This window comes from Barbus barbus (genome assembly GCF_936440315.1).
Source record: "Barbus barbus genome assembly, chromosome: 21".
In the NCBI taxonomy this organism is placed as follows: Eukaryota; Metazoa; Chordata; class Actinopteri; order Cypriniformes; family Cyprinidae; genus Barbus; species Barbus barbus.
In genome coordinates this window covers 21,871,518-21,943,606 of record NC_136749.1, presented here as the reverse complement: position 1 = coordinate 21,943,606, position 72,089 = coordinate 21,871,518, and the positions used below count along the sequence as shown (strand labels likewise).

At 36.1% G+C, this 72,089-nt stretch overlaps 3 protein-coding genes across 7 annotated transcripts; 1 reads left to right on the top strand and 2 right to left on the bottom strand.

Annotated features, from left to right (window-relative positions):
* The first annotated feature begins 12,941 nt into the window (after positions 1-12,941).
* On the top strand, positions 12,942-25,654 carry LOC306887435 (protein eva-1 homolog B-like). 3 transcript variants are annotated; one of them, XM_079445142.1, is made up of 4 exons: positions 12,942-13,206; positions 21,954-22,043; positions 23,699-23,791; positions 23,877-25,339. In XM_079445142.1, exons 3-4 carry the CDS (start codon positions 23,725-23,727, stop codon positions 24,308-24,310), a joined length of 501 nt encoding a protein of 166 aa, XP_079301268.1. In that variant the 5' UTR covers positions 12,942-13,206; positions 21,954-22,043; positions 23,699-23,724; the 3' UTR covers positions 24,311-25,339. The 3 variants fall into 3 exon arrangements, with proteins under 3 accessions (XP_079301268.1, XP_079301267.1, XP_079301269.1); XM_079445141.1 differs by lacking the exon at positions 21,954-22,043 and having other exon boundaries at positions 12,944-13,206; positions 23,877-25,654; XM_079445143.1 differs by lacking the exons at positions 12,942-13,206; positions 21,954-22,043 and adding an exon at positions 13,881-13,979 and having other exon boundaries at positions 23,877-25,188.
* On the bottom strand, positions 25,280-38,556 carry LOC306887434 (SH3 domain-containing kinase-binding protein 1-like). Of its 2 annotated transcripts, XM_079445139.1 has the most exons (17): positions 38,313-38,552; positions 37,200-37,357; positions 37,057-37,114; positions 36,254-36,366; positions 35,872-35,962; positions 35,136-35,197; positions 35,018-35,063; positions 34,561-34,655; positions 33,428-33,526; positions 32,933-32,984; positions 30,288-30,350; positions 29,932-30,046; positions 29,085-29,277; positions 28,675-28,743; positions 27,755-27,936; positions 27,609-27,672; positions 25,280-26,953 (listed from the first exon to the last, which is right to left on the bottom strand). In XM_079445139.1, exons 1-17 carry the CDS (start codon positions 38,314-38,316, stop codon positions 26,921-26,923), a joined length of 1,497 nt encoding a protein of 498 aa, XP_079301265.1. In that variant the 5' UTR covers positions 38,317-38,552; the 3' UTR covers positions 25,280-26,920. The 2 variants fall into 2 exon arrangements, with proteins under 2 accessions (XP_079301265.1, XP_079301266.1); XM_079445140.1 differs by lacking the exon at positions 28,675-28,743 and having other exon boundaries at positions 38,313-38,556.
* A 199-nt stretch (positions 38,557-38,755) lies between these two features.
* LOC306887765 (thyroid hormone receptor-associated protein 3-like) lies at positions 38,756-57,241 on the bottom strand. Of its 2 annotated transcripts, XM_079445773.1 has the most exons (11): positions 56,924-57,241; positions 51,190-51,351; positions 46,749-47,588; positions 45,065-45,790; positions 44,734-44,903; positions 44,392-44,503; positions 44,164-44,248; positions 43,247-43,434; positions 40,941-41,103; positions 40,723-40,860; positions 38,756-40,600 (listed from the first exon to the last, which is right to left on the bottom strand). In XM_079445773.1, the coding sequence occupies exons 2-11, from the start codon at positions 51,321-51,323 to the stop codon at positions 40,382-40,384; spliced, it is 2,775 nt and encodes a 924-aa protein (XP_079301899.1). In that variant the 5' UTR covers positions 51,324-51,351; positions 56,924-57,241; the 3' UTR covers positions 38,756-40,381. The 2 variants fall into 2 exon arrangements, with proteins under 2 accessions (XP_079301899.1, XP_079301900.1); XM_079445774.1 differs by lacking the exons at positions 51,190-51,351; positions 56,924-57,241 and adding an exon at positions 48,881-48,999.
* Positions 57,242-72,089: the final 14,848 nt, after the last annotated feature.

Below are 72,089 nucleotides of genomic sequence, written 5' to 3'. Positions count from 1 at the left end.
CAAAATGAGATTAAAAATCCACAGATTCCATTTGGGCCTACTGATGGGTTTTAAATGCGTAATAGAGATAGCTTCATGGAAAACTTTATCATGGTGATTGAATGAGGCTGCTCTGTGTACATGTGAGCTGACCTATCTGCTTCATTCCACAGTGTGTAAAGAGAGAAAAAGCTGCTATCCATCACAGACCTGTGTGATCCATCTAACCTCTGAACCACAGCTGTGTGACTGGAATGAGCTGTGAATGAAGACCTGTCTGTCACAACCTTTTCGAGAATTTCAGGTTTGGAATCATAAAAGTAGTATAGAGTTGAAATGTCTTATTAGAATCTCTAGTTCATGACCATAAAAAGCAAACACAGCATATGGTGACTGAAAAACCTAGGAGGAGCTCATGGTTGATAAATGGCATGTTGAAGGGACTTTTTTCCCTGTAAGATATTAATGTAAACAGACTGACACAGTAAACGCAGATTACAAGCCAAGAAGATAAGGCAGCTGAATTCCACTGACCGTATTTTTGCATTCCACTGTCACTGAGTGTTGCTTTACTTAAAACATTGCAGCTTCACTGTGACCATGTACAACTTGTCTTTGAAGCATGGTTGAAGGCTTGCGTGAATACCACTTTTGTTTGTGATGAAAGGGCCCTTCGGAATATGTCCACACTCTTCAAACATTCTTCAAACAAATATTTGAAAAAGAAGTATCATATGCTCATCAAGGCTGCATTTATTTGACCAAAAATACAGTAAAATTAGAAATATTATTACAATTTAAAATGACTGCTTTTATATTGCAATATATTTTCAAATGTAATTTATTCTCATGACGGGAAAGATTTTTTGATTTTATTTTATCATCATTATATTTTATAGCAGCCATTCAGTGTCACAGGATCCTTCAGAAATTGTTCTAATATGCTGATTTGGCTCCTTACTTAAAATCTTCTTACTATCAACATTGAAAATAATTGTGCTGATTAATATTTTTGTGGACAGCCTTTCAGGATTCTTCGATGAATAGAAAATTCAAAAGAACAGCATTTATTTAAAAAAGATTTATTTTTGTAAACTTTTCTTTTAGTAAAAGTCTTTACTGTTACTTTTGTTTAATTTAATGCATCCTTGCTGAATAAAATTATTAAATTCTTTAAAAAAAAAAATGTGAGAAGCAGTGACATTTGATGTTAGTTTATATCTGAAGGCTGCAATTTATTAATCTTACAAAGTGTCGCTTCAGAAGACCTACAGCATACCAGTCTTTTTTGGATTCATTTCACATGAACTTTTTTGACCGTTTTGAAGCTTGAGAGTTCTGTTGACTTTGATCATATGAACAAAACAGTTCTTTAAAATATCTTTTATATTCTACAAAAGAATCCATTCAGTTTGGAATGATGTTAAGGTGAGTAAATGATGAGAGAATCTTCATTTTGTAATGAACTATCCCTCTAATCTCTCAGTTTTCATTGCTTGAAACAGTTTAAATTCCTCAGATGTGTTTTTCTAATGGTGACATGCTTAAAACAAGCATTTCAGCCTAAAACAGAAGCTCTGGGAAAGTCAGCTGTGCGTGTTTGTTCTTGCTGAGTAGCTGTTTCGGATAGAGGGAGGAATAATGATTAGTCATTTAATATTACAGTGATGTTTAAGGTGTCCTCACCTGTGAGAAAGCTATGTGAAAGGAGATACCGGGTTTGACTGATGTATACTTCATAGACAGATGTGCAGGCAAATGGCAGCCTTTCAAAAGAAACACAAAACTTCTAGGTGTGTTCAGATAATCACAGACTACATATGCGTTTTAACCACCGTGATTTGCATGTATCATTCAGGAACCTCATTTAAAATGATAGTGTAGCAGCACAAAAATATTAATCATGTAAAAGCAACCTGACACACTGTTTGTTAGCCATTGTATTTCGGTAATGTGACATTTCAGAGTGAGAAAGAATATAGGGTGAGGCTAGGATATGAATCCATTTAGAAATGATAAAAAGGGTCTCTGTATGACAGGAATATGGAGAGGAAGGGTTGAAAAGAAGATAAAGTAAGAGATAAAGCAGATTACTGCATTATGATTAAATTCATTTCAATTTAAACATTCATTTAAACATTTATTTATCTTTGGAATTTTGTGCACAAAGGAATCATCCACAACGAGATCTGAAACTACTAGGGGGAAAAAACAACAAAAAACCCTGAAAATTTGCATTGCAACTCATTTGATGGTTTTCTTTTGATGCAGATTAGATAAGGATAATGAAACATGCCTTTGTGACAGACAATACCTTCGGTTTTAATTATAGAGAGACCCCCGGGAGAACTTTACAATGGGATACACTAATTAACTGGCAGTGGCTAATGGTTGTAGGTTTGCTGTGTGCTTACAGCAATCCCAGAGTGCTGTGGTTCGGCTCAGATTGTTTTAATGATTGGTGAGTCAGTTGTAAAGGAAGTGGGGGACATGGCATTGGGTCTGACCGCATCATGACACATTTTTCCGTTGTGTGTGGCAGGAAGTTATTGTGTGGATATGTTTGGATGCACATGTTTCTGTATGAACCATAGTTTCCATTTAGTCTTGAAGTGAAGATGAGTATGAAATATAAAAAGCTTTCTTATTACAATATATGGAAGCCATTTCGGCTTCAGAATAAAAAAAAATAAAAAAGGTAATTGTGTCTATTTCTCTCACAATTCCAAGTTTATATGTCACAATTCTGAGTTTGCATCTTGCAATTCTGACTTTTTTGGTTTCCGCCACAAAATAAAAAGGTAATTGGAATTATTTTTCCTTGCAGTTTATGTCTCATAATTCTGACTTTTCAGAATTCGAGTTCTCACAGTTCTGAGACTCATCATTTCGAGAATAAATGTCAGAATTGTGCAATGTAAACTACGGTGGAATATCCCATCAGTGTGTTTTGTGTCAGAGGTTGGGTTTGTTGGGCCCTCAGGCAGTGCGAGCAGCATTAACCTAATGCTAACCTGCAGTAAAGCTGCCAGCCTGGCTCCTCTTGACTGGCCTCATCAGCGCACCCCTGTAATATCCCTAAAGAACATCGTTCACACACTGACTGCCCTCTGCCTGCCCTCGATGACCCATAAATCTGCAGCGCTGCTTCTCTTTTATAGTGCTGCTCGAGACTAAACATGCCACATGCTCAGGATTTAGCTCAAAACTTTTTGAAGCTATAATTTCCTGCGTTTACTTATTTGAGCAATGAATCTTTGTCACTTGCCACAAAATAAGTGACTTCCTGATTGCACAGGTTGTGTATTTTATGCCTTGCTGCAGGTCAATGTTAATTATAACAAACAAATAATTTCAACTTGTTTTTTTTTGCAAGGCTACAGTAAAGCACTTACAATGTAAGTGAAATCAAAACAATTCTGGAGGTTTTAAAAGTTTCATAAATGTGAAACTTTTTACAGTAATTATGTTATTCTAATGTTTACAAATTGGCCCCATTCACTTCCATTGTATCTTTTTTTTTTTTTTTTAAAGGACAATTGCAAACTATTTTTTTTGTTTTTATGGCAATCAGCCTTATGAGAGAATTGCCGTCAGTTGAGCTTAATTTATACTGAACCAGGAACACTTCTTTAATTTGATGTGGGGTGTATTTTTGTGCTCCAAGAATATGTCTTCTCACATCATGAGAAATGAGAATTAATAAAAGAGAATTGAATCTGTCAGGTATATAATTACATTCTACATCTGGAAGAACGCTCTTTGGGTGACAGGAGTCAGACAGTAAGTCTATCATCTTGTATATACAGCGCACTATAGCACAAAGGAGAGGATTGTGTGTTTTTACAGTGAGGATGTCTGTGAGGACAGGCATCCTTTGGGAGGACAGAGGAACCAGGAAGCAAAGCAACAGAGCAGCAGAGCATGGAGGTTGAGGGTGGTTGGTGTTGAGAGTTTGACATCTGCTAGCCAGACTATGTCCCATGGGAGTGACTGTCAAGATTTGAGGGTTTATCCTTGTTAAAGGTATAATTCACCCAAAAATAACAATCCTGTCATTATTTACTTAGTCTCAGGAAATGGTTTCCTTTGAGTCTGCATGAATTATAATCATCGGGAAAAAATACTGAACATCTTTCACATTGTTTGATTGATTCTTCTTGCCTCTAATGCACAAAAACTTTTACATTAAACATTCAATTTGAAAAAAAAAACCCATTTTACTTGAATTTTTTTATTATTTATTTTTAAATTTTAAATTAAAATATCATGATATTTTATACTTCATGATATTTTATATATTTTATGAAGAGTTCAGAGTTTGATTTTGTGCTGTTCAACCCTGTTGTATCATGTTCCACCAGTTACTAATTTTATTTTAAATGTAAAAATAATTATTAATATTAATATTTGATGAAGCAGTGTTGTCTTTTTGGTTCTAAAAGTAAGCTTTTCTCAGTCTTCATTAGAATTTCAGAATTTTATTACTTATGCACTCTTAAAAATAAAGGTGCTTCACGATGCCATAGAAGAAACTTTTTGTCTAAATGGTTCCATAAAGAACCTTTCTGTTTCACAAAAGGTTCTTTGTGGCGAAAGAAGGTTCTTCAGATTATAAAAAGGTAAGAAAGAGATGGATCTTTAAAGAACCTTTGACTGAATGGTTCTTTGTGGAACCAAAAATGGTTCTTCTATGGCATCACTGTAAAGAACCTTTTAAGCACCTTTAGTGTATTGGCCTTCTCAAGCTAAATATTTAAAAAATAATAATAATAATAATTTTTTTTTAATTAAATGCTTTGATTTGCAAGTGACGGCCATTACACTGACCTTCAACCTACCTTTTTCCCCCCTGAGATTTTCACCCACAGATAGCACTGTTTCCTAATAATGTGCCTCGTAATACAACCTATTACGCTGCTACAAAACTGCAACAATACAAAAAATTGTAATGAGTTTCTGCAGAATGGCTGCCCTGATAAAGCCAGAAGCTGATAAACAGGAACATTAGCCAAGAACTCAGTGCAGCAATTGTTCCTTTGGGGCGACTATGTTAACACAGCTGAAAATCACTTCCTTTAGGTAGCATTTGGGTTTTTTCTGCAAGAACCAGAAATAACCAGTGATTTCAAAGTGACTTGGACTGGTTTCTTGTTGGCAGGCTAACTTGTTTACTCTTTAACCAAATTACAGCCCAGAACTCCACAAGGTGTCCACAAACGGTGTTTCCCTCTGAGCAGAGACTTAGTGACTCCCAGCTGTGGCATTTTTTTGGGAAGGTTCATTTTGTGTTCTGTACCTCTCTAACAGTGCAGTATCACAGACAGGTCAACTCTCAGAGAATGAGGATCTGTCTCCGGTCCTGCTCAACAATGAAATCTGCCCTGAGCCCTGCTAGTGCGCGGTACATAAAAACATTTTGTTTGTTGTTAGTGGTCTTTCATTAATCCTGTTATGGCCTTCTGGTGAAGATACTTAGGCACATTATGTTCATTTGTCTTTGAATTTCTCCACATGTTTCAGATTGAGGACCTTTATTGGATTTTACCCACTTATTATATGCTGTTAGAGATGGCTGAAACTATTAATTTTGCCCAAAGCTTTTTAATGCAAGGTTAGACTGAGTCACTAATGCAAAGGTTGTGAGAGATTCAAGAGGAACATATGCTTGGACATTCTTAAAAAGTAATTTATTAATGACTGATAGTGCTGTTCTGTTCATGTGCTGTTTCTCCAAAGGAATCATGCAAATTATGGTGTGCAGAAACAAATGACAATGGTTAAATTTAAAATATTTTTAGAATGTAAAAATTCAACCCTGTTGCCTATGTATTTTATTAAATTAATAAAATGGTTTAGTTTTGCAACTGGCATCCTACAGCCAGCAGGTTTATAAAATATTCTAGTATACGGTATATTTAATTGTTTTCCATTTTGTACTTAGATTTCTTTTTGTCATGATGCAAGATAAATCACACAGTTTTATACAGTCGTGGTCAGAATTATTGGCACCCTTGGTAAATATGATCCAAGAAGGCTCTGAAAATAAACCTGCATTATTAATCCTTTTGATCTTTTATTTAAAAAAATCACAAAAATCTAAACTTTGAACTAAAACAATTGAAAATGGGGGAAAATCTCATTATGAAATAAATGTACCCCTAGAAATTCTTATGAGTAAAATATCTCTGAAGGATATTCCCATTCATATTTACAATTTTGAACACTACAGGGGGATTGTAAACATGAAATTATATGAAATGTAAATAGGAGGGGAAAAAACAAAAACAGATTCCCTTAATCATCCATCACAATGAGAAAAACCAAAGAATATATTTCTGATGTGCAGCAAAAGATAATTGAGCTTCACAAATTAGTGAAGTGGCTTTAAGAAAAGAGCTAGAGCAGTGAAAATTCCCATTTCCACCATCAGGGCAATAATTAAGAATTTCCAATCAACAAAAAATGTTATGAAACTGTCTGGAAGAGGACGTGTGTCTATATCGTCTTAATGCACGGTGAGAAGGAGAGTTTGAGTGGCCAAAGACTCTTCAAGGACCACAGCTGGAGAACTGTAGAGAAAGGTTGAGTTTCGGGGTCAGAAAACCTTTTAAAAAATTGTCAAACAGCCCCTACATCACCACATGTTGTTCGGGAGGGTTTCAAGAAAAATTCTTCTAGCTCATCCAAAAACAAACTCCAGCATATTCAGTTATCAGACACGACTGGAACTTCAAATGGGACTGGCTTCTATGGTCAGATGAAACTAAAAAAATAGCTTTTTTAGCAACAAACACTCAAGATGGGTTTGGTGCACACAGGGATAAAAAAAAAAGTACCCCGTGTGTACAATAAAATATACTGCAGTATTTTTAATGTTGTGGGCCTATATTTCTGCTGGAGGTCCTGGACATCTTGTTTTGACACATGGCATCATGGATTCTATCAAATACTAACAGATAAAAAATCAATAAGTGACTGACTCTGTTAGAAATCTGATAAAGGGCCATGTTTGGATCTTCCAACGTACAATAATCCAAACACAAACCTCAAAAACAACACAAAAATGGGTCACTGGGCACAAAAGGCAAGGCAAGGCAAGTTTATTTATATAGCACATTTCATACACAGTGGTAATTCAAAGTGCTTTACATAAAAGAAAGTGAAATAGACATTAAAATCAATAAAAACATGGAAATAAAAATAATAAAAACAAGGAATTTTAAAATGATATAGAAATTGATTTAAAATAAATTTAAAGAAAATGATTATACATAAAATTCATTGCAGTCAGTTCGGACATATAGCACAGTGCTCATTCAACAAATGCACAGTTAAGCAGATGAGTTTTGAGTCTTGATTTAAATGTGGCTAATGTTTTAGCACATCTGATCTCTTCTGGAAGCTGGTTCCAACTGCGGGCCTCCCCTTGTTTTGTGTGAACCCTTGGTATTTCTAACTGACTCGATCCTAATGATCTGAGTGGTCTGTTCGGTTTATATTCAGTGAGCATATCAGCAATATATTTAGGTTCTGGGCCATTGAGTGACTTATAAACAAGTAAAAGTACTTTAAAATCAATCCTAAATGTAACTGGAAGCCAGTGTAAGGACCCGAGGACTGGTGTGATATGCTCAGATTTTCTGGTTCTAGTCAGAATCCTGGCAGCAGCGTTCTGGATGAGTTGCAGCTGTCTAATGGTCTTCTTGGGAAGGCCGGTGAGGAGACCATTACAGTAATCCACCCTGCTGGTGATAAAGACATGAACAAGTTTCTCCAAGTCTTGACTGGAAACAAAACATCTAATTCTTGCAATGTTTTTGAGATGATAGTATGCTGATTTAGTTACTGCTTTGACATGACTACTGAAACTAAGGTCTGTCTCCAGAATCACCCCAAGATTTCTGACTTGATTTTTAGTTGTTTGACCCCTAGAGTCAAAGTATGCATTCATCTTGAGAACTTCATCTTTGTTTCCAAATGCAATGACTTCAGTTTTCTCCTTGTTTAACTGAAGGAAGTTCTGGCACATCCAACTGTTAATTTCATCAATGCATTGGCAGAGGGAGTCAATGGGGCTATAGTCATCTGGTAAATCTGGGTATCATCAGCATAGTTGTGATAGGCAATTTGGTTGTTCCTCATTATCTGACTTAGTGGGAGCATATACAGGCTAAACAAGAGCTGTGCAAGAATTGAGCCTTGTGGGACTCCACGTCATGGCCGTCCACTTAGACTTATGCAAAACCAAGCTTCTGCTATGGCCATTCCAGTCCTCTGACCTGAACCCTGTAGAAAATGAGTGGGGTGAACTGAAGAGACGAAGCACTGTCATAGAGCTGTGAATCTGAAGGATCTGGAGAGATTCTGGATGAAGAAATGGTCTCTGATCTCTTGTCAGGTGTTCTCTAACCTCATCAGGCATTATAGGAGAAAATTTAGAGCTGTTAAACTGGCAAATGGAGGTTTCAAAAAGTATTGAATAAAAGGGTGCAGTTATTTGTGGCCAATGTGTATTAGAGAAAAACATTTATTTCATAATGATATTTCCCCCCATTTTAAATGAAAGGTTAGATTTTTGTGATTTTTTTAAAATAAAAGATCAAAAGGATTAACAATGCAGATGAATTTTCACAGCCTTCTTTGATCATATTTACCAAGGGTGCCAATAATTCTGACCATGACTGTATTTTTAAGATGGCTTCTATTTTACCAAAGATCTTTTGAAGCATGAAGCATGGATGTGTCTCAAATTCACGAGAAGTTGTTAGACAGAAAGACAGCTTTGTTAGCAGTCCCTCATGTCACAGGCCTCCGGCTTCTCACAAGATCGTCAGAGAAAGTTGGTCTAGCTGAGGATGGAGTCACATGGCTAGCTGCCGGAGGCTAATGTTACTATTAGCCCTCTGTCTCTTGAGACTAGCAAAGTTAATATTGTGTCAATATTTATTGCCAGCAGAAGTTACACAATACAGAAGCATAGTTGTCTCTACCCTTTTGCATCTCAAAGAGATAACAAAAAACAATAAAGAAATGTTTTAGCAAGCTAATTCATACAAAGCAAGTATTTCTAAAGCTTAGTGTGAGGCATCAGGTGTAAACCTTGAAGAATGTGAATATTAATGATTCATTTCAAAAGACTGCAGTCTGTCAGTATACTCTCAACTGTCTTTCCTTCACTGCTGGCATAATTACTGGTTTAGCCTTGTGAATTTGTGACACCAAAGCCCCATTAAGTGTTGATAATGGCAGCGCCAGCATTCCTACTGCTGGAGCCTCAAGGCTGACTGGAGAACTGGAGAACTACACACAACCTCCCATTGCCATTGCATTTGTAATGTGTCTACGTGTGTTTTGTGAAATGGATCTGTCAGGTCATGTGTTTTATCTCGCTGCTAAAATTTTGCCTTATAAAAACATCTTGGGGCAGTTTAATTTGCATATAAGCTCTCTTAATCAGTTCTGTCTTTGGCAGTCAACATTTGAAAATGTTAAACCTAAAAACAAGTTGGTTAGGTTAATATCACTATTAATGATTAGTCACTATTAACATTGCTTATTTGAACAAATGCTCAACTTTAACAGTTGTGCTGCATAATATTTATTTATTTTTGGATTCTTAGAAAGAAAGTTCAAAAGCATCGAAATTGAAATTTTCTGTAACATTATAAATGCCTTTTCTGCTTATAAAAGCAATTTATTTACATAAAATTTATTTTAAATATTTATTTAAAAATAGCATGATGATGGTGAGTTTTCCATGGTAAAGAATCACTCACATTTTCCTCAAAACAATGTTCAAATATCTATTTCCTAATTTTAGCACATTATTAAAACCTTGCTAATACTGCACAATGCACTACTCCTCCTTTTGGCTAAGCTCAAATTCTCTAGTATCAAATAAAAGAAATCATTTTCTGAAGGCCTTCATACTTTCATAATATCACCACAATCAGAAGGAAGGAAACGAAGGAGGGTTGTGAAAGTATGTGAGATCTTTCAGAAGCAGTGGGTCTTGGCCCGTGTGTTTTAATGGGGGGAGGGGTTGGTGGAGGACTCAATGATGCTTGGCTGCTGGGGTGTTGAACTGTTTATGTAATCCAGCCAGCCATCACCCATCCCAGGCTTTTAGTCCTGCTTGCTCTGGTTTAAACCCTTCATCCCCCTCCTTTAGCATGAGAAAGTACACTGAGGCCTTGTACTGGTCCAGGCTTGGGGTTCCAGGCCCGGTGCCGACCATGGAGGGACCACGTCAGTCTCCCCCGAGCCATTTCCTGCCCTAACCCTCCCATCTAATACCAAACAGACCTCAATCTGCTTGTGTTCCTCGACAGGACTGAGCCAACGGGTGTGCCAGAACCCTCCATGCAATTTGCACTTATCGAAAACTTCAGAAAACAGAGAAGATCAGCGTGGAGTGTTAAACAGTCTCCATAGTTTCAGTCTTGCTCTAGCAGCATTGAATCTTTCACCTCATAGTTGTTGACGGAAATGAGGTGGTTCGATTGAAAACATCTTAATCGTTTTCAAAAAGTTTTAAAATATATATTTTAAGGTATTTTTATTAATTACATGGAAAATTCGAATTATTTTAATACATTCAATTTAAATATACTCATAAAAGGTTTGTTCAAGTCATTCTATGAGTCTGTAGATTTAGTCATTTTCATCTTTTTCTTGATTCAATAGAGCCGTGTTGAACTCCCTCCAGGAATCCTTGGCATTCATCTCAGCACATGGTATTTTTTATGCAACAGAATTTTCTATCATACACACTTGCTCCTGTTGCAGCATCTGAAATAGCATACTTATTCTTCGCAGCTGCAATTATCTCAGTCAATTATCAGATTAGCAGTTGGCTGGAAAACTAGTAAATTCTCTACAGGAAACTGCTCTCAATTAAAGACCTAATGTAAAAGGAGACTGTATAGTGGCAGAGTTCACTGGTGTATGGGACACCCTCACAGCTAACAAAATTTAGACTTTTATATTATTAAACACAAATCTTATCCCAATCTTTTGAACAGTAGTGTATTTAGATATTATTTATACATGCATGAAGATATACAGTATGTACATAGATATAGATATACAGATAGATCACAAATCTTATTTTGCAATCAAAATAAATCTAAAATGACAGATAAATAAAAGTTCTTTTAAACAATCTTAACCACTTGTATAGATTTCCATTCCATATCTCAAGTGGGGTTAACTGAAGTATGACTTTCTTCATGCACATTCATCTGCTAACACACCTGGTGAGCTTTATCACCTCATTTCACCTCGGTTATGGTCTCAGCAGACAAGCACAATCTTGCCTGTGATATCCTCCTGCCTCCACCACCCATTACAGCAGATTTCTCACATGAACACATTTGTGCATTTTCTGACAAATATGCAGTTGATAAGTGCACATCGCCCCACTCATTCGCTAAGCTTTGGATGTTCTTGTAATTCACTCCTTTGTTTAATAAGGCAGCGAGGTAGGACGGGTCCAACCTAGACAACCTTTGCCTCCCACTGGTCTGTCTCCGGTTTTGCTCCCCCATGCTCCCTACTGGCTTTGAAGAGCCGCTGCACCGCTGTAAATCAGCCCATGGGACAGGTGGATATGTGCCAGCTGTGTGGAGATCCAGGCAGGATGTCATAGGGGACAGAGAGCTTTGGTAAAGACCAAGGTGGGAGGAGAGGTGAAAATGATTGAATTGGATAAACATCATTTATGTTGTCTATTACATCAACAGATATGATGCAAATGTGTCTGGCAGATAACAATAACAACTAGATTTATTAAGTTTTCTGAAGAAAACGGGAGGGGTGCTTATAGACGTGTTGTAGTAAATGAGTCTGATAAAACCAAACTCAGTCTCATGTAGATTTCAAGACCATATTTTCTATAACCAGTCGAGACCAGGGCTCTTTTGAGTCTTAGAGCCAAGGCTGAGTCCAAACACTCCTGAAAATATGGTCATTGTTGTTTTTGTCTTTTACAAATTGTTTTATTATATTCTAAAATGTAATTTATTCCTGTGATGGTAAATCTAGGATTTTTGGCAGCTATGTTTTTAGTTATTGTCACTTCAAATATCATATATGCTGATTTTTGAAACAGTATTTTTTTCAGGATTCTTTGATGAATAGAAAGTTTTAAAAATATATATTTTGTAACATTGCAAATGTCTTTACTGTTACTCTTAATAATTTTAATTCTTGCTGAATAAAATAATTTATTCAGAAAAAAAAAACATATATTATAAAACTATATATATATTATAAACATGTTATCTTGGATGACATTTTCTTATTTAGTAGTTGTTTATTTGTCAGTTTGAGGGGCATTGTCATTGCTCCTAGACCAGCTAATGGCTTTTACTCACCTCAGATATGGCTAGTTTTGTGTACTACATTAAAACTAGCCATTTGGTAAAACAAAGTAACACACTAAGTCTAGATTTTGTTGTGTTATGTATGTTAAGTGACAGGCATTGCACCAACTAAGTGTTGGAAAGTCTCTTAAATAAAAAAAATAAAATAAAAGTGAGGCTATCTGTTTTAATGTAGTTAGCTATACTTTTTGATAGCTGCTGGAAGTGTAGCTAACCACTTTTTCCAAACAGTAGATTCAGTGTAGTTCTGTACTGTGGACTGCTTTCAATTATGATTAGCATGTAGCTTGGCAAGCTACAGTTTCAGAGTAGCTTCCCCAAACTGAGGCAAACATTCCCTGTTCAGTCAGTGATTCTCTCAAAGGCTCTTTCATTCTTCTGTTCTTCCATGTTTTATTCAGTGTGGAAAATCTTAGTTAATTGGTCTGGAGTTGGCTTTTCATGGCTGTTTCCTTAACAACAGGGGAAAGACCCCTTCTCCCTCCCTTTTTTTTTCCTTTCCCAAACCCTGCCCATTTAAGGCTGTACCACTTTTTTCCCCTTTCCTCCCTCTAGCTCTCTCACTCTCTTTACATGTCTTTCTCCGTTCTGAGGACTCTGTGACAGCTCTTCCTGCTGCTTGTAGCGAACGGCTGAAAGGGAGTGAACACGCGGCTGCTTGTAATACAAACTCAAGCCAAGTCACATACGCAGCTGAGCAGTCATTGGACGGGACCCTGAAGACTCTTCTCAGTTTGGGCTGCAACGTATTGATGCCGTCAGTTCTGGACAAAACTTCCCAAAAAGTCTTATGAAGTGTGTGATGCTGTAGGAGAACAGTTTTGAGATTTTCTATGAGGTACGTTTCTGACCTTTCAGCATGCCATATTATTTAGTGATAGCTATTACTTTATATAACTTTAGTAAACCTGTTGCACTGTATGAAAATTAATAAGATGTAAGAAATTGTTCTCTTAGTCTCTTAGAATAGTCTCTTTTTCTGAAAACATGTCTTGAGTTTATTTTTCTATTATCAATGTTCTTGTTTTGAGCATAAACCTGACTTTGTAAGACTGTGTAAAACCTATTACATCCTAATAACTTAAGCAATTTTGCTTTTACAGAAAGTGAATAATTTTTATGCTTTGATATTTTGTTTATATAATTTTTTTATTTTTGATATATACAACTAAAATGCATTTTTATTTATTTATTTATTTACATGAATGTGATGCTGAGTGTTGTAGAGCTCTGGCACATGTCACATCTCTATGAATTTGTTGACTCATATGCTCATGAATCATGTCCTGTAAGGTTATGATTTATGAATCCGCCAATCAGTGATATTCTGTGCAGATGGAAGTTATTTTAGATCATTTTGCACTGCATGAAGCATGTGTGTATATAAAAGTTCTGGACAGAAGCATCCCTAATGTAACTGAGTTGTGTTAGGGCCAGAGCTGCAGCTGTAAATTGGTTAATGTTTTATACTTATAAAAATAAACACTCAGTAGTGTGCTTATCTGTGGAAAGGTCAATAATAATGTAACGTGACCAGGTGGCAGAGGTGAGGGCTTCATGCATGGCTGATGTGTTTCGTCAACTAAAAGGGGTTTCCTGTACAAGAGCCAAGTGAGTAGTTAAAAGCCTGTGTTTGCATGCCACACCTTTTTAGTTATTAAAAATAAACCATTTAAATTGACCTTTGACATGAAAATCTATTGAAATGAAAGTCTCACACCTTTGAGCAGCTGATTGTTAAAGTCTTTGTTTGTTTTGGCGTGCAGTGTTAGTTTTGATTTATATTCCGATGGAGAGATGTACAAAACTCGCAGCTGCTTTTTGTTTAGCGATGGCTGACTTGTGTTCAAATTTTTTCGTTTATTCCTGCTCTGAGCGTCTGCTTTCTTCCTCAAACACTCTCCACTGTTGATCAGTGAGCCACCTTATCTTCTTTAGTGCTGGTAGATAATATAGTCTGTTGATTTAGGGAAGGTCAGGGGTTAGTCTCTAATCTAAATGCATTTGTAAATCCTGCTGTATCCTCATTTTTGTGATGAGATGACTACAGCAACCCACATATTCACAAAATATAGTGCTGACTAAGTAATCATCTTATGACTTTTGATATTATGTTAATATTATATACATATTATATTGCACTGCAAATCTTAATTTTTGTGCAATGAGCAGCTCGAAAGTAATACAATATTTGTGTGAGACCAAAATATATCAGACCAAACAAACTTCCCTTCCACTCTCAAATGAAATATGGCACCATTAGATGTGTTGAGATTTGATGTCAATGACATTTGGTCACAAGTATCAGTGGCATCAAGTGACACTGATGTGCACTTTTACTCTCTGACTACATTTTGATATATATGTTTAATTCTGCACACTCTCATTGGCTCTCAAATGTATTACCTCTCAAATGACTGATTTGAAGACAGGGAAGGGCTTTGCTATGCCTTATCTAAGTTTGTTTGATTCAGAGGAATATTTACACTGACACTCCTTTTGCTCTGAAGATTTGAAAAGTTTAATGACTATGTCAGTCTGTGCTTTTAAACGCCTCCCCAACATTCTTTCTCTCCCCATCTCTGTTTTTATAAGCTTGTGGATTTTGATTGAGAGAATAAATCCAACAATACAGCAAACCCCAGATAATATAGCACAAAATCTCATCTGAGTGGTATGCGTTTGCTCAGTTAATGCCATTGGCTTGATTTACAAATGCATGGAGAGTGTCAATCTTGTTTAATGGAGCAATATTAAAGTTAAAGGGAATTAGTAAATACCTTGGAATGAGATTGAACATGGGTGTGTTTAAGTTAAACATCATTCATTCTTTGTATGCTGTTCTTCTTTCTGTTCTTTTGTACATATAAATCAGGTAAATAAAGCTATATATATATATATATATATATATATATATATATATATATATATATATATATATATTCAGTTCAATATTTTAAAAGTATCTAAAATATATCAAGGTTTCCAAAGGTTTTGAACATTGCTAATAATAAATGGTTTTCAGCACAAGATCAGCCATTAAGAATGATTTCTGAAGGAACATGTGTCACTAAAGACTGGAGTAATGGCTGCTGAAAATTCAGCTTTTCAATAAATTACAAATTGCAAATTGCAATAAATTGCAAAAACATTGTACAATATTGCTGTTTTACTGTATTCGTATATAAATTCAGCTTTTGGCATAGGATACTTTTTCTCAAAAACAATATTTAAAAGTTTATAAAAGTTTACAAAGTGGTTTACAGAAAACATAAATAAAAAAAAACATTAATTTCGGAAAAAAGAGAGAGAAAAAATTGTAATAGAACTTAATAAAAATAAAAAAAAACTAAGAAAAGTATCAGAAACCTGATCAGTAATTGGTTACTCCTAAATTCCTTAGCCAATCACAGCTGTCTTTGATCTGTTTGCTCTCACAAACCTGAGTATTTGTGCTATGTTAATGCTTTAATAAAGCTCTGTGGGCAGTATGGGGTTAACAATGCCCACCCATCCATGGGAAAGATGGACCACATGTTTTGTGTCGTACAGTAATCAGAGGTCTACATAATGGATCCAACATGTTTCTTGGGATCTGCAAAAGCTTCCAGGCTCAGATCGATCTGCAGATGAGATCATTGTGCTATTTGTGGAGTTTTAGAACTGGGATCACCTGAGGGTTAGTTGTCCCATCACCCACTAACTCTCTGTGCTTTTTACACCGAACCCAAACAAGCAGGAACAAGACTGCAGATGCACGCGATTAATTAAATCCAAATAACTCTCGCTCTCATTTTCATAATAGGTCTCCTTAGGGTTTTAAAACTAAAACAAGTCTTAATTGCTTTTATTTTGGGGTTTTAGTAATGAGTAGAGACTGTGTTGCGTTCTCATCCATTCCCACATTCCCATATAGAGTGTTTTGGCCCTGTTGACCCTAGAGGTGGACTGGAGCCAAAGATCAGTGTACATGAAACACACATTATTAAAATAAGTGTTTTTCTACTCTGCATTTGCATAGAAAACTATTGAGGCTCTTTGGCTCCACTGAGACACACATCTGGTCCACATTAACACCCAAGAGCACAGCCTCCAGCCACACAACCCCCACTGACACCCCAGGCTGGCAAATACAGCCTCTGTTATATTGGGATCATTGAATGGTATCAAACACCCAACATAAGAAGAAAGGCTTTTAACGTTTAGCAGCATTATTGAAGTTTTGAATTGCGTCCCAATTCATATACTGACACTATGCACTGAATGTACGTACAGGACTTTGTTGATGATAGGGAAGTATTTTGAAGTATGTATACAGTTTGTCTGTGTTGTAATGCCACTGCAGTGACATAAAATTGCATCTTGTGTAAATATTAGCATTAAGCTGACTTCATTAGCCTACTTAACCTTCATTATTACTTCACTTTTCAGTCCATTTGTTTAAAAACCATCAATTTTTTTCAACTGAAAAGAGAACTTCACAAACTTTTTATGTAGCTGGACATGTGATCTCAGAGCATGTCTGCCCACATGAGGGGACCCATTAAAATAATACAAATTCATTTGATTGTTTATTTAATTTATTTATAGTAGTATATGGCTGGTCATGTGATCTCAACTTGTAAGATCCCATGAGGTGACCTGCATCATGTGAAAATATATATATATATAATGATGTATTTGGGGTTAGTACGATTTTTAAATGTTTTTGAAAGAAGTGTATTTTGGTCAAGGCTGCATTTAGATTTTTTTCTTTGGATAAAAAATACTAAATATTATATATAATATTATGAAATATTTTGATAGTTTAAAATAATAATTTTATAAGTAAGTATATTTTAAAATGTAACTTATTCCTGTGATGACAAAGCTGAATTTTCAGTGGCCAGTACTCCAGTCTTCAGTGTCACATGATACTTCAGAAATCATTCAACAGTGTTGGGGAAAGTCACTTTTAAAAGTAAGGCATTACAATATTGTGGTACTCCCTAAAAAAGTAACTAATTATGTTACTTTTTATGGAAAGTAATGCATTACGTTACTTTTGAGTTACTTTTTAAATCTGGACAGGGCTTGCTTGCTGGTTTTTAATATAAAAAAGTTCTTCTTTTACAAATATAAAAGCCATTTTCACAACAAAAGTGATGTAAATTCACTTCTATACAATGTGGTGCAGCTCAAACAAATTGCATGAAGAATATTACACATGAGAAGAAAGTTCAACACTTCAGCAACAACAAAAATGAAACACAAATGTGTTATTTTTGCTCAGCATGGCTGAATTGGATCATCGAATGTCAGTAGCAAAGACATTGGTTAATAAAATGGGGTTAAATACATAAAAGATATTTGTCTTATTTAACATATTTAATTATTGCAGGTTTGTATAATATTCTGAGTTTGCATTTATTCATTTTGACGAATACCGAATCTGTTTTTGTGCAGGTGAGATGAGTAATGTTCACATGTTCATATTTAGTCTTTATACTTACATTAAGTATCATGTAAGCACGCACACAACGCCTCTGAACTTGTTCTCGATTTCTCTCAACTTGGCAACACGAGAGCTGTCAGTCAAGACATGGGAAACAAAGTAACTGGAGTTGCTTATTTGAAAAAGTTACTTAAAAAAAGTAATCTGATTACGTAACTTGCAGTGCGTCACCCCCAACACTGTCATTCAATATGCTGATTTGGTGCTCAAGAATAGTTTCTTGTTATTATCAATGTTGAAACAGTTATGCTGCTTAATATTTTTGTGGAAATACTTTTTTCAGGGTTCTTTAATGAATAGAAAGTTCAAAAGAACAATTTATTTGATATATAGATCTTTTGTAACATTAAAAATGTCACTACTTTAACTTTTGATCATTGCATCCTTGTTAAATAGAAATAATTGCATGAATAAATGTCTTAAATCTTACTGACACCCAAACATTTGAGCAGTAGTGGTTGTATAATATTAGGCTATTTATATGAGTCTTCATCTTAAGTGTGCATAATGTTCAAAATATATTTATAAAAAAATAACATTACTTAATGGGGGAAAATATTTTTAAAGAGTGAGGTTTCTGCAGAGATTTCTGCATTTGAGGAAATTCAAGAAAGGAGCTTGTGTGGTGTTCGTTTAGTATCGTCTTTCTCGGCTGGCATGCGTCTTTAGGGTCAACTCCACGTTTGGTGCAGGGGTCAAGAATCTGATGGCAACCACATGTCTGACTTGGCTCCAAATGAAATATCCCCCCCAGTAAGAGCTACTGGCAGGAAACACAGTCCAAATGAGTTACACGGCTTAATCTGCTAGATTCTCTGTCAAGAGAAACAAGAAAGAAAGACACTCTACACTGTTTTGGAAATGTCACGGTGAGGTCCAGGCCTGTAAAGGAGCTCAAAATAATTCACATAGCAAATGCTTTTACCATGCAACCCTCCTGAGCAGTTTTACAGGCAACACAGCCAGTAGAAATGTGTCCAAGTTCACTAGTTGGACAGTTACCTTCACCGCTGAGGTTTTGGAACTTCCATCAAGCTTCTAACTTTGATTTGCTGAGACAATTCTGGACATGGTTGGTGTTCAGGTAAATCTGCCTGATGGGAGAAAATGAGACCCGAGGGGCTTGGTGTTGGCTGAGAGATTCCTCAGTCAGCACTTTTACAACGCCTTTGGACGGCTGTTTATGGAAAAACTCAAGATTATGAGGATGTTAGGATTGTAGCGTTCCGCCAAATGCAAAAGTGATGAGAAAAGCAATGTTTCAAAGTTTCAAATGTGCTTTCAGGGACACATTCTACCCCCCTCTCTCCTTTTTACAACATAGCTGTTTATGGGATAAGAGGAAAACATTTTCTTTTTTCATTTTTGAAGTGAACTTTTCATCTTAAAAGGACATTTTAGGAGAACAGACACTAGTCTGGTCATGATAAAGTTGTTTTGTACTGAAGCTGACAGAATAAAATAGTCATTAAGAGTAGTTTGTATATTGAGATTGCCTCCTCCAGCCTGTCCACAGTTTGGGAATAGTTTAGTGAGACAAAGAAACCCAATTATATTTAGATTTAAAGTTCTGTATCACTCACCGAGCCCTTTGCCAAGAAGACCACAAGTGGTTCAACCACTGTGCCAGGAAATTCCAGTGGCTCAAAGAACATTTCTAGTATCAAAAATATCCATTTGCTTGTTTTGGCTGGTGGTGTGTCATATGAACAAGAAGGCTGCGCTGGCTGCTCGTGTTATGTTTTTCTTTTGATATTGGTGAATTCAATTATAGCCTTTAAAGTCGTGGAGTAAATTCCGATCATGTTTGTGATGATATTTTTAAGTGTTTTACAATGAAGGAGTCTTTCGGTCAGGTTGTTTTTGACCAATGAGTCCCTCGGTGGTCAAGACTGAAGTTTCTGTTTAACAATTGCAGTAAAAGGAATCGCTCCAGAGATCTCTGGCCTGTCACTTTGTCCCCCACAACTCATCCATTTACGCTCTTTATTTGGACAGACATCTTAATGAGAAAAACAGAGAAAGAAATCAAGGGGTGCTCTCTTTGGGTATTTGCACTAGGAGACTGATCCAGGGGAAGGAAAGGCTATTGTGGTGTTCTTATTGTGGAAAAGACAAGAATTATCACCAGATATGACAGTCTCTGGATTTCCTCTGCCTTTATACAGACAACGATTCATTTAGAATGAGTATTTCTGGACTTTACCCAGGCTTTGTGATATAGGCAGTGTTTGCTTTGGCATTCGCTTGTCTTTTCTTTATTAAATCAACTGTTCAGTGGCGTGCAAAAAATTAATGCATGATTGCTTTATCTGTAATTCCAGCATTTTTTTCCTCTCTCAAAATTATATATGGAGAATCTGTGTGCTTTTCCAAAATGCACAGAATGTTTCAACCTAAGCAATGGACAATATTAATTTTTTCATGAATGAGAAATAATACAAGCAGAGTAAAGTCTATTCAATCTTGTGTTTCTTGGTGTCAGTCATTTAGCCAAAGCAACATTTTATACTTTCAAAAAATATTTTGTATTATGTTATAAAACTGGTTTGAATTTGTAGTGGACGAAAAACATGGTGTTAAATATGGTGTCTAACCTGACAAATGTCAGAAAAAGTAAAAGCTGCTGAAATTTCAGCTTTTCCACCACAGGAATAAATTACGCTTTAAAATATATTCAAATGGACATTTGAATATATTACAGTAATATTAATATTACAGTATTACAGTCATTTTAAACTGTAATAATATTTCACTTTTGAATGGTGGTGTACCTTATATTAATAGATACATTACTATAAAATATTAAAGTTTTTTTCCAAGTTAAAATATTATTTAATAAGACTCTAGGAACCTGACCACATGGGTTTGCACCAACAAGAGATATTTTTAAGGGTCAAATCAGGTAGAAAGAGTGCCTATAGTTAGCTCAAGCCATTACATTATGTTTTCAGAGCCTTATTAATATCCCCAGATGTCAGAACATACATTGGTATTTTATTTCCCCTTTGCTTTGTCAAGTTTAAATGCAACATCTGCTTTGGAGCAGAACATGAGGTCAGAGAAAGAAAACCGCTGATGTTGGAGTGACAGGATCGCACGAGGGCAGGAGGCCTGCAAATAATTTCCTCCTCAGGGGAAAAACAAAACAAACAAAACAACACGGCAGGTTAATAGGTGTTTAGATAGACTTTAAACATGTCATTAGATTCCACTTAGACATGATGACTGTGCTGTGAGTGAAGAGTTAAACAGAGCTAGTAGGGTGAACATTTTTCTGGAGTTAATCTTTCTAAATTTTCTGTGTTTTGTGTAACTACATTATTCTAATTTTTATTATTGCATATGTGTTATGGACTTTCTGGATCAGCCACTGCAGTAATTCAGACAGGAACCCAACAGGAGCATGCATTTTGATCCAGCTTCCAAGTGAGATATGTTCATACAGTCTCTCTTCTGGGTCATTTCTGGGTTTGCCATGTGGGTCAAAATTTGTAATTATCACTGGCTGTGGTTTCTATACATGTTACGGTTTCCTAGAGTCAGCTAGATCCAAATCGGCACTGCAAAGCAAAGGGGCTTTACTAAATCAACTCTGAAAGAAACCTCCTGCTTCTGCAATTTTTTCACACCATCTGCCTATGAAATATTTCAGAGCTTGGGCCAAATGTCTGGAAGCATAGCTCCATAACTGGCACAAACTGAATAATTTAGGCTAGTACTGTGTAACATATGAAGAAAGCTGACAAAAATGAACACAGAGGTTAATATTGAAACATTTATTCATGATGCTTCTGTTCAGCCGGTTCACGCTGTGATCTAATTCAGTTCACTCCTGCTAAGTTTGAGAACTCATTTATCATGTAGTGGATTCCTATCTGGGGTATGATTTATTGCATTTTCATAGATGAAATGTGAATCTGTTTTAGGCCGTTAGATCTCAAGCTGACTTCCATTGTGCACCGCGCAATCTGGTGCCTTACATATGTTTGCACTGAAGATGCCTCAGTGATTTTAGATGTGATGTGGTCTGACAAGGGTGTGCATCTCTCTCTCTGCGTGTGTGTGTATTTGCATTTGTCATTGTGTAGACGAAGACCCAAGATATTCTGAAAACACAAGACCATAACCAGAGTGAGAAGCTTGATCCATCTCAAAAACAGTGCACCATGAGGAGTTTTGTAAGGCCAAATTGTAAATGCTGTGATAATGTGTAATTACGTAGTCGTTTAAACCCATTTAAATCACTGAGTTTGCATACTTAAACAGTATGTGTACAGCAATGATGTCACAGACAGAGAACAATAGTGAACGAGAAAAGCCAAAGTCAGCAGGAAGTTCTGTGTGACTGTAGTGGATGGGATAAAAAAGAGGAGTGGGGGACACAGGAAGTGTGGTAAGATCCGGCAGGCGCACATGACCCCAGTGCTCCTCGATTTCTGTGGCGCCTGCAACGCGTTGTGGCTTGAGATGAGAACCAGGCGCAGAACTGTCATACTGTCATAGGGAGGATATGTTTGTTTGGGGTTATAAATATAACCTGAAACTCTTGCCCTCATACTGTATGCGAGGGTGTGGCTGTATTTGTTGGTCCTTGGAAATATGAATCTTCCTTGGGAGTTCACATTTAGGAGGGAAAAGAGTCAGAGAGGAAATACACTACGGATGCAAACAAAACAGGAAAGGAAAAGGCTGGAGATGTATTTGAATGGACGTCATTAGTGAAGAGTAGTGTATCATGTCCTTTATTCAGATAAAAAAGAATCTGACTACTGGCTACACAGAATTAGGTGGAGATTTGTAAGGGAAATGGGCCCCACTAGCTCTTGGCAATACTGACCTTTCGACCTCACAACAGGAGCTCGCAGGGATGGGTTGTAGACTTCAGGATGTTTTTACTGAATAGTTATATATAGTGTGTCTATGCCGTGCTTCACAGTGTCAGAGAATTTGAGAAGAAAAGCTTTGTGATTGGTTAAAATGCTCAGTTTGACTAGTCTGTTACTTTTACTTTTGAATCAGAAGCCTTTGGCCTAGTTTTTGTTTGGCCTGAAATTCTATTTATTTATTTGTTTGTTTATTTGTTTTTTTTTTATTTGTTTTTTTAAAATGTAGAATTTAACATTTATTCTTTATTTAAAAATGTACCTGTAATTTTATAATCTAAATATTTACAGCTAATTTAACAGCCTTTAAAAGCAAAACTGTTTTTGATTAAAAAAAAAAATTAAAAACCTGAAAGAATCTATAAAAAAGCATGACCTTTGGCCTGAAATTCTTGCATTTATTTATTAATTTATTAGAATTTGTGATTTTTAGATTTTAGAATTTTTTCTTAAATTCTGAATGTGTTTTTTATTTGAAAACTTACTATTTACAGCTAATTTCACCTTGAAAATTTTAGAATAAAAAAATCTGCTGATTTAATTTTTAAATGTGTTTTTTTTTCAAAATTTGGAATGTATTCTTTATTTGAAAACTTTTATAATCTAAACATTTCCAGCCAATTTCACCTCTAAAAATGTGGCCTTTAAAACAAAACTGTAAGAATCTACAAAAAATTATGAGATGAGATATATCAATCTTGCTAATTGCTTCTTTTTTTGTGATTTTCTAGCTTTATACAGCAAAATAAACTAATCTATTAATAAAAACAACAACAACAACAATAAATACTGATTACAAAAATATGAATTTTGCAGTGTTGTTAGGACAGTCAGAAACCACCCAGAAAACATTAGCAATGCCCTAAAACCACTTAGCATTCACACTTAAGCATGTGCTGAAAACAAGTACCAATCACCTTTATCAACAGTATTTTAAATTTATCCTGTAGGGCAGAAAACACAGGACAAAGCCAGGATGAATGTGAAAAGGAAGGAGATGGATTTCTTGAGCAACACTATTGCTGCTTATGCTCACATTAAAGGTCAGTGCTTTTTCGATGTTTCACATGCAAACTCATATGAATATGTTCCAGTGACTAAACTACACTCTTTTCTCTATCTATCCAGCCAATCCAGAGAGTTTTGGCCTTTACTTTGTTATCGGTGTCTGTTTTGGCCTGGTGCTGACTCTCTGCCTCCTGATCATCCGGATTTCCTGCAAGCCTCGGACCACTACGACGCCCCCCACGCCGGAGAAAAAACAGCTGAAAGACTATAGTGAGGAGGAGGAGGAAGACGAGGAGAGCGATGATGAGGAGGAGGAAGATGCAGGAGGCCTGGACTCCTCCATCCGGCACAGCACCACAGAGATCCCCATGAGCAACCATCTCATCACGCCGGACGGGACACTGAGCAGGAACGTGTTCACCTCAGCCGAGGAGCTGGAGCGGGCACAGCGATTGGAGGAAAGGGAGAGGATCATTAGGGAAATCTGGAGAAACGGACAGCCGGACATCCTGGGAACAGGGACGGGCACTATTGGAAGAGTGCACTACTATTAACACTCCTGGACATTTGACTGGCTGAGTGCAGTACTTTGAAAGACTGTTAATGGACAGCATTTGCAAAACAATTGTATATATTGATGTTATTGTAATCCTACAGACCACGGGTACAGCTGTTCTGTATGCAACATTTGGACCGGGCAAGTTGCTATCAGTCCCTAAGTCATGGTGCTTATTGAAAAGTCATTTTAAAGCGCAATTTTAGACTTTAACATCTGAATTTATGTTTAGAAATTATATGTATATTGTAGGTGATTATTAGAAGCTCACTGAAAGCAAATGCACTTTTGCACCATGCCATTTTACATACATCTTTTACTTGATATTTTTGTACTCTTTTTTTTTTTTTTTTTTTTTTAAGTCCTCTATGTCAAATCATGGCTACATGGCAATATACACTGCTGTTCAAAAGTTTGGGATCAGTATTTTTTTTAAAGAATTTGAAAAAATTAATGCTTTTATTAGGCAAGGATGTGTTAAATTGATAAAAAGTGATAGGACGACATTGATTTCCATTTTGAATATGCTGTTCTTTTTAACTAGGACATCTGTTTACAACATTGATAATAAATCAGAATGAAAATAGAAAACTTGTTTTAAATTGTAATAGTATTTCACAATATTACTGTTTTCTCTATTTTTGATCAAATATATGCAGCCTTGATGAGCAAAATATACTTCTTTAAAAATATTAACTCTTGCTGATCCCAAACTTTTGAACGTAAATGAACAGAAATTAAAATTCGATGCAGATGAGAGAATTATTTTCATGATTTATACTAATTTGTCTCAATGAATTTTAAAAAGCTAAATTCAATTGTTTTCAATGCTACAATGAGAAACAGGCATCACAACATTAAAATGTATGTTATGAAACTTACTACTACTTTGCAACGTTATTTTAAGATTAATTTTGTGAGTTGGATAAAATTAAAAAAGGGGATTTTTAAATGAGCATACACAACGAAGAATCCAATATTGATTCATTTTCAAAATGTCTTAATATCAACTAATAACTGATATGGTACCAATATACAGTATATTGTACATTCCTAAATAAAGCCAAAAAACATCCTGCTCAACAGGAGTCCCAACTAACATGGTTATACCAATCAGCAGATGCAGTTTAAAGCAAATAAAGGGTCATCGATGATAAAACCCTCAGAGCCATCACAATATATCAGTAACAAATACCAAATTACATATTTGCACACCTGATTAGTCAGATCTTTGTGTATTTTACAATACATGTTATGGTTTTTTTGGCTATGCCATCAGTCATTTACAATAATCGTTTTATGGCATAAAAATTTAAATATTAAAATAAAAACAATTATGGCCATGTGATGTTATTGTATAATTTTATTTCTAATTAAAATTTCCTTCTAGCCATGGAATGTGGAATGATACGAATAGATAATGGCAAGATTGAAATATTATTGAGCTTTACATTCATTGAAAATGTTGAAACCCAAACAATTAGACCAAAGCGTACCAATAAAAAGTGTTTGCATGGGACAAAATGCTACAATTTTCTAATGAAACAACTTAACTATGTCAACTTGAGAAGTGCTCATAGGACACCTAATATGTAGAACCCACATAGAATCACAGACGTGCCTGAAAAAGTCAAGAATTTGTTTTGATTGATGGTACTGTCATCACTGTAATTCAACCTACAAACCTTACAAACATATTTTTATATTATTTGGAATTAGTCTGCATGACATTAAATACTGTCCATTCCCAATGATTAGTCAGACTATGAGAAGTTAATGTGTTCTACATGCTTTCCAGATGCTGTTTTCAGTCTAAAGAGAAACTAAATCCGCACCTGTCTCACATCACATATTCACGTTGGAAAAATGGACTTTCAGTTTCAGTTTTTAAAGCTTTTAAACAGCATTTGCTGTGTTATAATTCATCACAAATTATCTGGAACCAATCGAATTGTGTTTTGTGTCATTTCATAAGATTATTTTCAATCAGGTTATGGGGGTTATGAAAAGTAAATTAATATTTTAACATGCTACGTTCGATGATACCAGTTCTGTATTTGTACATCATTGATACACAAAAATAAAGCCATCTTGTTTCGTTATCTTAACAAAGACTAAACATTTATGCAATAAAAAAGGATGCCAACTCGTGTTTATCAGAACATCTCTGGGCAAATCAGGCTTGGAGCAAAAACAAGTGGAACTACTTATTGATTATTTGCTACAGAATATAACCACAAAACAGAAATATATTAAAAATAGAAAGTGTGTATGACCTTACATTATCCCTGAATTTCCATGAAAAAAGAGGATATTGGATATCTGATATTTACACATTTCAAAATGCACATATGTCTTAAGAAATGAACGCCGAGGACTCCCACAACCAAATGAGCTGATAAGCATTATATGAGAAAACCAGAAGACTTTTGTAGTTCTGCTCTCTGATTTAAGCTCTGGCTTCTGATCTGCTCAACCAGGAATTCATCAATCAATCAGTCACATGTGCCGGATTTCCATTCCCCCAACATCTTCATTCAGCAGTATTTATGTCCATGTCCCAGAGAAGTATCACTGGGGGTAGTGAAATACTCCTGGAGTTCATTGCTCACTGTTTTTTCCTCAGAGCCTCCACCTCATCCTATAAATATATATATAAAAAAATATTTAATAAGTTGTTCTTGAGACTAGCATTAAAGTGAGACTATATTTGAATTCTACAGCATAAATAAATAAATGGAGGTAAATAAATAAATAAGTTAAGAAATGACATTGTTAAAAGTAATTTTTTAAGTTTAACTGCCAGATATTTAGCTATTTTATCCTTAACGACAACTGTTATATGATTCAGATGTTTTGAGTTCAAACAAGTTGTATTTTTAACTCATTGCTGCTCTCTTGAGGATGAAGAGGGTACTTATCACATGTGCCATTGGCAGCTAGATTTAATTTGGAATGCAGGATTTAACTGTATTTAATTGAATGAGAAACTGTGATGCAAAAAAAAAGAATCACTGCAATCTACTTATATTTGTTCTTTTTTTGTATTTTTCCTCTTCTTTCTTTGTTGCTCAAGCAATTTAAATAAAGCTTGCCCTAATTCTATTATACTACTTTGAGTCTTTTGAGTAAGTAAAGCCATAAATATGTGATTTGTGAATTACAAGTCATAATTTTTAATATAGTATTTATGTGAACTCTGCAAGTTTGTTTTAGATGCATATCATTGCACAGTGAGACTTGACTTATCTGCATGTAATAAACCACACAGAATAGACTCAAATCTCACCACTTACCTGTAATCGTGTTCGTTTTTCCGTCTCATCCTTCAGTTCATCTTTAAGCTCCCTTATGTCTCTCCTGGTCATTAAAGAGGGATATTGCAATAAGAGAAATGTGTGATATGATCGTTCAGGTGTAGTAGTTAGGAGGTCATACTCACTCGTGCTGTGCTTTGAGGAGATCCAGTGACATGCGGAGCTCTTTGAGCTCTGTCAGCACAGAGGCCAGTGAAGCGATCTCCTCCTGGGCCACAGCTTTGCTTTCAGTCGGTGTCTTGGGTGGTGATGTGGTTTTAGCTACCTGGTCTGTCTTGGTGGAAGGTGATGACTGAGGTTCTGTACCCTGTGAGAAAAACACCAGCAGCTGAGCAACTGAGGGATGAAGAGGGATATAACTTCCAGGAAAAGATAAAAAAAATGTTAACAAATCCTTTATATGTACTCTACTGTTAATAAGGGTGCATTAAATTGATAAAAAAAAGGTGTCAGTCAGGACTTCTACATTGTTACAAAATATTTAAAAGGAAATGCTGCTCATTTGAACATTCTATTCATCAAATCCTGGAATAAATGTATCATGGTTTCTATATTAAGCAGCACTAGTGATTTCAACATTGATAATAAGAAATGATTCTTGAGCACAAAATGCAATAAACTAAAAAAAGTTATTTTAAATTGTAATCATATTTCTCTGCATTTCCTGTATTTTTCATCAATAAAATGCAGCCATGGTGAGCATAACTGACTTATTTTAAAAACATCAAAAATCTTACCGACTTCAAACTTTTGATATTATATTCAAGACATGTTTTATAGACAAATATAATTCCATAATGTAATATCAATACGTTTCCAACCTTTGGTAACACTTTAAAACAACTTTCATTAATGAGTCCTTAAAACATGATATAATGCTTAACAGATCAACAGTTTATGTATTTTCAAACATCAATATATATGATAATACTGTGTATGAATCACGTTTTAAATATTTGAAGGCACATGAGCTGATCTGATCTGTAAAGCATTACATAATATACTAATAATATGAATGAAAGTTATTATAAAGAGTTATCCAAACCTCTGGAATATTCTGTGGTAACCCATCTTTCTCTGCTGAAGTTTCATTGTGGTCAATTTCAGCTGGAACCTTTATGAAAAACAGATGTCATTTGAATTATTAATCAAGACATTAGAATGTATTACGTGTTACTTAAGTCATTTAAAAACTAACTCTACTACATCTATATAATTGTTTTATATATAATCATGATTAATTATTTTAATTGGTTGACAGCCCTAATTTTTAATTTGTTAATTTTTATCATCATTCTTCATGCACCACCCTTGGCATGATTTGGCTTGAGTGGCACACCTCAAGTGTGATTAAGTGTTAATACTTGACTCATTTTGTAGTAATTCATCTGTTAAACTGAAATCAACTTCAAATCAACTCAAATCCTGACACGTGTACAAGTGTGTTAGGCTCACTTGTGCTGCAGAGGTGAGGGCTGTTGGTGGTCTTCTCTGTGGAGGTTTGGCTCTGTTGGCTGTAGGATGGCTCAGTTTCTCTGAGGACACATCTACACCATCAAACTGGTCAGGGGTCTTCTCTTTAACCTCTTTCTGTACTGGTGAAGCTGGGGGCTGTTGTTTAGGTGAGACAGGTTGTGGCTCTTCATTTCTAAGAGGGGGAAATATGCATTATGCATATTGCACACATACAATAGATTCAAATACATTTCAGAAACTTCCAAGTACTTAAAACACACAAACACAAAGCAAGCAGGAGCCACAGATTTTCAACATAGTTTCAATTTAATGGCATCGTTCTCTGCACTGAAATCAAAATAAATGTCTAATGTGTTTTAGAGTGCTTTTTTCAAACAATGCACCTCCTTGATTTGCTGTGGAAAATGTAAGATTAACTGTTAATTGACTGTAATGTCTTAGTTTGTGCATGCATTTCAGTCAGAATGACTTTCTGTAAGCTCTGCCTAAAGACACACTCTCACTCAGAAAAACAGGAAACAGGCAGTTTGATTTGGTTTGTTTAGTCCCTCAGCAGCTCATAAAATTTCCATTGCTCTCTACAAGACTGAGCATTCACAGGCCCTTTAGAATGACACATAAAGCTAAATGATCATCTAATGAGGGGGAATTCAGTCCCTTTAGCATAATAAATCTAACCGATGCAAGGAAATTCATAATTTCATTTATCTGGTGAAATAGTGAAAACGTCTGTGTTTCAGATTTCTTCTATTTTTGGCATTACTTGTGATGAAAAGCATCACAGAAGGTTGTATGCTCAAAGATGATTTGCTGAGGCATCACTTACTTTGGTACTAGTTTTATGGGCTTCTCCTTCACTGGTGGTGGTGGAACGGGTGGTTTGTGCAAACCGGGCAACTTAATTTTTCCAGGTGGGTCACTTCGAAAGTCTTTTGTGTCACCTGAGCAAAGAGGAGAGATTGCAAAGACAAGAGATAAATATTATCATAACTGCTAAATTTCCTCAGATAGCAGTGCTTTTATATGAGCTCAAATATTTACTGAAGTAATAAATGTTATACATGTGTAATTTAAATAAACATTTAATAAAGAAAATTTAGATGTGCGTTTACTATATAATTCAATTATCAAGACATGATGTTACATTGTAGCATTATTTACAGGTGTGTTCAGAATTATTACTTTTAGTCTCTGTCTTTGTGTTCGTGTCAGAGCTGTTCTGGTCCATCACTGGCATCTGGTTCACTGAGATATAAAAAGATTAGTTAGTTTTATGATGTTTGATCTGACAGTGGTGGCTCTATCCATTTGTTTTTTTTCCCCATAAGTTCTACTAACAACTCTTTAAAAATGTAACTTACAAAAAAATCTTCACCCTTATCAATTTTGCTTATTTTTTGGACTGTTATCTCTTGTCCAAAGATCACCAGAGGAGGTCAGCCTGCACCCTTGAAGCAATTTTTGCTGCCATTTTTTCATAATTTGCCCTTTACACACTTTTAAAATAACAGCACTTTGAAGCATTCTCACAACTACACGGGTTACATGCTGGAGGTCTCAGTGGCATGGGAACAGGCAACTTTCCCTGACAAATGAGCAAAAGAGCTGGCCTGCTGTTTCCTGTGGCTACACCAAAAAATCTCATGGGTTCCCTTAATAAACCCATATGGGTTCAAGTATTAACAGCCATTAAACTGTCTTGCAAAACAACGAAAAAAAGGCCAGATCTCTGTTCTCATTCAGAATGACTCTTGTGAAGTCAAAATCAAACAAGACATTAAAGATAAAATCAAAGATCTTAGCAAAGCCATAAATATCACATGTAATTATTTTGAGTAAACATCCTCTCTCATACAGAACATTGTTTTATCTACCATCAGGACTATACTATGACAAGATCTGTTCTTTTGAAACCAAATCTTCAAAAAAAAAGTTAAAAACCACATTCTGTGACTTTTTCTAATTACATGCAGTCAAGCGACAAGCGACATCCACTGCGAACACATCTAGCACGTAGAGAACATGAAAATCCAAGAACTGAAAATACTGAAGAATAAACAGAGTCTATACATACCCTTTGAGTTTTTTCAGTATTCCAACAATACAACCCTATATTCATATGAAGGCGTTTATATATTGCGAGCACAGGGGTGCTCCACTTTGCCCTTGCCTTTCTCTAAATTCTGCTCACATGACATCTCTTCATGGCCTACAACTTCCTGTCACAGCCCCACACAGCTGCATCAGTGTTTCTTAAAGCAGTTTGTGGTAATGAGTGTGAAGTCAGATTTAAAACTTAAGTAATGAACAGAGATTCTTGCACCACATTTCCAGGCTTTTAACACCATTTTAATACTGTTACAGATTACATTCTGCAGAAAACAACATATGATCAGGCTGAGGGGAAATGTCTTGAGTCTCATGCTCGAGTGCAAAACAAAAATTGATATGAGCAAAAAGCCTACTTCCTGTCCTAGAAATGACAGTTGTCAATAACAGGTGCCGCAGCTGTATTTAACAGCTTGTAGTTTCCATCAGATAATTTTTGTGAACCACCAAACATAAGCTAATATTAAACGAACAAGATGCAAAGTTGTTAATTCCTCAGAAAAGTATAAAATTTCTACTAAAATACCATATAGTTTAATAATAATGGCTGTTGAGCACTGTATAGTTAATATAATGTTCATAAAATGTTTATATGTGACCCTGGACCACAAAACCAGTCTTAAGTCGCTGGGGTATATTTGTAGCAATAGCCAAAAATACATTGTATAGGTCAAAAATATTGATTTTTCTTTTATGCCAAAAATCATTAGGACATATTTTGTAAATTTCCTACTGTAAATATATCAAAACTTATTTTTTGATTAGTAATATGTATTGCTAAGAACTTCATTTGGCCAACTTTAAAGGTGATTTTCTCAATATTTCGATTTAGTTTTTGCACCCTCAGATTCCAGATTTTCAAATAGTTGTATCTTGGTCAAATATTGTCCTGTCCTAACAAACCATACATCAATGGAAAGCTTATTTATTCAGCTTTCAGAATAAATCTCAATTTTGAAAAATTTCAATTTTGAAAAATTATATATATATAATTCTCTCTCTCTCTCTCTCTCTCTCTCTCTCTCTCTCTCTCTCTCTCTCTCTATATATATATATATATATATATATAGGTGTGTATATATAAGTTAAAAAAAGGCACAAACTTCCTCTAGGTAAAAAAAAAAATCTTAGCAGTGTCTGTCTAATAAAGGTTGTGTCTAATTTAAAAAAACTCAAGAGTTTTTTTTATATGATGAATTTCAGCTTAACTGTTATTGTGTTTATTAACTGGTAAGTATTTATTCATGTCTTTTGATGAACTATATACTTATTTGAAGAGGACATCTGAGTTCTTTATAAAGACAAAGCAGTGGACAAAAATTCTAATTTTATATTACAAGATCCAGTTTTTCAAGGTTAGCATAATTGTGCTAGTGTATAACTTGCTAAAAATGGAATACTAAAATAAAGATGGATAAATACACTACTTTCACAAAACAGAAAGTAGTAATTTATTGCAAAAGCAGTTTTTTAAAAAGTAATGGGGTCATGCCATGCAAGAATTAAACCTACAGACTTTAGTTTCGAATGGACAGTAACAAGTACTTTAAAGACGCCCTTGACACGTGCCACTACAGGTTTTTTATCAAACCAGCTCACACACTCCCTGAAATCTTTTAATGCTATTTCTAGCAACATTTCCACCTACGTTTGATATAATCTGAAGAAACAGACTTGTCGAACCAGCCCTGCCGCTATGACAGGTGTTGACGTCTTACCTGCGTTTTTCTGAGAGCCACGTCTCACCGGTGGCTGCCCTGCATTTTCAGTCTGCGTCAGAAACGAGAAATTGTCAACAAAATATAGATTAGTCCTCCTGAACAAGATAAAGCTCACACTCTTTCCATGCAGGAGGAATCCAGTCACTGTTTTTAGTGTTCCTCTCTTGTAATGGAAACCTCTGAGTCAATCTCTTTTAATAATTCCAAAGTAACAGGAAGAAAATGCAGCCATGTATAGACCACAGTTAGCCTTCTTGTGTAATCACAGACAGAATCAAGGTATTAAAAACAGATTTATAACCTCCAGTTTGTTCCATCTTAAAACAAATTAAGCTATTTGTAAACTAGGGTGAATGTCCTCGGCCTAAGATCGGTTTTCTTAGCCAGCGCATTACTAACAGCCCAGAGCAGTGTTGACAAAAGGGAGACTCCCATTCTCTAACAGTGCACAAATGGGCCAATCATGAGAACATTTCTCTGTCCCACACTCACATGAAGGGCATCCGCTGGGATCACCATGACGAAGTTATCAGGAAAAAAGCCCCTGCGTCCGTTCAGTTCCCCCTCCCACCAGCCCTCGTCCTCAGCAGACTTTAGGGAAAAGAAAAAGAAAATAAAAACACAAAGCTGAATCACTGACCAGAAAAAGACACAAACTTGTATATGGTGTATAAACAACCAAATGAGGAGGTAATCAGTTATGAATACACACATATGAGATCACTCAAAGTACATTTTTTTTTTTTAAGAAATGAATACTTTCAGTAAGGATGCATTAAACTGACCAAATTGACAGTAAAGACATTTATAATGTTACAAACATTTCATTTTCAAATAAATTCTATTCATCATAGATTTATCACAGTTTTATCACAGTTTTCCATTTAGAAATTAGAATTTAAAATATATTAAAATAGAAAACATTTTTTATTGTAATATTAGCAATTTGAGCATAAAAGACTTTGAATGTTCTTCTGGTAGCATAAAGAACAGAACCATAAAATAGCATAATTTCAACTCAAATTAATTTCATATTTATTTATTTGTTAAAGGGATAGTTCACCCAAAAATTTACATTTTGTATTAATTTCGTTCCATCGTCAAGTTCTTCCAAACCTGCATGTTTCTTTCTTATGTTGAACATAAAAAGAATGCTGGTAATCAAACAGTTAGTCCCCGTTTACCTTCATAATATTTCTTTCGCTACTATGGAAGTCAATGGGTAATTATGGGTAATAGTAATTCTTCAAAATATATTTTTTTGTGTTGTTCAACGTAAGAAAAAAAAACTTATACAGGTTTGAAATGACATGAGGGTGAGTAAATAATGACAAAATGAAAATTTTGGGGTGAAAGTAAAAGTTATTACATTGTAGTAAACATGTAATAAACAAGATAATGTAAAGGCATGCTGTCAAAATACAAAATGCACGCCTTTAGAATGATACAAAATTGTTTTGTGTTGGAATTCTAATCCTCTGATTATCATTATATATTTTGCTGTAATGACCAGCTGACTGTACATCGTTCACATACAAATCTGTTGAGGTAACTTTGTTTTTCTTTAGAAAATGTGCTGTGTGATGTATAAACAGAAAGCAGCTAGTTGGTCACAAATGACACACCTTGTTAATGACTGCTATGACGTCTCCCTTCTTGAGGTTTAACTCATCTTCGACAACAGCTGTGTAGTCGAACATGACCCGACAACATTCCTTAACTGCGGAGAAATTAAACTTGTATTTAGTGACTTATATACTGACGTTGTAATTAACTTATTAGCAAGTTGGGCTTTTCCTTAACAGACATGCCCGGTAGGTTTGGTGGGTGAATCTGAAAGCACATGTTGCTGCTCTTCTGGTATGAAGGCCTTAGGGAAGTCCTTTAAGAATAGATCCTTTCATTCACTGATAACTGCATATGCATTGTCTTAAGACTGTGTGTTCTCTGTCACTGTCTAACATGGGAATAGTGTTCAGCCCTCTTTAAGTTGAAGTGTGCAACCTCAAGAACCAGCTAAACAGCATTTAATTACTAAACCAACGTCATCTGTATGGTATGGCATGTTTTTAGACTTCTCACCACTTGATGTTTTTCTCCTTAAACTTGGTCTCTGTTGAACTTTTGCCTGTATGAAAAAAATAATAATATTATTACTATAAATAAATTATAATATAATATAATATAATATAATTTTCACCTCTTTATTGAAGATAGCTTCAGAGAGTTTAGGCCTGGATTTGATTTCAGTTGTCTTGCTATCTGCAGAACATTAAGAGGGTCCAGTAAGACAATAACAAACATACAGCACCCTCCATAATGTTTGGAACAAAAAGACTTTTTCATTATGTTTTATTTGATTCTTTATTTACTTTATTCTTTATATATTTACTTTATTTATTAAATAATGCTTTAGTACAGTTTGGTTTCACCAGGGAAAATACCACACTTTTAATACATAGTCCAGGCATTTCATGACACTTTACTGTTTAGAACCAATGGCTCCACAGATGTTTGTGATTACTCAACCGTTTAAATTGTCAGTTTTTAGTCTTTGTTCTAGGCTACCGATACAATTTGGACTGTTATTTGCGTTTGTTAACATAAGTATCAGAGTTTTGCCAGTAAAAGTGAAGAAGCGATTGTGAAGCTGCTTGTGAAGAATAAAACAGTAAGCAATATCAGACAGCTAACCAAAATTCAACCAAAACAATCAGACATGTCTGACAGAAACACTTCTCAGGAAGCATGTGTGGATTTGTCCTCAAAAGACTTCGCAAGACTACAAAAATACCACAAACATAGGATACTCAAGTTACAACAATCTTTATCACAACAATTATGGAAGGCACTGTATCCACTGTGAAGAAAATCCAATAAGATTATGCATGTTATGCAAAAGAAATGCAAGTTCCAGTTTTAGTGTACAACCTCACCTTTTGAAGGGACCAACATTTCCTTGACAAAATTTGATGGAAAGGCTCCTATTTGGTTATTTTTCTTTCCCATCCACCACCCATCTTCAATCTGCCAGACAAAACAGAAAGAATGGCAGAATAAATATAAAATTTCATTAGGACACATAAACATTTCCCAGATACATTTTCTGATGGGTGTTTTTATCCAATATACTGTGTTTAACTGGTATACATTTTGTCATAGAGAGAGAGAGAGAGAGAGAGAGAGATTTGGGATGAACTATTCCTTTAACGTTAACAAGGATGATGATACCACTTCTGCTCACAGAAAGTTACTGCTATACGAAACCACATAAGACTCTTGTGAATGAAGTTTCTAGAAATGTATAGAACTTCTCACCTCTCTGAGAATCTCGATGGTCTCCCCGACAACCAGCTCCAGCTCGTCCTCGTGCGTGGGGGTGTAGGGAAAAGCCACCTCACATTTTCTCGTCTGTTCCTTTGGTTTCTTCGCTGGAGCGATGAAGTAAGTGGAAAACATATGTAACATGTCAACACGTTAAAGTGTGAGAACAAACTGAACTGAACTAGACTGCAAAAGCACTTCCAGCTTTCACTTTTACAAGTACTTCACTTTTATGACAAGCTCTGTTTTATGGCGGATATAGCCTATGGATTTTGGTGGGTATAATTTGAGACCGGATGTGGAGGCACAAACCTTTCATTAGCCTACTTATTTTAGTCTAACAAGTCGGGATGCTTTGGACAGCTTCAGACGCTCAAGCCTGTGGTTTCGGATGTAAACGTTTAAGAATCTGTCACTGAAAAAAAAAAAACATCTCCACCACAAAATCTGAATATTTGAAAGAAAACATATGTTATTGTAGGGGACTTTGATTCATCCAAGACTCATTAAAGATTCACTTTTCTGCAGGTTTACGCCAGGAGATGTTTTTGAGTATATGAGCGAGTCATTTGCTCAACCGATTCATTCGACTCTTGAAAAATGCGAGTGTCAATCTATTTGCATGACTTTTATCAATCTATTTTATCTTTTGCTACACTAACCTTAGTTTAATCATGGTATTTATAGTAAAACTTTTGGCAATACAAATGGTAAACAATACACCAAAAACAAAACATGGTTACTACACTTTTACTATGTTTATCTTATTTCTTATTTAACTTATAATGTGAACTTACATTTCCTCATGCTTCTTGGCTCTCTGTTGCTGTCCCCTATTAAGTAAACAGGCACTTCCTGTGAGGAGAGAATAGCCATTTTAAAAATGACCATTTATGGCTACTAAGAAATCTATGGAAAGGGTACTCTAACAGGTGCAGACCTTGACAAAGTTGCTAGGGAAAATGCCTCTCTTTCCTCTCAGCTCTCCTTGCAGCCATCCTTCCTCTTTCCCCTTTGAGACGTTCTTCACTACATCCCCCACATGCACTGTCAGCTCATCTGACATTGTCGCCACAAAGTCCAGAAGCACGAGCACGTCTAAAATGGACGGAAGAGAGATGAAGCCATTGGTGGTTAGTAAACTGGAGTGTTTTATGAAATATGTAATATTTTGGCATGTAAATTATGTTTTCAGCTACTTATAAGTATCTCAAATACATTTTAACATAGCCATTCTACAGATTTTTCACTAAAATAAATGCAGATTTCATTTGGGCCAGCTATGATGTTAGTCTGTTGCACTTTCTCAATCAGCCTTGTCTTTTATGAAATACTTACCCTAAAGACAAATGCATCTAATTATATGAAAGACATGAAAAAACATGCCAAAGAGATTGAAGTGGTAGGATTTATGTGACCATCAACTGCAATACTGGAGCAGGACAGCCATGAGCAATGTGTTTCAACAGGCTTACAGGTATGTGAGTTGAACCTGAGAGATTTGAACTCAAGAATGCATAGCAGTACAAAGAGCAGTTTGCATGATTCACAGTGGAATTTTATCTTATTTCCGTTAAGAAACTCTTTGTGTGTTTTATCAGTCTAAATGTTAAGCCTCAATTACAGGTAGTTTATGATCAGGTAAGCTAAAAAAAAGCAGCATTGTAATGATGTTGGTGTCATAAACTGTCATCTCAATAGTAAATCAGTAAATAAATAAATACATTCAGCTATGGGTAATTGTTAGTGATAATATTAAACTCAAAAATATGATACAAAAGCATCTCAGTGTAACCTGTCACTTACTTGTCGTTTATTGCTTACTTATCAAAATGATGTTGCACTCATTATACTACACTGGCTACTGTATATAGGCTATACATAATCACTATATATGTTTCTTCTAAAATATACTGATCTTTCCATTAAAAAGCCATAGATGTTGGAATGGCAATAAAAATAAATAAATATATCTATACATAACCCAAGTACCCCAAATACCACAGCTTACCAAATCATAACAACCTTTTTGAAACAAAGTTTAAAAACTCACCCATGGCCCCTTGAAAGCTGTTTTTAGAGCACCTGCAAGTCTGACAATGACGATTCTGTTCAGTTCTCAAAGTGTCATGGAATCCCTGCTTAATTTAGTAGTATTTAGTGGACCGCCTTCTTTCTAGTCAAACATTAGCATTGTTGAAAGAAAAAAAATTATTAGCTAGCCAAGACACGTTATACCCTGAGAAGGAGAGATAGAAAGTGTGTAACAGGTGAGACAGGTTTGTGTTGGTATGAGCATTCTGGTGTCACATGTCACAGCAAAAATGACTGACAATACTGTATGTGTACTCACTTGAAAGGAATTCAAGGAAAAGCCTGATGTTTGAATAACCTTGATTTGATAGGAGCATAATCTTAGTTAAATATGAGTGTGTTGATATTAGGTCTTTCTGTCTATGCCACGCTTAACTTTTATTGAACAGATAGCAGAGATATGATTGTACTGAGACTGTAATGCTTTTATTTAGAGCATGTCGGGTCAATTTACACAGAAATAATAAAGCAATTTTAAGAGACCATTAAAATAGGCTTAGTTCACAATATGATAATTTACCAATAAATAGGGTGTCAATGTTCTTGGTCTCAAAAAAAAAAAAGAAAAGTAGTGTTTCTACTTGACAAAAAAATCAGTCGGATTTAAAATTGCTGCATTTTTATTTCTTTCTGATTGTGAGTATATAAATGCAAGTCAAAATGGATATGTCAGAGACAGTGCAAATCAGAACCCAGACAGCTAAAATCCAATTTTGAGTAAAATTGTTCATACTTTAACTCTTCACAACCAAAAATAAAGGTGCTTAGCCAATAGAAAAAGGCATACAATTTGAAGACACACATTAGAAAAACCATAATAAAACAGGATACACACACATATTGTCAAAAACTTGCACCCCAATAAATCAAAAATTAAACAGTCTTTAAAACATTTGTAAGTGCATGTACATTTAACATTATCTGTAGTCTGTTTGTCCAGTTTCAAAGTTGACATCTTTGACTAGCAGTTGGATGAATGTAAATCTTTTTCCCCTACATGTCATTGACTGGGACATGAATGTCTACCTGCTGTAGTTTGGTCCCATAGCGAGACTGGGTCATTCATACCAGTTATTAAGTCATGATCTTCATTTCTATAGGTAGACACAAAAGGGTCTCAAAGAGTTTCAATTAAGTCCACAAAACATTAATATGTACATCTATTTTTTTCCAACAGCAATAATGAGTACATAACCAGCCATAGTTCTATACTGGTATTCTACACTTCAGGCACTATGGTGTATCGATGGTACCTAACCATTGAACTAGTGGTCAAATAAAATGGGCTTTTTGATGCCTGATATCAACATCTATAAAGCAGTGTGGCCAATAAACTACATATGTCGCATTATGTTGAACTCTACTGTATTTTACACAACAATCAAAATTCACACACAATTAAAAAATTAAATTTCTTACTATCCAGACAAAGCTATCAGTAAAATTGGAAACTAAAAAAGTGGGCTTTAATCAAGTAATAATAATCACAAAAATGGACAAATATCAGCTGATCAATTGGCCTGCCTTATCCAATCAGTCTTTCACTACTTAGATATGAACTTTTTGTTCTGCGTTTGTTTCGTTTGCATGTTTTAATAGTCTTGTGCAAAAAAGGAGACTGGATTCACAATGATTTTGAGATAGAGTGCTAATTCTTCCAGAGATTTAAGGATAGAAAATACATTTGAAGTTGCCTTTAACAGTGTCTGTCATGATTAGATGAATGTGCTCCTCTAGATAACTTTGTTTAAACTCCATAATATGTATTTTTCTATGAACGTCTGAGAGTTTGCATGTACAAAAAAAGACACACAGAAAGCACAAAACATGACCAAGCTGACAAAAAAGCATCCTCACGAAAATAGGAAATCAAAGCAATACAATAAAAAAAGCCTCTTTCCTATCAAAAAGTTTTAGATGCATATGGATGTGAATATTATATCCATTCTTGAAAGTATGAAGGCTGACGAGTCTTATCCCAGGATTTAAAGCATGATGAGGGATCTTAACATTGTTACAGCTCTGTTCTCACTGGTCCTGTTCTACATCTTCTCCTTGCTGTTCACGTTCATCATCATCAGTGGCCTGGAATTTATCATGGGCCCATTTAGGGCTCGTATTATTGGTGGTGTTGGTATTTGTGGCCCTTCGGAGGATGAAACGTCCCTTTGTGCGAAGAGCATTACCGCGACCACGTCCTCGTGTGTTCATCATTTTCTTCTCAGCTTCACCATCTATTTCACTGTGCTGCAAAGACAAAAATACAGACTTACTAAGAATCTTCTTGATGCAATTCTATAACATATATAGTTGTAGGTGGGACTGTTGTTTTCATAAATAGAAAGGTAGAGCAGAAGATTACAACTTACTAGGAAGTATTTCTTGCTCTTGGGAGTGTATTCTTGATCCCAGTCGTCATTCTTTGCTGACATGTTAATTTGTGAATCACCATTACTGCTTCTATGGAAATTTCCTCGGTTCCAACTTCTACCGCGTATTCTAAGCTGCTGAGAAACAGCAAATGGCAACCTTAAGTACCACAGCAATTAACAAACATCTTAGTTATTCCATACCACCCAAAACTTACAAAGCCTCCTCGTGCCCGTCCTCTTTCTGCAGGCTCTTCATACTCTCTAAGCCCTTGTTGGATTTTGGAGAAACCTTCTGCCTTACTCTCAGTGTCTTCTTCATGGTAAACAAAGGAAGATGAGGAAGATGACTCAGAATGCTCACGTTTCTTCTTGTTTATCCTTTGGAATGAACATCCGATTCAGACATTGTTCAAGAATGAAAACAGGTCTTATAAAAATCAACTGGATCAAAGCTAACAACTTTTATTGTTCTTCAGCATGTGCAAGATGACTTTATCAGGTCATTTGCTTCTCCGCCAACTACAACCCGAATTCTGGAAATGTTGGGACAGTTTTTTTTTTATTTGAATAAAATGAAAACTAAAAGACTTTCAAATCACATGAGCCAATATTTTATTCACAATAGAACAGAGAACATAACAAACATTTAAACTGAGAAATTTTACACTTTTATCCACTAAACGAGCCCATTTCAAATTTTATGCCTGCTAGGGCTGAAAAAACAAGAAATTTTGAAAACATTCAGTTGGGAGAACATCTAGCAACTAATTAAGTTAATTTACATCAGGTCTGTTACATGATTAGCTATAAAAGGGATGTCTTAGAGAGGCAGAGTCTCTCAGAAGTAAAGATGGGCAGAGGCTCTCCAATTTGTGAAAGAATGCGTAAAAAGATTGTGGAATACTTTAAAAACAACTTTCCTTTGTCTCATCATCTAAAGTGCATAACATCATCAAAAGATTCTGAGAAACTGGAGAAATCTCTGTACGTAAGGGACAAGGCCGAAGACCTTTGTTGGATGCCCGTGGTCTTTGGGCCCTCAGCCCAATTCTGTCATTGACATTACTAAATGGGCCCAGGAATACTTTCAGAAACCACTGTCGGTAAACACAATCCGCCATCCTAAAGCTCTATCATGCAAAAAGGAAGCCATATGTAAACATGGTCCAGAAGCGCCGTAGTGTCCTGTGGGCCAAGGCTCATTTAAAATGGACTGTTTCAAAGTGGAAAAGTGTTCTATGGTCAGACGAGTCCAAATTTGACATTCTTGTTGGAAATCACGGATGCCGTCTGCAAATCACTGCAGTCCAGATCGTTCATCTATAGAGAACATTTGGAACATCATTAAACGAAAAGATAATCATTAAACGAAAAGATACGTCAAAGACGACCACAAACTCTTCAGCAGCTGGAAACCTATATCAGGCAAGAATGGGACCAAATTCCAACACCAGAAATTCCAACTCCAGGAACTCATAAACTTGATGCCTAGACGTCTTCAAACTGTTTTGAAAAGAAGAGGAGATACTAGACCATGGTAAACATACCCCCGTATGTTTTTGAGACCTGTAGCAGCCATCAAATTTGAAATGAGCTCATTTTGTGCATACAATTGTAAAAAAAATTCTCAGTTTAAACATTTGTTATGTTATCTATGTTATATTGTAAATAAAATATTGCCTCATGTGATTTGAAACTCATTTTATTCAAATTTAAAAAAGTGTTCCAACATTTCCGGAATTCGGGCTGTATAAATTAATTTTTACCTGAAGGAAATCAGGACATTTTTTAAACACTTGACAGCCTTTATCCAACATATTCCATATATCCAGCTGACCAGAAAGACAAAAAGGTGCGTTCACACTGACAGTGATTTAATAGCTGAAGGTGACCAGGTTGCGGTCCAATTGGGCACAAGCAAGCATTCAAACTTGACAAAATCAGGAGGTTAAAATCATGTGAGCTCCACTCCCATTGGAAGTTGCTGTATTGTATTGCAGCTCATTTGCATAAAGTTCAACGCTGCCAACAATGTCTGTCACTCATGTAGCCTCACATCACCAACTCTCATCGAAATTGTCTGACTTCTTGTTGCTGCAGACTGCTGTGAGTGTGAACGCATCTTCAGGCCTTTTTATAAAGGTTTTTAAGTCCTCTTGAGAGGCTCAAGAAGGACTTCTTGACGGTTTCATCTTCTTTAATCTTTACTTGACTCAATCATTCTTTTAATGTTGAGGCAAGTAAAATTTTATCTGAAATTGCAAATTGTTTGTTGGTTGATCAAAATAGTACATTTAGAGAAGTCATTATCACCAAGACAGGATTCTTTTCACTTGAGAGGTCACAACTAACCCAAACAAAAATGCAAATAGTCGTGTCACCAAAGTCACCATAAAAGTCACAAAAATTGGAGCAGCTTCAACCGTTAAAGTCTCTATTAATTCTGATTTCTATAACTGAACAACTCAGAGCAAACCCTCTGAATTCATGATCACTCTGACATGCCTATACAGCAGCTTACTTCTGTTTTTTGTGGTTCTTTGAGTTTTTCTCAGTGGATATTTCCTTGTTTGAATCTGGAGATTCCCTCGATACTCTTCCTCCATACTCCTCCTCTCCGTGCTCTCTCTCCCCACTCAAGTATTTCTTTCTGCGCTCAATATCCAGCCGAAGGTCCACTGAATCACCTTTAGATTTTTTACCATCGACCTGTGGTGAGGAGAAAGAGATATTTTGGCCAGATGAGGGTTAGCAGCGTTCCAGTAGCTTCATGTAGCATTGCATGGGGCGGGACCAAAATGAAAAACATGGCAACAGCTGAATTATAACAACCATGCAAATGGATGAGAGGAAGAGGCCTTTATATAATTTTAAGTGCCATTTTGGCTTCTCACAATCTTTCAACAGGCTAATTAAACAGTGTTTCTCAGAAATGGCAACAGGCCGCAAAGGTAAGAATAGGATTTCCTCTTACTTGCTCACCAAAATAAAAAAAGACAAAATAGTATAGGAGGCAACATTACAGGACCACAGCAGATATACTTTCATTGGTGCTCATGAAAGTATGTTGTTTTTACTTGGCCTAAACACCTCACTTGTTCTTTGCAGGCTTTGAAGAGGAATACTTACTATGACTTTTGTTTAGAGTCCTTTGAATGGATTTGACATGGGAACAACTGGTCACTTCCATTTCTGACCCCTGATTTCTTGCCTCTTAGGAAGGCTTGTACCCATAGTAAAAGGTTACCATCAAACGTTGAGGGGGCATTTACAACACAACAACCTGAATGCACCTCTTTTTGCATCTCACATTTGGACTTTTATGCCTCTCTCATCAGAAACAGAGTTTAGAGAGAAGGAAGCCTAAGAATGCTCTGGACGGATCACTTGAGCAGCATTCTTTTCCAAAATACGTCAAATTTCAAAATGTTCGGTCACCTTGAAGCTGTTTTCCATGGAGCTTTTCATCTCATCAAACAGAAGAGAGTGCCTCTTAAAAGCACTGGGAGAAACATCAATTCTCCTGTGAAAAAAAGAGGTGGAGAGAGGAATATTTTGATGAATGTCAATCCTCCTTTCTTAGAGCCTTTGAAATTGTCAAAACAAATAAATTAGTAATATGTGTGTGAGAAAGCAGCCTGGGAAGTTGTCCCTGAATTTTTGTACCTGTGTATCTCTGGACTCTTTCTCTGCTTCATGAATTCTTTCTCAGCAGCTCTTCTCTGGTACATGGCAAATCGGTCATTTAGGGTCAATCCAGAGGAAGGAAAATATTGAGCTGTGAGCGGACAAAAAAGTTAAATTAGGAATTATTAATATTTACACTTTTTTAAATATTATGAAGGAATGAAGTATTTAATAAAGTAATAAAACCTGGATAATATATAAAACAAAACACTAAAAAATATTTATTAAATGAATACATTTCATTTTTAGAATACAGTGAAGCTTTTAGAATACATACAGAACCTTGATGCGCAAAAGACATCAGTCATCAGTTTCAGTCACCTTTAATGTGATGGACAATTGAAACTATGTGTTGGGCAAACAGCTCAGATGGGCTTTTGGGTGACTGCTGAGCCTGAAGATGCTGAAGGACAAATTGAAACTCCCAATCCTTCTTATCAAGATGCAGTAAATCCAGAAGATTCCTTCTTTCATTGCTCAAAACAGACGTCCTGTCAAATTCAACAATGGTTAGGAAAGGCAAAATGAAATAGAATTCAAATCTGATAGTCCGAAGCAGTCATATGCACAACAATGCAAAGTTTTGTGCAGATGCAAGTAGAAGAAAAAAAGGTCCTTGCTGAGATCTTGGAGGGAAACGAAAATCATTTACCTTGCAAGGTCATCACTTAGAGAATCCATCCTCACACTGCATTCACTTCCTCTTTTCACTGAAGCTCTTGGTGGGGATTCCTCATTCATAACCACAAACATCTCTTGCTCACGGTTCTCAGAGCTCCTCCTGGGCAGCAGTGTGTGTTTAGAAGAGGAACTTAGTGTGGATTTCTCCTTTCGTTTAACATTAGAGAGCTTTTCAGGTGAGGGATCCTTAAACATGCCACTGAGCTGGTCTCTCTTAGAGAGAGCAGCTAGTAAATTTGCTGCTCTTTCCTGTTTATGGCAGAGCAGGAGAGCTTCCAGCTCATCATCCCACGCCATGTCCTGCATCCTCCTGATACGATTCTCAAACATTTCACGAGCAGACAGCGTGACTTTGCTTTTGCTTTTGGAGGGATCGTTTTCCATATCCCTCACCTTATCAGACATCTCCATTTCTTCATCATCGTCCTCGCCATCCTCGCACAGAAGTGTCGGGCTATTTTGTGAACCCCTTTTAGTGGAGCTTATGGATAACTTGTTATCATCACCACTCTTGGTAGATTTGGATTTCTCCTTCTCTCCTGTGTTGTCGTGATCTACATTGCGAGACAACTCAATGCCCTTTTCAAACATTTCTCCGATTTCTTTATCACATCCTATATCTCCATTACTTTTCCCTTTATGTGTGTTGTCGTCCCATGTAGAGGCCTGTTTTTTAAGATTTTGCTCCTCCAGAAATCTAGTCAATGAGAGAAAGAGTTTCAGTTTCAGTTTATTATAATTTTTTTCAATAACGTGCTCAAACGCATCTGTTGTCAATTTGATGTGACCAAGGACTTCTGCATCATGTCAAATTCACAGAACTATTCGTAAACTGTAATGGATTTGTTCATTTTACCGTGCACAAATGAATGAATGGCTTCCACTGTGAAACAGGTAAACAAGTGTGTATGAGGCTGGGAAAATTTCACTTCATCCTTTTGCAAAGTGCAAATATAAACCTTTTAGACCTTTTTAGAACATTTAAATTACAGACTGTGAGCTGACATTTGTAAACAAGGCATATCTAGCTCTTCATGTGTGTTAGTTCTTTCCTCCAACAGCTCAAATTTCAAATGCATATAATCCATCAAAATGATAAACATCTGTCATTTAATTTTCTTGAAATGCCTAAAACACAGTATGTACAGGACAAATTAAATATTTGTCTTACTTTTACTTTAATATATATTTATTTATTGATTTTGTTATTTTTATTTCCTTTTTCTGGATTCTTTGATGAATAAAAAGTTCAGATAAACAGCATTTATTTGAATCTTTTGTAACATTATGTCTTATTATGTCATATGTAATAATATTGTCGTTTTTGATCAATTTGCGTGTCATTGACAATAATAAGAAATGTTTCCTGAGCACCAAATCAGCATATTAGTATTAGAAGGATTTCTGAATTATAATGTGGCACTGAAGACTGGAGTAATGGCTGAAAATTCAACCGTCATGACAGAAGTAAAATGCATTTTTAAATAGAAAACAATTACATAAAATTAAATGATATTTCATAATATAACTGCATTTTTGATCAAATAAATGCAGCCTTGGTGAGCCTGAGAGACTTCTATTATTCCAAACTTTTAGGATGTGTACAAACTGACAAATAAGCTACACAGTTTTTCATTAAAAGAAAGCAAACTTACTTCAAAAACGCAGCGGAGATATTAATCGTATCATCTGTCTGTTGGTCAGTATTTGTAAAGAGCCCAAACCCATTGAAAACTGGTGTAAGGCTTTTCTTTATGGGGCTGGTGTTTGAAGGTGCAGTCTCAACAGTCTGCCAGGTGGTGGCACCTTTATTAGGAGCATTATGAGCAGGACTTGTCTCGTTGGTTGCAGAGTCCATCGGTTGGTCATTAGTGACAGTGGAGCAAACCTGCGGACTTGCCTTTTTAGGACTAGTGTCATGGTTCCTCAAAACCTGACAGTCCTCCACAGTCCTGTCTCCATCAGAGTTCCCTTTGGCCACTGGAGAGCCTCCCACCTGCTCTGCCAGAGCCCCATCTCCTCCTCCTTGGGTTTCTTCGGGCACAGAGATGTCCTCTCTTACATCTTTGCAACTACGTTTGGCAGACCCAGAGTTGGAGGAGGAAGAATGGTGCGACTGTGGCGATCTCCCTGAGGACGACCTGTCAGAGCGGCGGGAATAGCTGCGGGACTGAGAACTTTTTGACTGCTTCTTGGGAGAGCGTGAACGCGACCGGCCCCTCTTGGGACTGTTGGGGTAGTACTGCTGCTGTTGCTGCTGATGGTGCTGCCGGAAGTTCTGCCAGTTTTTGGGTCGGTAGTTATTATATCCACCCCTTCCACCGCGCTGAAAGCGGCCCCGGAAAAAGCCCTGACCTCTGCCCCGGAAGTAATATGGCCTCCGGAAGCCTCTGTAGTTGCCTCGAAACTCACGTTGGTTCTGGTATTCCCGTGTGTGGTTCCGCTCCCGGTTGTGGGACGGAGAATGGGATCTTGACCGAGAGCGAGACCTAGAGCTTGAAGACAACAAAAGAAAGAACCGAGCCAACAAAACTCTTTAGGATATAGAAAAATTACACAAAGAGACATTACATATGATATTGGAAAACAAAAAAAATTTTACTATTTTTTTCCTTACAAATATGGGACCCAAAGAGGACAAAAAACACTATAAAAGCTACATAAAAGTAGCCTACATTTTCTTCTGAAACCTCATATCTTGATACCTCTGTGTGACAACAACAGACCAAAGATTTTCACTACTAATCTTCACCTCCATTGCAGATCTGATTTGGCTTAATGTCAGTAAATTTGGTTATGAGACACTGCAGAACAAATGATGTTTGTTTTACTGATGTCCAACTGAAAGCTCTAGGTAATATTTCAGATTAACAGTAAATAATGATTTAGGGCCACTTCCTCACACAAATAAACGATTTTCTCTCTTGCTCCTCCCTTTGCTTTTTAACCTTTTTGGAGCTAGAGAGCCCAGTAGTTGTACAAAAAAATTATCTTAAAAGAATGCATAATAATAATAATAATAATTATAATAATAAATTATTGTTATTAAATAAATAATAATAAATGGTAAACTAATCCTATAATAACTGATAACATTAATTTCTAAAGCAAAAAGGAATATAGCAATAAAATTGTACAAATATACAAGAAATATTTATTTAATATATTCTATAACTGTGAATTCTGCTCTTTTAACAATTTAAGATCAATAATTAGCGTAACTCTATTTTTCAGAATTATTTCAGGTAATATAAATACACTTACTGCTATGACCAATTACAATTAGCTCTGGGTGCAAGGTCAACTCTAGCCAGACGGTGGCCCTGTTGTTCTATTTATGAACACATCTAAAGTAAATAGTTCTGGTCTCTCTGTAAAGCAGTCCTTTTCAGCATGTCTTAACATATCACAAGCACTGATGATCAACTAAACAACTTGCACATGCAAGTACTTCATACTGTGCATTGCACTCTGATCTATAGAATATTCAATAAAATTCATAGAATATAATCTCCGTGGAAAATGAACAGACACTGAACCATTTCAACATTATGCACACGTCAGCTGTGTTAGACAATAAAATTACAGACAACATGCAATTATGTCTAGCATTGTATTAAAACCTGTTATTTCAGTACAGTGGCATTTTTCATCATTTGGAAAGTGAAACGGTGTTGCAAATGTTTATCCATCTAAAGCACCCTGCAACCAATTTACAATCCGAAAAACAACTACAAACATAATGACATTAACAATAATCTACAGTTTCGGCTGGTGTTGTACTCACCTGATGCGTTTTTTCATTGGAATACAGAGTAAGAAGGTAGCGCACAGAGCAACATGATACTCTCACAGTGAGCAAGATGGACTTTGCATCTCCTCTAGTGAGCACGGATGGAAAGAGTCAGTCACATGGGTCATATGGGAAAGATTTCTACTCTCTTTCTACGAAGCAAAGAGGAGGTTCTCAGCCTGCCAGTTACAACACATTAGCTTTGCACAGAGAGAAGACTTTAACTGGAGGTAACAATTACAACAGCTCCCTTATTTCAAAAGCTATTTATCCACTATTTAACTTAAGTAGATTTAAGTAATTATTTAGTCACTCATGTAATTTCAAACCTATATCATTTTCTGTCTTCTGGCAAGCACAAAAGCAGACATTTTAGTTGTACTGGTTGCACTTTGCCCTGTTATTACAATGAAAGGAAACTGAAGTATTTAAAAGGGTACAAAAGCAACAAAAAAATCATCCATATGACTCATAAACTGAACGGCATGCCTTCTAAAGTCATATGACAGCTTTATTTGAGAAACGGACCAAATTTAAGTCATTATTGACTGAAAATCTTGATATTGTAGCTCACATCTCAAGATAATACAGAATGACAGAATTTTTGGTCTGTTTGTCACACAAAGTTATCATAAGACTTCAGAAGACCTGAAATCTCCTCTGCGCAAAAGTCATATAGAGTCTTTTTAAACCTTGAAACCTTCAACTGTAATAGCACTTGAAAAAAGCAACTAGTACAATTCTTTTATGTTCCACAGAAGAAAAAAGACATTCAGATTTGGAACGACCTGAGTAAATGGACAAATTTTGGACAAAATTTATCTTTTATTTAGTACTTTGTTTTCTCAGAAACAGGGTATTTATGATTTAGAAGTGACTGCATTTTTTTTTACCCACTTATGACCTTATGACAGTTTGACTCAAAACCATACAGCTATGCTTCATTCGTATGACATGCATGCATCAAGCTTTTTCCAGCTGCGGCATCTCTCTGAAACTGGTCAGCAATGAGAGGCCAGGCTCTGAAGATTTCCCTTGCAAATAAGGGACATCAGATTAAGCCTTCTACGGATTCCATTTGCATGAAAAATCAACATTGTACATCTCTCCGACAGGCCTCAAAGAATCTGTCAACCACACAGGAAAAAGGATCCATGCTTATGGGAAAAAAATCATGCATCCTCAAAAATATTTAAAACAAAAAACCAGAGTACCACAAATATGTATCTGTTTTTGTCTAATAGAAAGCAGCAGTTTTTTTGGCAGGGGCAATTTACATTTGGCTACCTAACGGGCTCCACTGTGTTGTAAGCACAAAACAAGCAGTCCTGTGAGAATGTGCAGGGAAGTACAATTTTAGCACGGGAAATAAGAAAGTGTGGTGAGCCTTTCCAAAACCGCAGCCCTTCCCAAATATCAGACTTTATGCAATGCTGACGAACACATGGAGAGTAAAATCACAGTGACTGAGCAGCCCCTTTTCAACAAGTGAGGAAGCCAGAGTATAAAGCACAGGGTGCTTTTATTAATGTATGGAGGTGTACCTTACATAACTTTAACTTCCTGGCAGCTGTGGCTAGACGGCTGAGACTGGCACTGGAATATTGATTTTAATTTAAAATGAGTCATGGAGGTGAAGCCAAGCATGGGTCACATGGTGTGTCTTTTTCAATGAAGTTCCATTGTGTGTTTATGAACAAAGTGAGAAGTTAACAGTTTGCCAACCCACTCAATCCTTAAGCACATCTGTCAAGACACAGTAAGCCTTATTGTGTTTAGATTTGTATTTTGTAGTATGGTCAAAATGAGTAGCTAATGTTCATTGTTCACCAAGCACAAGATTATAAGTAGACCCAGATGGAATTCTTGCATTTTCTGGGGTTATTTACACAGAACTGTGAGCTAATTGCATGTGGGCCTGATTGGAAGACAGCAAAAGAAGCTAAATGAATCTGCAGGAATGACCCAGTACTCAGGAAAATGGAAATGATTACTGATAATTTAACTAGTTTTTTCCTCTTAGAAATTATATTACAACACATCCCATCTTTCCTTTTCTTTCTATTACGTATTTAATTCCACAACACGTCACTGAAAGTGATGACTGAAACTTGAAAGTACAAAATCTGACTCAAAACTGAAATTAATAATCAAAACCAACTCCTTCGTCCAACATCTGCACACACCTGCTTTGTATGCTGCAGTAATGGTAACCATCTAATTTTTAATTTACAAAATATTTTGTATGCCATGATGATTGCAAAGCCAGAGGTTTCTATTTAATTAGCATACCAGACACTTACCAAAATCTGCGTTTCCTGGATCTAGATCTAGAGCTGCTTTGTGATCTGGAACGGGAGCGGGAATCAGAATGGGATCTTGATCTGGAGGCCGATTGAGAGCGAGACCTGGACTCTGATTTCTGTGTCTTTGACATTGTCGCGTGTGTCCTCTCACATATGTGCCTGTAACAAAACGAAAACCATTCAGAGCAGCAAATTACAAAAAAAGCTGTAATCATAAAAATATATATATATATATTTTTTTTTATGGGCTGTAACCATGTTTGTTCTAGATTTTTTAAAATCAATTATATTTTCAGCAAAAAAAAAAAAAAACAGAAAATAGAGTTTATAGTGTTACAAAGGCTTGCTTTACTTTAAAAATTGTATGTAAATCACCACTCATCCATCTACATTGAGAAGTTTTTTCTCTGGGACATTAAGAACATTAAGATGGCTTGGCTGGGCAGTACTAAAATGTCCATATCTTTAAATCACGGTTTGTCAGGAAAAATAAGCACTAAAGGTTTGTTTAAAGGCACAGCAGAAATTAATTATGGAATAAGGAGCAAATGTCAGTCTACAAGGCTGTTTATGTGATGGATCATCAACAGACAGTCTGTCATTATTCTTAATAATAATTTACAGTCTGTTTAGTTTGCAATAATGGCTGCCTAAATGTACATTATACCGCTCATTACACAACTAAATATTGATTTGACTGTGTTTTTATTTTCTTACCTATATATTTTCTTAAAATTTCCCCCAGGAAAAAAATAATCATTAAAGCAATAAGCCAACAATGCAACAATATTAGAGTAATATTACTACTGTAGACATCTGAGGTGATTTTCACCACAATCAATAACTGAGATTTAAGATGGCATCATTTACGCTGTACGAAACAAAATGTGTGATTCTGCAGTGTGATGCGAGAGACATGAAAGTAGTGGCAGTTTCAGTTACCGATGAGAAACATTGCAATGCAAGACAGTGCAACAGTCGGGTTCCAGAAGTAAAAATTGCATTTATTTTCTCCATAGAGAAATGTATTTTTAATGATAACTTAGAAACCTTTGTGACAGACCTACTGTGAGCTATAAGGTTGTTAATCAATGGTATATGCTTTTGCTGACTTTTTTCAAAGAATTCCATGTAAAAGCTGCATTACCTATGATTCTGCAAAGAAATCTCCTTTAGCATCTATCTGCCCATGAAGCAATGGGAATGACAATACAGTCTCCATACACTCTCAAACTACTTTATATGTATATTAGTATATGCATACTGTGCAATAACATTGTTTCTATATAAAAAAATCAGCCTCTTGAAATCAGCAGTTTTATATTCATTTGTCATCTTTTATTTGATTACGTAATTTTTTCCCTCATTAAAGCCACTAAGTGGACAGTCTTGTAATCTATTGTCTTTGTAATGTTGTGATTCACTTCGCTGATAGCTGGTTGTTTGATTCATGGCTTATAAATCTTAAACAAAGACAAAATTCCATATGGAAAAATGAATGGGAAAAACATTTCCAAAACCAAGGCCACTGAAAAAGTGGAAGGAACTGCTGAACTCTATTAAGAAGTATCAAAGTGCTGAATGTCACGATTGACCATCTGAAAATTGGCTATTTTAGAGCAGTGTGTAATTTCTGTACCAAGGGGAATGGCAAAAAGAGTAACCGGGAAATACACTTAAAAACGTCTAATTTAAGAACGGGTAAACGACTTTACTTATAGTCTTTCCTGTACATTAAAATGCGATAGGAGAAAGTATTTCAGCACTGAAGAAAATGCACAATTCAGCTTCAATTAATCTGACATTCTTTAAGCCATAAAGATTTAAATACACACCGCATGTGTTGAGTCTACTGACTAGGACAAATGTGCGGAAAAGCTACAGGTTTGGCAGGACAGATGTAAAGTGACGCCACATTAGCATGGAGGCGAGAGTGATTTACTGGCTCTTTAATGTTATCCCCAATGTATTTAAAGAGGTGTTGAAAGGTGATTCTGTCCATTGTCCATTACCATTACCTCCACAAATGCCCTCAACTGTTTCGCTGGCCTCACTCTTGGGTATTTACCATAGGGAACAGCGGTGATCAAAGAGAGACAGCACTGTGGCTCAAAATAAACTTGCACCAGAGATAAAGAGAGAGCTTTTGAGTTCACTGCGATGGCTGCAAATATCCATATTATAAGATGCACCTCGACTGCTTGTCATCATACCTGTTATAAGATAGTACTGTTAATTAAAGTTACTAAACATAGATTCAACTCCAGTCTGAATTTATTTGCTATCTTTGCACTCATTACTAAGTGCGACACAAGCTATTTGTTTACTTTATCTGGACAGAAAGCGACTGGTGACGCATTGCAAACAATTACCTGTCTCTTAACTGATCCATTAGAACTGTTGACATAAGGATCTCAAATAGATGCACAGAAATAGACCCTTAAGGCCCGTTCACACCAAAAACAATAACTGGAAAAATGCTTTGAAAGTAACTCCAACTATATTGTTTTTTTTTATGTGTCGTTATTGTAATAATTGTGGTGTGGACTGTACTATTGTCTTCTTTTAACTTTCCTAACTTTAACTCTTATCTTTAACTTTATGGTTATAGTTATCGTTATAGTTGTCATTCTTGGTGTGAATGGCCCCTTTTATGTTCCATGACATCCTAGATTTTCTCTTGGCTTTGCTTCTGAAAAACCAGCCTCAGGATTTACTTCCTTTTTTTGGTAATCCTACATATGACGTGCAATTTAACTCACCACTCCAGAAAAGTTATTTGGGAGGTTTTCCTTTTTGAGACTCATCAGAAGTAGCTTTGCACACAGGAAATTGCAGACTGAACGCTTAATTTACAATTCATTGTGGTATTTTTGTGTATAGTATGCTAGTCTGAGTAGATCCGTGCTGCTGTTTTAGTAAACATCAACCGAAATGAACCCAAAGCCTCTTTTTTTTATTCCTCTTGACTGCTTGTTGGTTTTGGCCAGCAGTCCATAATTTCCTGCAGCCTCCAGACATCCAGACGTTTGGCTTACTGTGCAAAGTTTCTAAGGTACTCTACTTCTACTGTGTATTGAGGAACTATGGGAACATACTTGGAAGTTTAACCATTAAATGAATGTCACAAGTATTCATATAGTAAGTCAACTAAGACACTTGGTGTTCAACAACCCAGCAGCAACAGTTTCTCATTCTCAGCACCTGTCTTTAGAGATTAGCAAAGTTAGTTTCAGATGCTTAAAATAGAGATAACAGGAAAATAACACGTCACCAGATGCTTTCATCTGTATACAGTATAGCTTCCCTTTTGCAAATAGGGTCTAATTCACTCACAAGGGTGGAGGAGTCTGATCATGACACTTTTATGATAATGAAGGCATCATTGCATTGGTTAAGTAAATGTGTTGGATTGATTTCAAAGCATAGTATCGTAGATTAGTAAAGAGCAGCTGTCTCGTAATCCTTCTTTAGCTAATCCTTAATTTTCCTGAGGGGATCAATAAAGCATCTACGTGCCAATTCGTCCATGTGGGAATGGAGTGTGGTCTGTAGCCTAATCAAAAGGATTTGATAACTAAAAATGTCTGTGTCAAACATCTCCGGTGGTCATACCCTTGTGCTGTCATTACAACATCACACATACACACTCATCTAGATGGCTCCCAACAGTGACAGCTGCACTTGGGCCTTCTCACCTGTTCGATTAAGGGGGGAAAGTTGATGTAAACAATGGTGCAACCTGACACGACTGCAATATGCTCCCAACACTCAATCAGCTGCTCTATCATTAAGACCACAGATGCAACACCAGCAGCACCAAAATCCCATTTGTTATCTGCATTAGTCAATGCAGCAAAGGAGACACTTATCAACAGCCAAAGCAACTGCTACATTCTTCCAAAGACTCCACAGATGTGTGAAAACCTCTTTGAAATGTACAAAACATGTCTTTTAGAGCCTACAGCTTCTGCGGTAAATGTTTGATTGATTGTGGAGTTTAGAATCAATCTCTTCAGCAACTCTATTAATAAATTAAGTATGGGTACCTTGCATGACATTGCATGAACTTGAGAAGCTCTATACTTTTTGCTTGCAATGAGCTGCAGCTTCAAGGCTCAAAGAGATTCACATCCTGTTATAATTTCTCACCATTAGAACATCCGCATGATTTTCTATCCTCTTTAGGTCACAAAAGTAAACCTTCACACTGTTTTCCATATATAGTAAGCAAATTGTAACTATGGGCTTTCAAGCTTCAAAATTTACAGTAGTTCATACAATTTGAGGACTCTATTTTTAAGTGTTCTAAAGTTCGAAAGCAGTGGCTTTGGGTTGTGAAAAAAAAATCATCCCAACATTAACTTTTATTGAATAGAAAAGAGTAGCATGAACCTTCTGCTAAAGTTTTTATTCAGTGTTTCACTGAAGAAAGAAAATAATAAAGGTCGGAAAGATATGTGGGTATGTACAGACAAAAGTCCCAAAACCCTGTTTATTGAGGAAACTTTATTTTAGTTTTTTATTAATGCTGAGCCTGGTCCAATGCTGGGCCCTCTTTCATTTTGCGATGACTTGTCTCATCTTGCTGTCATCGCTGCACCTGGCCTCTGCTGATTTCACAAGGGAACTCATCAGTTGAAGGTCTTCTCTATTTTAGTCTTATATGAGAATGACATAAAATATATAGCCTAATGGATATACTGTGTAATGATAACTAAGAGCTTCGTAGTCTGTTTGACAAACCTGATTATTTAAAAAATGGGCTGACCAAACTTTCCACATTAATATGAGCTACTGAAAAGGCAAGAGATTGCGATGTTATTGTTCCAAGAACACGCTTCACAAAGCCAAAAGTAAGTGAATAATCTTACATAATGTACAAACCCAAACGCAAACTGTGGTTGAATAGATTTTAGATTATTCAAATGTGTAACACGTGGTATGTTACTACCATGTAAGTTCTGACTGACAAAATGTTGTCAGTGTCACACATTCAATCTCATCCATCAATTAAGACTTTAAAAGAAATATTATTGTACATTATAAAACATTCCCCCCCCCATCCACAAATAATGTATAGTGCTCATGAACTGTATTTTAGTATTCTATAATAAAACACTCAAAAAATAGCCAGGCCTACATTTAAATAATTAAATTCAAGCTCAGGACAAAAGAGGGAAAACCAATTACAAAAATTCAACTAAGGGAATAAAAACTGTCAAATTAATGCTGCTGATTGGTTGGTGTTTTTGTTGTAAATATTTGTAACATGATGTAGAATGATTTTTTACTTGTTAATTGTTACAACAGTAAAACTGTGGTAATTTAACATCATCAATAACCACTGTCAAAAACATGAATTAAACAAAAGGACACAAAGTTGCTTACATGCTGAAGTAACTCATTCCCAGAGTGCATTTTTATCATCTTTTATTCCATTTAGCTCTATTATTTTAGATAGATAGATAATTTATTTGTCCTCAGAGAGGAAATTCATTTTCACAGAAGGTGCGTATAAAACACAGTTAAACATAATGTACACACTTGTCACAATATACACGAACAGTTATGGACAGTTTTATATGAACAGTTCATTTATATGATTTCATATGTTTAAAGCTCGTATAGCTGTAGGAACAAAACTCTTACTAAAGATAGTCCCCCAACACATATTAAAGTTTCTAAAAAAAAAATTAAATAATAATAATAATTAAAAAAAAACACTTACCTATAATTCGATGTAGTCCAGGATGAAAAGATTCATCTACTGTCAAATGTTACAGGTGACTGAAATTGATTCAGAAAAAAAATAATTCGTTGTACTTAAAGTAGCTATTTAAATCATTCTGTCGGAGAAAAAGCAATATCCAGTTGGATAAACCTGAAGTATCCACATTCAAACCGTAGTTATTTTAATTCCAAATGGCAAACGTGTCGTATTAAGTCGTAACCAAACTGTATAGTCACCCGTGAACACGGAGAACTATTGAAGTCAAATGATGTACAGCAGCTATATGTGCTCACAGCGGCAGACTGGGGGTGTGACACGAGACTGATACAGCGTGGATACTACAGGCTGCGCGGGTCAAGTTTCTCTCCTGTCAATCATATGTGCACTGAAAGCTAGCCACGCCCCTAGATGAGTTAAAGGAACAGGCACGCGTTTTCAGATGTTTGTACATGGCGAGATATTTTGTTAGCATCATAAAAAATACTCAAAGCAGCAGAATTCACACTTAAAGCATTTTTTACTGTTAGACTATGTATGTTGTACAAACAAAATAAGGAAGTCTCTTCAAGTTATATTACAGGTAGGGTGCAATTTGTTAAAAAAACAGAGGGGGTATTTGGAAAGAGGTGTCATCATTTAAATTTTAATGTAGAAATTTAGACAGTGTAATTCAGGGATGGGCAACTTTGAGGGAAACCAGGGCTAGCATTTTTTCTCCTTTATATCAAAACAGATCTAAGCAAATATGTTGGTGGGTTTTGATGTGTGAGGACAACAGAGGATGGACTTTTTCAATGGAGGAAGCATTATTATGGTATTTTGGCAATGATTTAAAATGATAATTCCTTAACAATGGAATTATTTCTTACAAACATGCAGCTTTCGTCTTCACAAGACATCAACTAATTGACTCGAGTTGTGTAAATTACTTTTGATGTTTTCATCAGCTGTTAGACCGCTCTTTCTGACGGCACCCATTCACTGCAGGGGATCCACTGGTCAGCAAATGATTTAATGCTAAATTTCTCCAAATCTTTTCCGATGAAGAACAAATTAATGTACATCTTGCATGACCTGAGGGTGCAAATTTTTGGGGTGAGCTATTCCTTTAAGAAATCATAACAAATTTGTCTTCCAAGTAGGCCTACAAAAGGAGGTCATGACTAAACATGTTAAAAAAAAAACAATAAATGACAGTACCAGCCATGAAGTGCATTATTCATTCTTATAATTCACTTTACTTTTCTTCTTACTAGAATTTATCATTTTCTTGACACTAGGCAAATACAGAAAATAAACATCAGCCCAAGGTTTGTGCCAGGACAAACAGATAGTGTTTGATAATGTAATGGGTGTCCATGTTAAAAATATTACAAAATATTACAAAATTTAGAAATGGAGACTTCATCAATTTTACAGTTCAGAATCTTTGAGCCAAAAGACTTGAACCAATATATTACAAAACCTGAATGGGTAATTTAAACAGCCTGTGACTCAGAGGTCAAAACCACTTCATTTCACTTCCTTTTCATCACTCAGAATGTAGTTCAGCTATCTGACACACATGATAACTATTAAATCTATGACCAGCAGGGACCAGCTATGACCATTTTACAACACCTCAATGGATAAAGCATGGGAGGAAGAGAGCTTTAGTGCCAGCTTTGTTTTCCCAGCATATTTTGATTTGTTACAGTCTTCTTTTGCCAGTGTTTTCATGATTTTGGCTTTTATGGCATTTCTGACCATCTGTTAACTGTTACATCAGGTTAGTGTGATAGCCAACACAGAAATACACAAGGTCCCATTGTTTTTTGTTGTGTGTCTTCCATTCACAACACAGGCACACAAAACAGGGTACGTGTCTGTGAAACCATCAGCTTCAGTGATTGCTCGTCTACTTTTACATCACGAACTTGCTTAAGAGAAACAGTAAAGTCATGCAATGCAAAATATAGATGCATGCTAGAGACAATCTGGAACCGTTTTTCATAATGCATCTGACATGATTTACTGTTATTCTCTGTCTCAGAGGTGTCTTTTGTCTTTCTTTGGATCAGACTTTTTGGAAAGAGGACACTGGTATGATCCAAAAGTGTAAATTCAGACACAGTTATTATGTAACACCACCAAAAGTGAACTGTGCTTAATGTATGGGGGAAGGCATTTTAGAAAGTACAGAGATGTAGAGAAAAATATTAGCACATTAAAATGGTGGATGTCGAGCAGTTATATAACACAGAATATTATGGCAATTGATATATTGCCAACAGGGAGTTTTGGAACGGGATAATAGGCCTGTTATGTTCCTCTGGTTTTAGTCCAACCAGATGAAACTCTAAAGAGAGATTTCTTGGAGGCACATTTTGCTGTACCCATGGAAAATATGGGCCTTCATAGCTTGCTTAATGAAAATCATATCATTCGAATTCTGCATGTTTTGTAGTTCAAGACTTCATCAGCCAAACTGCAACCTCCAACACTTTTGCATTCTGAACAAGGACTTAAAAAAGCTTTAAAAAGAAGCAAAAACACCATAAAAGTATCATAAAAAATGGTATATGCACTATGTGCACCCTGTACCATAAACAATGTGGAAGGTGACCATAAGGAAGCATGCCAGATAATAATAAACACTTATTGACTTCTGGTACGTCTCCTATCTCGCTGTTCTGTTCTTGCAGCTCTAACACATATTGCCTGGGGACATGTTGAATTTACAGGTGTGTCCTCAGTGACACGCCATCAAAACACATGACAACCATTGTGACAATTGTGTCTTCTCTCCTGCCCAGTAACTACTGCCTGTTGTGTTCAGCCTCCATAGCACCTGTTTTTCCCATAGCAAAAGAAATGATACTCAGTTACAGGCCTGTACATGTGAGCTCCTAACACATCCAAGATCGAGGAGGTCAACTTCAAAGTGTTGGCTTTGAAATTTTAAATGGTCTAAATGGACCAGCATGAGGGGGATTGCAAAAGGACAAGCATTTGATATGAGTGGCCTCATTATTATCGAGGTCTGCATGGGAAACTGAAGCAAAATTCTAATTCTTTTCATAAGGAATTTACATTGTTTAAAGCATAATAGAACTAGCTCAAATAGTAAAATGACTCAATATTTAAATATAAAGTCAATTATTATCAATAGCTATCAGTCTTAAAGAGATATACTGTATATATAATTCATAAGCTGGTACAGCTGAAATCATCTGCTTGCCAATACAAATCAAACAATAAAGTCAATATTTAATCACTAAATAAACTTGTCAAACTGCAGTATTGCATTTGTATAAACTGATTTCATTCGTTGATTAAACAACTGAAGGTGGTTTCATAATCATGCGTCAGTTTCTCAATTAAACCACTTAACTCACTTACAATCATGCAAAACATATTTCCCATGCATTCACATTATACTAAAGGTTCTTTATCGGCATCAATGGTTCCACAAAGAACCTTTACCGTCCATGGAACCGTTTCACTTCTCAAAAGGTTCTTTACAGTGGAAAAGGGTTCTTTAGATTATTAAAATGTTCTTCACACTAAGAAAAAAATAGTTCTTTTAAGAACTCTTCACTGAAAGGTTGGGGAACCAAAACTGGTTCTTCTGTGACATCGCTGTGAAAACCCCCTTTTGGAAGCTTTATTTTTAGAAGTGTATAATATACAATACTATACTTAGATGCATATACAGTATATTATTTTACCATATACTGTAGTTTTAATGGCAAGCTATAAGATTGCTCAATCTCATTGCAGTACTCTTTTGTTTCCTATCCATGGCAATGTATACACCTTTGATTGTCAAGCTCAAAAAGGATTATGGAACAAGCAATTGCTCAAGACATCAGATGAGGTGACACTGCTATTTTCAATGTAGTAAAATGTTCTAGTCGCTTCCACAGAACCATGCCAGTGCACACTGGACACTAGATGCATGTCAGCGGAATAAGAGCATGGCACAATCTCAAGGTTTCTATCATGGCGTAATTCATCAGGGCAAAGTGATGATGGAACAGATCAAACTAATACACATTAGTTATATCTAATCCGTTGTAGTCAGAAATGGGAAACATTATTTGTCTTTAGATGAAAAGTTTCAGTGTTATATACATTTGTCTGTGCCATATGATTTCAAAACCATATGTTTTTGAAATCAGGAATAATGAAAGTTCTCAGCTCTGCTAGGAATGTTGCATTGCTGAAATTCAGTGTTTCATGTAAGACTGCAAGAAATGTATGCCAAGCAAAATACTGTTGCCAACAATCAAACCTGTCTGTATAACTAAATGTAACTGCAAATACCTTTTCTTACATAATATGCAAAGCCAACAAGTAAATAAACAAATGCTTGTAACATATCTGCTTGCTCTCAAGGCTGGAGAAAAAGGTGGCATAACTTGCAAAACCTTATTAAATTATTAAACTTCTGGTCAAAGAGATGATAAAAAAGTTTTAAAAAAGTATGCTTCACATATTTCTTTAAACCCAAATGTATTGCAATTTTTTTTTTAAATAGCAAGCTGAAGACAGTGTGTGGGACCTTTTTTTTTTTTTTTTTTTTTAATTGTTTAATTGTTTGTCTTACCTGATTGGAAGCTTCACCTGTTAGTTCTATTATGCCAAGAAAATGATTGCCAAGCCACATGCATTTCAAACACTGCTTGTCCAGGAACTGGAAAGTATTCATCATGAATCTACTAGACAGTTGACATTCCTCACACATTTACAATGCTTCCTGACATTTATTAGTGTATGTCAGCTGTACTTTCCAATATACTGTTTAATACGTTGGATAGCAAACCTTTTTATTTTCAAATATTGAAGCGGACAGGAATGAGTGTGCATCAGGGAATCTAAGGTGAGAAGTGGATATCAACCCGAAGTATAGTGTTCAAATGTTTTAGATGCCAGATACTAAACGGTCATAAATTGGTTGGAAGATTTCAGCACCGTTGGCATTAACGACATATTCACATTGTTAGTGGGGCAACTGTTTAAACAGTGCAAAGCATCTGTGCGTGAATGTTATGACTTGAAGTTTGAAAGTAAACTTGACTGTGATGAATGGACTGATAATCGAGTCTGTCCAGGTTCCAGAGATATAAAGTACTTGAGTAATTGTATCTTATTACTATACTTAATTATTATTAGCATATAGTTGGTGAGCATTCTATTAAAAAAACAACAACTTTATTCAAAGGTTAAAAATAGTAAAATCTTGTTCTGCTAAATTTAACAATTTCAGGTAAGATCTGGTCTGTCCATTTGTTGATTATGCAGTTTGCTTAACACAGTTTGCGCATTGAAATTATTTACTGTAAATGACAAGATTACATCCATTTCATCAAATACTTAAGAAACAAATATTCACTTTAAATATTATAATAGTATAGTTATTCACAATTAGATACAGCTAATTTAACACTTGCTTTTATAAATAAAAAAGTATAAATTGATTTTTTAAAAAGTGTAATTTAGGTACTTTTTACACCCATCCAGGCACATGTGGGAAAATAACAAAATGTTGTTTTCCACAGCCCAAAGCCCAAAGAAATTAAGATGACTTCAAGAAGCCACAGACAGACATTACTGCTGGAAATGAATCATTTTAGTACTGTTGTGCAAATGTCCAAAAAACCAGAAAGAAAAAGACAGAATGTCTGTTAACATCATAGTACAGCAGCATTTGAAAAGAAAGGGGGCTTTGTGTCAGTCAGCACATTTGCACTGAAGCAAACAGCCTTGTTTGTTAACCAGAAGGAAGCTGAATGAAAGAGAGTGAGCGCTCCCTAGACAGGCTTCTATCCTTGCCTAAGTATGGGTCTTAAGCCTCTAGTTGCAGCTCGCTGCCAAACATGCAGACCTAAATAGACTCCTAATATAATGCAGTGCAACACACTCATAAAAGAAGAGCCCTCACCGAGACACACATAACAGGTGGGTCAGTTGGAGTTCCTGGTAAAGAGCAAAATTTGCGTCAAGAATAGACTATACGTGGGAAGGGGCTTTACAAATGGATTTTTGATGAATCAGTATATGGGATTTCAAGGGAAGCCTTGAGCTAAAATGGGGTCTTTGAATATTTGACCCCGCAAGTCATTAAGAGTCAGTCCAGAGGGATGGGTGCAGTCAGAAGAGATTCCTTCCGTATCATGATTGGATTTATGTCTCTCTCTGATTCATTGAAATATGAAAAAACAGGCAGCTGATGAAGCTGCTGCTGAAAAAAACAAAGAAATCATGCATGGCCAACCATGCAAATTATGCATAAATGTAGTTATTTGCAGGACAAATGGAAAAAGTCAACAGTCAAATGGGAAAAAGTCAACTGGAAAAGTTTTAAAATTGTCAATTCATCACAAACCAAAGTATTTAAGAGTTCACTGCCAAAGTCAGATAATGGTGCACACATGTGCATTTTGCACATACAGCAGCTGATGCATCATATTTTGTACTGATGTTCTTTGTTTTCTCAAAAATTATGACTATCCATTGCAAATAATCCAATAAAAACAGCTGATTCTGGTTAAAGTCAGGTACTGCTGATTGATTGAAGATATGGCGTATGACTTCAATTGACAAAATTCTTAGCACTGTGTTGCAGGTCCCACCATCCGGAGACCCATGGACAGATTACTGTAAACACTGTAAACACAGGAAACAAAGAAAAGAAACGGGAGTCGCGTCTGCTCTCTGCCAGCTCCTCTGTTTGTGTTAGAAGTTGCTATAGAGACGGCCCTATTCCTGTTTTAAAATAAAAGTCTCTGCTTGGATTATTCATAGAAAAAGATGAATATATATATATATATATACAGTGGGTACGGAAAGTATTCAGACCCCCTTAAATTTTTCACTTTGTTATATTGCAGCCATTTGTTAAAATCATTTAAGTTCTTTTTTTTCCCTCATTAATGTACACACAGCACCCCATATTGACAGAAAAACAGAATTGTTTACATTTTTGCAGATTTATTAAAAAAGAAAAACTGAAATATCACATGGTCCTAAGTATTCAGACCCTTTGCTGTGACACTCATATATTTAACTCAGGTGCTGTCCATTTCTTCGGATCATCCTTGAGATGGTTCTACACCTTCATTTGAGTCCAGCTGTGTTTGATTATACTGACTGGACTTGATTAGGAAAGCCACACATCTGTCTATATAAGACCTTACAGCTCACAGTGCATGTCAGAGCAAATGAGAATCATGAGGTCAAAGGAACTGCCTGAAGAGCTCAGAGACAGAATTGTGGTAAGGCACAGATCTGGCCAAGGTTACAAAAAAAAATCTGCTGCACTTAAGGTTCCTAAGAGCACAGTGGCCTCCATAATCCTTAAATGGAAGACGTTTGGGACGACCAGAACCCTTCTTAGAGCTGGCCGTCTGGCCAAACTGAGCTATCGGGGGAGAAGAGCCCTGGTGAGAGAGGTAAAGAAGAACCCAAAGATCACTGTGGCTGAGCTCCAGAGATGCAGTCGGGAGATGGGAGAAAGTTGTAGAAAGTCAACCATCACTGCAGCCCTCCACCAGTCGGGGCTTTATGGCAGAGTGGCCCGACGGAAGCCTCTCCTCAGTGCAAGACACATGAAAGCCCGCATGGAATTTGCTAAAAAACACCTGAAGATTCTCTGGTCTGATGGGACCAAGATAGAACTTTTTGGCCTTAATTCTAAGCGGTATGTGTGGAGAAAACCAGGCACTGCTCATCACCTGTCCAATACAGTCCCAACAGTGAAGCATGGTGGTGGCAGCATCATGCTGTGGGGGTGTTTTTCAGCTGCAGGGACAGGACAACTGGTTGCAATCGAGGGAAAGATGAATGCGGCCAAGTACAGGGATATCCTGGACGAAAACCTTCTCCAGAGTGCTCAGGACCTCAGACTGGGCCGAAGGTTTACCTTCCAACAAGACAATGACCCTAAGCACACAGCTAAAATAACGAAGGAGTGGCTTCACAACAACTCCGTGACTGTTCTTGAATGGCCCAGCCAGAGCCCTGACTTAAACCCAATTGAGCATCTCCGGAGAGACCTAAAAATGGCTGTCCACCAACGTTTATCATCCAACCTGACAGAACTGGAGAGGATCTGCAAGGAGGAATGGCAGAGGATCCCCAAATCCAGGTGTGAAAAACTTGTTGCAACTTTTCCAAAAAGACTCAATTTAAGGGGGTCTGAATACTTTCCGTACCCACTGTATAAAGGGATTCATGAATGTTCATAAAATTGTGTAAACACTTTCTGTGTGTACTACAACTGCATGTTATGAAGATCTCTGCATGTGCTATTTTCCCCTAATATACCACATCTAAGGATGTTGCACTTTTCAAAATAAGCCGAACAAAATGACCAGTGTTGGGGCTAGTTACTCAAAAAAGTAATATATTACATATTACTCTCAAAAATAGTAATGCCTTACTTTATTTTATTACTCCCTGGAGAAAGTAACTAGTTATATTACTAGTTATATTACTAGTTACATTTTTTTTCTTAATTACCCTTAATTGCCTGAGATGCATCAGATGGAGGGAGAACATACAAAGGAGGAGTGTTCTTTAGGGTTTTTATTACGCCAACAACAGACTGGCACTGTCTAGCACAAATAACTACAAACAACTGTACTTGTGCAATCAAGTACAAACAAGTATTAACTTCCTCAATGTTTAACAAACACCGTCTAGTACAAACAATGAATCAATCTTTCTAAAAGACAGCGATTCGACGGTAGAAAGAGGTAACATTTCTTCTACTACGTACGAGGCAACAAGCTTATTTATCTCGGATTTTGATGTTGGTAGTACTTTATGTTCAAATGAAAGTTTTTGCTGCTCGTGGGGCTGCTCGTTCATGTCAATCTGTCGCTTCGCAACGAGCTTGATGTGTCCGTGCTGTCGCTGCAGGTGCTTCTTCAAGTTGGAGGTAACTTAGAGTTACAAGCGGTGGAGAGCAGCTTTCTCCCCGGGCAGAGTGTGCACTTCACCGTCAAGTTATTTTCCTTCCGTTGAACATATTCAAAATAATTACTGAATCTCTACCCGTCGAAACTAGCTTTCTGTTGCTGGGAACCTTCCTCTGAAAAAGAGCTTGCCGTTGTTGACGCTTCCATTTTTCCCCATCTGTCTTTGAGGGTGCCGCTCTGCTGCTGGCTGCCGGGTGTCGACCAATCGGTGATGGTAAATGATACCTCGTGCCAAACCCAGACCAATCACTGTTCCATTCACGCCCTCCTCCCCTTCCCTTCTGTTCTCTGTGTTGTGTGCCTTGTGTGTGATGAAGGTGCTACTGGCAAATGTAACGCAAGTAACTAGCTCGGGAAAACTGTAATAATATTACCATTTTCAGATAGTAATGCCTTACACTACTAGTTACTGAAAAAAGTAATATTATTACAGTAACGCGTTACTTTGTAACGAGTTACACCCAACACTGAAAATGACACAGCAAATGCCTCAACGTTATCTGGGAAGAGCATCAAGAATGCTCTTTTATTTTGTGATTGAGACGCCACAAGATCTCCATCATGGAGTTGTTATTCCTTATGACTTAGAGATGGAGGTGTATTTGACTCATAAATGTGTGCCCACAGGCACAGTATGTTGAAAAACATGGCAAAGCCAGCTGCCACCGTCTCTAAAGAGAGCTCCCAGAGGGACACAGTGAGTGCATTTGAGAGAAGACAGCAGCTGAGGCAGAAAACTGCTTCTAACTCCCTAGACGCAGGTTAATCTACCTGGCTGCTGATGTAGCCTGCGGCCTTAATTCATGCTGGGAGTTTGTGATCTGTTATTTCAGTAAAGAAAATTACAAGCAAAGCCTCTCAAACCACTGCAGTTAACAGGGGCAAAACAGCTCTTTGATAGCAGTTTCAGATCTTCACAAACTTCCTTCTCATTTCCAACCCCCAAGACACCAAGGGTAAATTTAGCACCTGTGCTAATCCGTCCCTCTCATTTGCCATTTTCCTAGCACTGTCAGTCAATATTTACAGCTTGTTAACAGTTTCACTTACAGTTAACTTTCCAGCATAGCAGAGATGATTCCAGAGAGTGGTTGGTGCTGATTGGGTTCACATAATCGGTCAATTGCGGCATAACTTGCAATTCTGACTTTATAACTCGCAATTCTGACTTTATAACTCGCAAGTCTGACTTTATAACTTGCAATTCTGAGATATAAACTCGCAATTCTGACTTTATAACTCGCAATTCTGACTTTATAACTTGCAATTCTGACTTTATAACTCGCAATTCTGAGATATAAACTCGCAATTCTGACTTTATAACTCGCAATTCTGACTTTATAACTTGCAATTCTGACTTTATAACTCGTAATTCTGACTTTATAACTCGCAATTCTGAGATATAAACTCGCAATTCTGACTTTATAACTCGCAATTCTGACTTTATAACTTGCAATTCTGACTTTATAACTCGCAATTCTGACTTTATAACTTGCAATTCTGACTTTATAACTCGCAATTCTGACTTTATAACTTGCAATTCTGAGATATAAACTCGCAATTCTGACTTTATAACTCGCAATTCTGACTTTATAACTTGCAATTCTGACTTTATAACTCGCAATTCTGACTTTATAATTTGCAATTCTGACTTTATAACTCGCAATTCTGACTTTATAACTTGCAATTCTGAGATATAAACTCGCAATTCTGACTTTATAACTCGCAATTCTGACTTTATAACTTGCAATTCTGAGATATAAACTCGCAATTCTGACTTTATAACTCGCAATTCTGACTTTATAACTTGCAATTCTGACTTTATAACTCGCAATTCTGACTTTATAACTTGCAATTCTGAGATATAAACTCGCAATTCTGACTTTATAACTCGCAATTCTGAGATATAAACTCGCAATTCTGACTTTATAACTCGCAATTCTGACTTTATAACTTGCAATTCTGACTTTATAACTCGTAATTCTGACTTTATAACTCGCAATTCTGAGATATAAACTCGCAATTCGGACTTTATAACTCGCAATTCTGAGATATAAACTCGCAATTCTGACTTTATAACTCGCAATTCTGACTTTGTAACTCGCAATTCTGACTTTATAACTTGCAATTCTGAAATATAAACTCGCAATTCTGAGATATAAACTCACAATTCTGACTTTATAACTCGCAATTCTGAGATATAAACTCACAATTCTGACATAATAACTCGCAATTCTGAGATATAAACTCGCAATTATAACTTTATAACTCGCAATTCTGACTTTATAACTTGCAATTCTGACTTTATAACTCGCAATTCTGACTTTATAACTCGCAATTCTGAGATATAAACTCGCAATTCTGACTTTATAACTCGCAATTCTGAGATATAAACTCGCAATTCTGACTTTATAACTCGCAATTCTGACTTTATAACTCGCAATTCTGAATTTATAACTCGCAATTCTGAGATATAAACTCGCAATTCTGAGATATAAACTCACAATTCTGAAATATAAACTCGCAATTCTGAGATATAAACTTGCAATTCTGACTTTATAACTCGCAATTCTGAGATATAAACTCGCAATTCTGACTTTATATCTCACAATTCTGACTTTACATCTCACAATTCTGACTTTATATCTCGCAATTCTGACTTTATATCTCGCAATTCTGACTTTTTTTTTTTTCAGAATTCTGAGATATAAACTCACAATTCTGACTTTATAACTCGCAGCTCTGACTTTATAACTTGTAATTCTGAGATATAAACTCGCAATTCTGACTTTATAACTTGCAATTCTGACTTTATAACTCGTAATTCTGACTTTATAACTCGCAATTCTGAGAAATAAACTCGCAATTCTGACTTTATAACTCGCAATTCTGAGATATAAACTCGCAATTCTGACTTTATAACTCGCAATTCTGACTTTGTAACTCGCAATTCTGACTTTATAACTTGCAATTCTGAAATATAAACTCGCAATTCTGAGATATAAACTCACAATTCTGACTTTATAACTCGCAATTCTGAGATATAAACTCACAATTCTGACATAATAACTCGCAATTCTGAGATATAAACTCGCAATTCTGACTTTATAACTCGCAATTCTGACTTTATAACTCGCAATTCTGACTTTATAACTCGCAATTCTGACTTTATAACTCGCAATTCTGAGATATAAACTCGCAATTCTGAGATATAAACTCACAATTCTGAAATATAAACTCGCAATTCTGAGATATAAACTTGCAATTCTGACTTTATAACTCGCAATTCTGAGATATAAACTCGCAATTCTGACTTTATATCTCGCAATTCTGACTTTATATCTCGCAATTCTGACTTTATATCTCGCAATTCTGACTTTATATCTCACAATTCTGACTCTTTTTTTTTCAGAATTCTGAGATATAAACTCACAATTCTGACTTTATAACTCGCAGCTCTGACTTTATAACTTGTAATTCTGAGATATAAACTCGCAATTCTGACTTTATAACTTGCCATTCTGACTTTATAACTCGTAATTCTGACTTTATAACTCGCAATTCTGAGATATAAACTCGCAATTCTGACTTTATAACTCGCAATTCTGAGATATAAACTCGCAATTCTGACTTTATAACTCGCAATTCTGACTTTGTAACTCGCAATTCTGACTTTATAACTTGCAATTCTGAAATATAAACTCGCAATTCTGAGATATAAACTCACAATTCTGACTTTATAACTCGCAATTCTGAGATATAAACTCGCAATTCTGACTTTATAACTTGCAATTCTGACTTTATAACTCGCAATTCTGACTTTATAACTCGCAATTCTGACTTTATAACTCGCAATTCTGACTTTATAACTCGCAATTCTGAGATATAAACTCGCAATTCTGAGATATAAACTCACAGTTCTGAAATATAAACTCGCAATTCTGAGATATAAACTTGCAATTCTGACTTTATAACTCGCAATTCTGAGATATAAACTCGCAATTCTGACTTTATAACTCGCAGCTCTGACTTTATAACTTGTAATTCTGAGATATAAACTCGCAATTCTGACTTTATAACTTGCAATTCTGACTTTATAACTCGTAATTCTGACTTTATAACTCGCAATTCTGAGATATAAACTCGCAATTCTGACTTTATAACTCGCAATTCTGACTTTGTAACTCGCAATTCTGACTTTATAACTTGCAATTCTGAAATATAAACTCGCAATTCTGAGATATAAACTCACAATTCTGAAATATAAACTCGCAATTCTGAGATATAAACTCACAATTCTGACATAATAACTCGCAATTCTGAGATATAAACTCGCAATTCTGACTTTATAACTTGCAATTCTGACTTTATAACTCGCAATTCTGACTTTATAACTCGCAATTCTGAGATATAAACTCGCAATTCTGAGATATAAACTCACAATTCTGAAATATAAACTCACAATTCTGAGATATAAACTTGCAATTCTGACTTTATAACTCGCAATTCTGAGATATAAACTCACAATTCTGAAATATAAACTCACAATTCTGAGATATAAACTTGCAATTCTGACTTTATATCTCACAATTCTGACTTTATATCTCGCAATTCTGACTTTATATCTCGCAATTCTGACTTTTTTTTTTTTTCAGAATTCTAAGATATAAACTCACAATTCTGACTTTATAACTCGCAGCTCTGACTTTATAACTTGCAATTCTGAGATATAAACTCGCAATTCTGACTTTATAACTCTCAGTTCTGACTTTATAACTCTTGCGAGTTTATATCTCAGAATTGCAAGTTATAAAGTCAGAATTGTGAGTTTATATCTCAGAATTCTGAGAAAAAAAAAAGGCAGAATTGTGAGATAAAAGTTGCAATTACCTTGTTTTATTTTTTATTCATTGGCGGAAATGGGCTTCCATACATAAGAGAGTGCAGATGCACCAAACAACAGATAGCAGATACTGAGCTGTAAAAAAAGAGAAATAAAGTCATGCCATCAATTGGAATCATTATCCTCTTCTTTATGAGTAAGAGATCTTGGTGAGCTTATGTTCAGGAGTAGGATGGAATGCAGTTTGCAACCCACAATGACTCACTCAAGCTTGGTTCTTCCCAACCTCCACTAACATGCTTTTGGTGCAAAAAAACATCTGGAGCTGGAGAAATAGAGAAAATTGTGTGAACAACAGGAAAATAAAACAACAGTGCTGTTGTGTAGCACAACAATAATGTATTTAATCTGTTAAAAGGCCGGATGAGAGAAAGGCTATCATTTTAATTATACCACAAAGGAATGAAGTTGCGGTGGGTGGCCGTCATCATTTTTGGGTTGTGACACTCATGTCCAACTCTGAATTTCAGCTGATGCTTCAGGCAACTGACATATTTGTGGTGCAGCATGTGTAGGTTAAAGGAACAGGCTGTTCTCGACACCCTTTTGCTGGGCTGGAGGGAGGGAGGAGGAACTGGGCACTGTCTACTTCCTGTGTAGACAGACTCTGCAGCGATGGGCCTTTAGAGCCAGAGAGACCCAATCACTGAGTCTGCCGCCATACGGCAAGTCTGGAAACTGTGAACCAGCACTAAATTTGGCAAAGTCGAGATAGTTATACTAAAAGCTCCAAGATGGGGCCAAGGCATTAAATGCCAGCTGACACATGCCCGTCCTGTGTTGCATCTCAAAATCACAGGGCCAGAAAGGAGTGAACTGCCCATCCTAATCATTTTAAATCAATGTTGAAAAGTATTTAGTATAATATGCTAAAAAATGAAGCATTGACTCGTGAGTTCTTGAAAACTCTGTAGGTGTCAAAAAACTCTGTAGGTGCAGATGTTTAAACAGAATATACATGTACACACGAATATACACATATATATGCAATAAAAAATATTCCATTCCGGTATGTAAATCATTTTAAATAAAGTGTATAGATTTCTACTTTAACATGTAACACTCAAATATCTTAATATACAGTATGTGTATTAAAGGCTCCTGCAAGAGGGACTTTTAATTTGAAACTGTAGTCGTAGTATGACAGAAGAGGGCAGTGCAGTTCTTTTGAGCTGCCGTTGTTTGCTGTGTTCAGGTGATCTGTTCGAGCCAATGGCACCAGGATGATTATTCGAGTTTGTTCGTGGTGATTGCGATTGCTGCAGATTTAATATCAAGGTGTTAGTCACTGACC

Coding starts and splice junctions, on each gene's coding strand:
- LOC306887435 (XM_079445141.1), top strand. CDS start 23,725: ATGAATGTGAAAAGGAAGGAGATGGATTTCTTGAGCAACACTATTGCT. Junction 23,792..23,876: donor TGCTTATGCTCACATTAAAG/GTCAGTGCTTTT, acceptor CTATCTATCCAG/CCAATCCAGAGAGTTTTGGC.
- LOC306887434 (XM_079445139.1), bottom strand. Junction 29,278..29,931: donor CCCATAAAACTAGTACCAAA/GTAAGTGATGCC, acceptor TCCCCCTCTTAG/AAATGAAGAGCCACAACCTG. Junction 26,954..27,608: donor AAAAACGAACACGATTACAG/GTAAGTGGTGAG, acceptor ATATATTTATAG/GATGAGGTGGAGGCTCTGAG.
- LOC306887765 (XM_079445773.1), bottom strand. CDS start 51,323: ATGTCAAAGACACAGAAATCAGAGTCCAGGTCTCGCTCTCAATCGGCC. Junction 47,589..51,189: donor TCCAGGAAACGCAGATTTTG/GTAAGTGTCTGG, acceptor GTTGTCTTCAAG/CTCTAGGTCTCGCTCTCGGT. Junction 44,249..44,391: donor AAGAGTCCAGAGATACACAG/GTACAAAAATTC, acceptor TTTTTTTCACAG/GAGAATTGATGTTTCTCCCA.